General features: G+C 42.1%; 2 protein-coding genes across 4 annotated transcripts in view; both read right to left on the reverse strand.

Moving 5' to 3' along the window:
* Positions 1 to 533, reverse strand: part of LOC146624095 (voltage-gated potassium channel subunit beta-3) — a 14,345-nt gene extending 13,812 nt beyond the window's left edge. Inside the window, exons 1-2 of one of the 3 annotated variants that reach the window (XM_085363687.1) lie at positions 473 to 533; positions 214 to 358 (exon numbers count right to left, since the gene is read on the reverse strand). In XM_085363687.1, the coding sequence (XP_085219813.1) occupies positions 214 to 358; positions 473 to 533 (206 nt within the window). Of the gene's footprint in view, positions 1 to 213 lie in introns of all 3 variants that reach the window. The other 2 variants (XM_085363686.1, XM_085363685.1) reach the window with 2 other exon arrangements.
* A 17,941-nt stretch (positions 534 to 18,474) lies between these two features.
* On the reverse strand, positions 18,475 to 59,811 carry LOC146624096 (ephrin type-B receptor 4a-like). The gene is made up of 17 exons (XM_085364465.1): positions 58,887 to 59,811; positions 36,694 to 36,764; positions 32,546 to 32,827; positions 29,418 to 29,808; positions 26,888 to 27,040; positions 24,631 to 24,966; positions 24,424 to 24,548; positions 23,911 to 24,079; positions 23,490 to 23,589; positions 22,339 to 22,403; positions 22,073 to 22,186; positions 21,387 to 21,634; positions 21,062 to 21,277; positions 20,506 to 20,655; positions 20,134 to 20,327; positions 19,434 to 19,592; positions 18,475 to 19,312 (listed from the first exon to the last, which is right to left on the reverse strand). The coding sequence occupies exons 1-17, from the start codon at positions 58,963 to 58,965 to the stop codon at positions 19,204 to 19,206; spliced, it is 2,961 nt and encodes a 986-aa protein (XP_085220591.1). The 5' UTR covers positions 58,966 to 59,811; the 3' UTR covers positions 18,475 to 19,203.
* Between the last annotated feature and the right edge of the window lie 1,137 nt (positions 59,812 to 60,948).

Below are 60,948 nucleotides of genomic sequence, written 5' to 3' on the forward strand. Positions count from 1 at the left end.
CAGCAAAGAGACTGGCAGAACTAGGAATAATGAAGGCCCGGCAAGGCAGGTAGAGCCTCATTGTGAAGAAGAGGCCCAACACCTTGTTTCTGGTGGAGGACTTTCACCTCTGGTGGAGGTCAAAAGGCCACAGTGATCAGAGCGAAATAAAAGCCATCTCTCCAACCAATAAAGCTCCGGCTCCTCGTCTCCCCCAGTCAGGCTCATACTCACCTGTACTTCATATTGGTGTGGCGCCCAATAGCCTCCTTCATGTGGGCGTGACCCTGAGGAGTCTGACGAGACCCGGAACCCTCCCTGGTCTTGACAGAACCTTGAGACATGTAGTTGCCATTGCTCCCTTGTCCACTGCTTCCACCTCCGCTTCCTCCTCCACCACCACCACCACCTCCACTTCCTCCTCCTCCACCGCCACCACCTCCCCCTACTCCGCCACTGCTCCCTCCAGGAGGTGGAGCGGTGCGAAGGCCACAAAGCCGGTCCTCGCTGCGACTCTTGAGGTTGTGCTCAGTGCATGCAAAAGACACCTGCATCCTGGCAGCTGATGTCTGTGTCTCTTATTCTGAGAGTCTGAGTATAGGGTTGGGTTTGTTTTTTGTCTTTTAAACAAGGAGTCACACAAACAGCAATGTCTACAAACTGTTGGTGCTGCTCGACACCGTTTCCCGTCGTGCTGTTGTGGCAGCGCCGTGATGCTCATACAAAAGGGCTCAGACAGGGCAGGTCAAAGATTTTGGCTCAGAGTTGGAGGGAGCAGGCAAGAGTCCAGCCTCTAAACATGACACACACAGAGTTACCGTCTGCTCAGTCTCCTGTCTGGTGATGCAAACCTGGCAAAAAGGCTCTCGGAGCTTTCACACTCACACGATGCATCAGGGCTGCCCTCCAAAAATCATCAGGGAGCTTGTGTGCTCGCAGCAGTCCTCAGACGAATTTGGGGATGTGGCAGTTCTTGGGAAGCCCCCCCACCCTCCCACCCCAATAAAATCTCAGTGCAATAGATGCCCTCCCTGGAGAGTGGCTTCGTCCGACATAACATGCACGGGCTCTGTATGGCTTATGTAGGGTGATAAAGCACTTGCCAGCTTGCTGTTTTCTCTTCAGCTGAGGTTTGTTGAGACTGTCTTGAGCTGAGGAGCTCCGGAACGTGCCGCAGCAATGACACAACCACAGCTACAGGCATCCTCACACCTCGCGTCGAAATCACTCATATTTCTCCCCCACCTTTTATTTTACTGTCGCAAGGTGGGTGAGCAAAAGGGAAAAAAAAAAAAAAAAAAAAAAAAAAGATCGGGCTCAATAGCTCGAATTTACATCGCCGAGGAGAAAAGTCAGATCGGGGGTAAAGACACTCAAACCCCACCAATGCATCATCACCAAGCGGCTTCACGCAGCATCCAATTGATGCAACAGCGATGGAGAAAGAAGAAGAAGGGGGAAAAAAACCCAACAAAATCAGCAAGCACGGAGCCGGTTCATCTTTAGCTTCAGTGTGAGAAGTTGTTCACATACCGGCAGCAGCGGTAACTGTGCACGTCTCCCGTTGTTCGCCAGGATCTCAGGGTGCGCGGATTTGGGGGAAAAATGCCGGCATACTGGCCCCAAAATCAGCTGCAGCAGACATTTCAAACGCTCGGTGCCGCCTCTCGGCTCTCCAGCATCATTTGGAGACCGCCCCCCCCCCTCCTTTTTTTTCCACAGGCTTCAAAACGTTCACGACACACAAGCAGTGTGGGGGTTTGGATAGATACTCCCTCTCCCTCCCTTTCTTTCGGGTGTGATCCACATTTTTTCATCACACCGATGCGCACACATTTCATCACAAAGGCACACATTAGGCTATACTTACTCAACCCCCTCCCCAAACCATCTTTTTTCCCTCCATAAGGTCCAGAATTCTGTCGTCCCACCACTCCCATTATTCCTATTCTTCCTATGCAAAACATTGCCCTCCCCAATGATAGCTTGATTTGCCATCAATGACCCAATCACCAGAATTACACTCATTACTACCTCTGAGCAAACAGAGGATAGATGGTTTCTAAGTCACAATACATCACATCACGGGCATAGCACAGCAGGGCATATCAGATCATCCTGCAGCCCATCATAATGAAATGAAATGGATGTCATTTTGGTGGCCAAGCAATGATAATAGCCCCTTCCAGGCTTTGTTTACCATCTAAAGTGTGATGCCATATCCTTAGAGAGGACTGTCAATCCAAAAGGCTTTACTCTGTGGTTAGTGCTCGCCCCGCTAAGTCTGCTTCACACAGCAGGACGATGTGCAAAATACCCCACATTTGTCACCATTGTCAATTTGGTTTCACATCTAGTGTTTTGAAGCAGATCTGCAGTCCCAGAGCAGATTGCAGGGCATCCACTGCCAGCAGAATGTGACTTTGAGTTGGCAATCAGCTCTTTCTAAAGAACCATTCAGCACAAGTTTGGACGGGGAAGTTTCCAGCTGTACAGGCAGAGAGAAAATACGAATGCTGCCCGTGGTGGCGCTTCAAAAGAGGAGAAGATTTAATTACTTCCACTTCACTGTTAAGGCGCTTATTTTCCAGGAAGCACATTATTTTTGTATAGCCAAACTTTTGCATAATCATGTCGACTTCTTTATCTTCATCTCCCTGTAGGCTTAACCTTCCCCTTCACTCCAAATAATGGCCACTGGCATCGCCGTATTACACAGTAATGACACTGACTCAGTCTGTTCTCCACTTCAGAAGCTTACAGCGCTAAAACCTCGGGACACAACCAGCACTTGTGAGCCTCATGTTGAAGTATTTGGGTGGAGAAAGACCAAAAATGAGCACATGTGTGGTGCATCCTTATTTTCCTAGTAATGATAAGGTTATAGAATCAAATTATCAGAAAATAAGGGGATACAGTAGATGGCTTTTTTTCTTCTCAAGCTGGATTATACAAGAGCTTCTATAATTTGAACGTCCTTGAAAAGGTAGGTTATTCATGCAACTCAGCGTAAAAACTCATCACAAAGTGTGACTTTCTGAGCTATAATCCCCTAAAATCTGCCAAACCGCACTTTGATAAGTGCTTGCAAGCATATTCCTTTAATGCTACAGAATGAAATGACCTGGACTTGCCTGTCACCCTTTTGGCTCCATTTTCACTTAAAAACAGAACAATTCGACATAACCTGGTAAATAGAGAAATAAATAAATGTGTAAATGTCTTTTTAAAGCAGGATGAAGCAAGAAAACTCGTCTCCCATGGTGGTGTTCATGTTGGTTTTGACACGCTTGAACTAAAATAGCACTAAAGAACGCTAAGAAGTGTTTGCAGGTGTGCCTCAACATGAAATTCGCATGACGTTCTGAGAAAGCTGATGGCGTTGACCCTGTGACTTTGAAGGCATCTTGTTTCTCCTCGCGGTTTTTATTCAAAAGTAATTCAGCTCCTCGAAAAGAGGACAGAATTCCTTTGATATAATCCATGAAGATTCACACATGTTCGAATCTGTCTGACCTATTAGCTTCGTTTCATTCGGCCCTCGTTGTCTGTTTTTCAGAATCTAAATAGCTCACATTTCTGCAGCTCAAATGTTTGCAGCTAAACCGGGAAAACGAGAAAGAACATCAAGGTAGATGCTGGCTTCTGTTTTGATTACAGGTAATCATTTTCTGTCAGGAGGGAGTCCAGATCTCATGCAAATGAAGGCGCACAGAGGCTGTGGAAACAACTTCCACTGGAGGCTCTGTGGGGCAGTTCAAGTGATGGAAGCGGTTCTGCCAGAGGTGGTCGAATCAACTGAATCATACTCTGGTACGCCGTTAGTTTGTTTCAGCTATCAAAATGTACGCTGCCAGTACAAATGTGCTATAAAGTAAGTCCTAGATCTGAGCATAAAAATGATGTGAAATTGCAAATGATACCCCTTGGCCTGCACTATTGTCCCTCTTTCTGCTTTTGAGTCATTGGTCACAGACTTGTCTTCACACCATGATGACGCTGCCACCTAGAGGCAACTGTGCTGGAGACTAGATGACTGTGTTTGCATGTTTTGGATGTGTTATAGCAAATAAAATGACAAATGTAATGGAATCTGTACTCAGTATTTTAGTATGATGGTGTTTAAGCAGTAATAATGAAATATGCAGCAGCCTGGCCTGTATCTTCCTCTTCTCTGCAAGCACCCCACCCCTCCTTTTTTCAGGTCTCATTCAATTTACAAAAATCTATTTTTCCCTAGGTTTTTGGTAAACTGATTGAAGAGTAGCCAACACCACCGTTCATTCGCCTCCACACTTTAAACAGAGAGATGCACGCGGTACAACAACCAACCGCCCATCCCCCGCTGTCAAATCATGCATCATTAACCCCAAACTTCTGCACCACTGATGCCTGACCCCGTCAGGCTGTTTTTTGGAAAGGCTGGAATTAGACAATGGCTCACGTACAACTCACATTAGCGTTCCTGAACAACCGGATGCTTCTGCAGTCTGGCCACGTACACTCATCAGTCCTCTGCATTGAAATCTCATCAAACGCCTGATGTTTCTTTTTAGGTCACCAGTGAGAAAAAAACAACAAAAAAAAAAAAAAAAAAAAAAAATTTTTTCCCCCATCTCTCGTGAATGATGTCTCCACTCACTGCCTTTCAATTGCAGTCCTCTCCAAACACTCAATTACATCAACGCATTAGTAATATGTTAGAAAAATATTAACCATGTTATTAAAATGGATCATCCACGGATGGCTGAGTGCTCGGGATGGTCTCTTATTATCTCTGTAAAATCCAGACATTCAGTGTGAGTCCTGCACTCGCTAAAAAAGCAGCCGAAACCCAGACCTGAGTTAAATCTGCAGCCTTGTGTAGGCTGTACATTCCAGTTCTTTATTATTAATAATTGCTTTTATTTATTTATTTTTTTAGTGGCCTAATTAAATGTACTAAGTCATAACTACAAACTCTAACTGCCTCATGGTTTCATGCTGTAAAGTCTTCTCCTCATACCTGTACGGCATTGCAGAGCGCTCAGCCTCGCACTCAGCCAGGGAGAGGCCACATTCTCTCAGGTACAGCTCCAGCCGGCGTCGCTCCACCAGTCTGTGGGCTGCCTCCAGGATCTGAGAGGCCAAGGCCTCTGACTCAGTCTTCTGTTCCGAGCTCTTGCTGCTCCGGGTCCCAGCCTTGGCCACAATACTCCCTGAGGAGGTCGACGCCTTGGGCTTCTTACTGATGCCATAGAGGTCCTCCACGGAGTATTTCCCCCCCTTACCTCCTCCGCTGCCACCACGGCTGGCAAACATTGTTGCCTAGATTCCAGCACCCCGACTGATGAAATGGCTCTTCGATTCTGCTTTGCTTACTTTTTCTTTCTTTTTTTTTTTGCCTGCTACATCTACTTTAAACAAAAGCTGCTTCTAAGTTTGAAACAAAATAACAAGGCAGTGCTATTTTGATGGAGTTTCATGTAGATTTGAAGCATCCGGCCCGAGGATGTGTCAGACATCAAACTGCTGGAAAGGAGAACTTAAAGCACCTGCGAAATATTTTTAAAAAAGTCTTGATTTCTCCTTTGTGGAGCCTAATTCCAAAATAAAACAAAGCCAGTTCGACATGTCAGCAGCAACACCCAGTCACAAACAATGACTCCTGCTGATGTGAGGTGCGTCTTTGAGTAAAAATGGATAGGAAAAGCAATCAGTATCTTTCTCTCTTTATCTCTCAAAGGAAGGACAGTGGGGGGATTTGTGTCGAAGCACCACCAGCTTACATTTGCTCAGATTAAGAGCGCACCCGGATGAAGTGTCTGTTCTTCTGTGACTATAATCAGCGGCGGCTGTGAGAGTTCAGCTCGCTGACCTTTTTCTTCAGATATAAATTAATAATGACTTTTTTTTTGTTTTTCATACCTGCGTGGCTATAATTGATCAGTTGATCTGCAGCGGCGCTGTCATCATAACCAGCACCCTTGCTGCCATCGAGCCCTCGGTCCCTCAAACAAAGCGAGGGTGGCATCCTCTCAAAGCCTGGCACCGGCTTCAGGCCACTGCTGAGCGTGATATTGTCGGGGTCTGGGTTAATGCGCGAGCCAAACCTCCTGCGACAGTTTTTCACACAAACCATAAAGCAGAGCACAATGTGTGAAACCCTTTTTCACTGGAGGGGAAAGAAAAATCAGCGGCTACTGGTGCCCTGTTCATAAAAAATTAAACATAAAAAAGGGCAGGTCATCTTTTGTGCACTAAAATGAAATTGAACTGCTGAAAAGAGAAATACAGACAGACAGAAAGCGTGCAGTTTTAAAGAATGATGATGCAGATAGAGAGGATTAGTTCTCTCCATCAGCTTTTCGACAGTTTGCGCAAAGAAATCCACCTTCTAATCTCCTCCGTGCATGGCTGTTAAGTCCCAGCTTAAAAGCCAATATCGGAAACAAAAATGAAATTCGCATCAAATGTGAAAATAATTAAGCAACTCCCTCACGCTGTGAAATATCTGCAGGCCGTTATTTAGATTTGATATCTATATCTTTTCCTTTTATTTTAAATTTGATAGGAAAACAATCAGATCAGCTGTGATTCATGTTTCCAAGTTGGTGAAAATGTTTGCTTGGATCTGCTCTTTTGCCGTATTCAGCAGTGGGTTAAATGTGGATTATTAAAGCCACAAAAAAGTGCATCAGTATCTCACTTAACTTCCAGCTCATTCATGCATCTGCTTAACCATCTCTGCCCCTTCATCTTCCAGCTGCCGTTGCGGTCAGGCACTGTTCCTAAAGTGCAGTCCTCCCTGCGTTTGCTGTAGTGGCTTTCAGAGCCAGAGATCATCCGGGATTAAGCTGCTACAATCACTCATTCAATTGACCACAGTCACACAGGCAGCTGGCAGAGGTCAGTGTAATTCATAGCACTCTGTATTTCCTCAAAGTAGTGGATTTATAATTATGCGTGATGTCACGAGGGCCAGATGATAGAAATTTACCTTTTGATTTCAAGGAGAGAGAGAACCTGCTGTCTGCATTGTATAACTATCACATATCTGGGTTAGAACAGCGAAGATTGTTTTTAGTTATCTGTTGCGTAACCGCGCAAAGATAGATTTCGTCAGTCTAACAATATAGTAACCCAGGAATGTAGAGCGCGATGGAGTCAAGCTATTTGTTGCCACCTTGTACATGCTGTACAGTGATGAGAAGGAGGCGAGCTTGCTTGTTTGTGTGAGTAGTAGGGCTGCCTCAGATGGAGGCATTTTCCCTACGGTGTACCAGAAAGGCCTTTCATCTTAAATCACGCCCGACTTCAGTGCCGTTCACCTGCTACTACTTTTATACAGCTTGTCAAAGCAATCTGTAAATATCAGGCAGACACATCAGGAATTCCCACTTAGGGGCCCATACAAAAATCTTCCCCTTAAAAATGAAAGACAAGCTTACATCAGCAGGACAAAGTTTACCAAATCCTTTAAGACTCTTACGAATCGCATCGTAGGCTCAAGGCTGGGTTAAATCCAGACAACAAGAGGAAAGATCATATTTTGCCTAAAAAGAAGAGCATGTTTAAAGCTAGGGAAACATGGTGGTTACAATTAAAGGCTCATCGTCTCCGCTGCCAGATGGAAACAATGAACACGGCTCTCTCGTGTATTTGTGTCCAGCGTTTTGCTGACCCGTTCCTCCACCCTGACCACCTCCCTGCGCTATAACAACAGTGCATGACTTCATCCATCACTTCTATCATAATTACTACAACTCCAAGAGGGCTGCGTCTCTTAAACGTAAGCGCATGCTGATTCAGAGGCACTAACGCTCTGTCTTTACTGAACCCTGTATCTCAAATAATTGTTCTCAGTGCTTAAAAAGCACACGATTCTCTAAATGCATTTTTTTCTTTTTCTACTTCTTAAACTAAAAGTTTATTGCCGCAGGACTCATTGGTATAGCTTTTTTGTCTTGTGTGGTTTTCTTTTTGTTGTACTGCCAGGCATTGAGGTGTGGTCATGTGTGTTATTTATGTAGGTGTGGCTCTTACTGCTGTTGTTTTTTCTGTGGTCTTTGTTTTCTTTTGTTTGCTTTAACGCAGTGCATAATGTAGTGTAGCCTAGGTGGGAGGGAAGAGAGAGCAAAGGACCATTATTGTTTAAAGACAAGTACACATTCGACCTACTCGAAAAATAGTTCAAATCCTATCAGAAACTATGTTTACAGAGGCGATAGTTGCACAATACACCGATGTGAGAGGAGGACTTCGTTTTGAGAGAGCAGGCGCCTCCTCTGCATCCTCTCAGGCCTAAGCTCGACCCACTGAAACATGACTCTGCTTTTCCTTTAGGGTGTCAGAGTCCGCCATGGCCACCAGGCGGCGACAAAGCAGCGCGGGTGAGTAATGGTGAGCCTGCCTCAAAGTTACCTTGCAGGAGAGCTGCTCCTCTTTCTTTGTGATAAGCTGTTGAACGCCCAACCTTTAAAACTCGAGAATAACAAATCTGTCCGGATGGACGACCACAGAACAGATTCGGAATCAGAATGTATTTATCATGACTTCAGATCACTGCTAATGACCAGTCCTCTCTCCGCCTCTGCGTGACGTTGCCAGCCGAGACAGTGGCGCAGACTGCACGCCGTGTTTACAATCAGATTTTCCGATTGTAAAGAGTAGGAGTGATATTGGGTCAGAATATGCTGAGACACTGTCTGCGAGGCTCAGCCCAAACCTGCACAGACAGCAGCTTCAACCCTTATCTGATAAGCAGAGTCAGGACGCAGTTCATGCTTTCATGTTTACCGAATGATCAGGGTTGAACGCGTGATTCGTAAATAAACGAGAATTTAAAGCATGAATTATTTTCCTCTCAGCATTAGAATAAAAATCGAATAAACCAAGTTTTTGCACACTAGAGGGCGCTCAAAACACAGTAATACAGATCTGAGAGAGCGAGTGTGTGTTCACGGTTATTTCTTCCATTCTGGGTACGATTTTGGTTGATGGGTGATGGTATAAGCCCAAGGTTAGTTTCCTCATTTCTGTAATCTGATTACTTTCAATACTACACCCTTTCCCTCAAACGCACACAGTTTATGCTTTGTATTGTAAACCTTGTTGTATTGCATCCAGATGCTGGTTAAATCATAACCATATGCTCCATGCTCAGATTTCTAAGTGGGCACACACACACAAACACACGCATACATACACTTTACTACCCTCCATATTGTCACAATTTGAGCACACCCCGTCCCCCCACAAATGTGCTCATGGGGTCAGTACTAAATGTGAGTGGTCATGTTTTTGCAGTATAATCAATAGTTCTGACAGGCTGACGTTCCAAAGCAGGCTAAAGGAGTGGGTGTAGGTTCAGGGAGGAGGGCCACAGGGGATCAGGAGGGGGTGCTTTAATCCTTAGACCTGCTGTGAGGGGATACGCATTCATGCAACTCCTCCAAAAAATAAAAAAATAAAAAGACTGAAGAAGGCTTTACCTTTGCTTTTGAAAACAAAAATGTGCTCTCAGTGCAGATGTGTGTCATTGTTTACTGGAATATTCTGTGTTTACTGCTCATTTGCTTTGTAGACATTTATGAAAACAGCTCATTCAGGCAATTGCTCGGCAAACTGTGATTTAAATGTAGAAGAAGAAGGATAAACATTCAGTTAGGGTAAACATCTATGGCCACAATACAAATATAAAGGCCAAACCTTACTGTAATTATGAAAAAGATAGAAAACAGACAAAACTAGAAGCCCTTTTGAGGCGTGGTAAAAAATAACCTTGTGCATGTTTTAAATTGCTGTTGTTTGGTAGTTTCTCTAAATCCTCAAAGTTCTACAAACTTTGTCTGATTGAATCAAACCTCAAAAATTCCCGGTGGTCGCTATGAAGTCTGTGTGTTCTTTGTTAGTGACAAGGTGACTGTGGGTGCATACACATTTCAGCTCAGGGTAAAGATTCATACCAGTGGGTTCAGAAGTGTGGAGGAGTTATGATGAGTTAGGACTTAAAGGTGAGACCTATAGGAGAGGTTAAGCGCAAGACTGAAGAGTAAAGCCATCAATCTGAGTTCACAAAGGGTAATCAATCTCACTGATCAGAAACAGCTTTCACATGAGATGTTTGCCATCTCCTATCATGGCCTTTTTTTGAACTTTCCCTCACTTCAGACACATACGCAGAATCCTTTTTGCCACATGAAGCCCCACGAGTTTTATTTCCCTCCGCTTAACATAGTGGTCCTTGACGCATGTGGCTTGAGTTTTAGAATATAGAGTGATTCACATGAAGACGATAAGAAGTGGGAAGGTCACACGACTTTCATTTCCTCACAGAAGGCAAGAGGCACATCTTAGCTGAGTGGAAAACAAAAGGGTGCCATGGGGGAGATGGATGGCTGCTGAAAGCTGACAGAGCAAGAACCAGCAAACACCTTTGGAGGAGCCATTCACTCACCCTGAAGGTGATGAAACCCATATTCGCATTCTTCATCACACTAACACCTCCATCAAATGTGGTCTCTTCTGTGAAGTGTGGTTGAGAAGTACATAGCTATATATCAGTATCACTAAACTATATATAACTATTTATACTATAGTCTTTTTTGGGGGGTTCCCAGTGGTTGACACAAGCTTTCATAGCTTTGAGCAGAAATGTTATAAAGAACTTAGATAATTAAAAGTTGTGCAAAAAGGAATAAAAACAGCTTATAAAAGTACCTGAAAAAAAACCTAGAACAACAAAAGGTAGAAAAAGCTAGCTAAACCTACAGCTAACTGTTACCTAATAGTCTAGGTAACATAAATGTTTATCCAGTGTTAGGTAAATATACAGTAGGGCTGCCACGATTAGTCGACTAGTCACGATTATGTCGACTATTAAAATCGTCGACGACTAATTTAATAGTCGACGCATCGTTTGAAGCTTTGTAAGATCACAAAGGACACAGGAATGAGTAGTAGGATTTAAGAGTGTAATAACGGACTGAAACAGAAGATGGCAGCACTGCATGTACAAGGATGCCAGCTGCCGTTAAACCCCGAAGAAGAAGAAGCTGTGTCCCAGAATTCATAGCGCAGCCCAGCGCAGTTGTCAACAATGGCGGCAGCTAGTTAGTTTTAACTTTACTCTTATTATTCTTTCTGGTCACAAAATAAACGTTTAACATATTTTCAGGCGAGAATGTAGCTGTGTAAACCTCAAATATCTGCTCAGTTTATCAAGACACCACATATTTTCAAAAGCGCTCCGACGTTTTCGGAGACGTCTGTTACCCACTAGCTCGTTAGCTAGGCGGGGGCAAGGCTAACTAGAGCCGTGAGAACACCGGACTCCCGGCAAATCGTTTTCAAACCCACCGCCGTCTTTCGCTAGTCAGGTTAAACATATATATAAGTCACTTAGATAACTTAAAAATGTTATTGTTTGGCTTTCTTTAGTATTTTATTTGTTCCTGAGTAAATCGGTTTGGCTGAGATTAAAGTTATAGTTTTTGCACAGCTAAAACTGTCAAGCAGACAGCTGATTATCAGAAGTGTGAGACGCTGGAGAATATACTCCGGTGTCCTGTTATATTTTAGAAAGCAAGGAGTTTATTAAACTTCACCGAAACAATCTGCAAATTTCATTAAAAATTAATAAACTACCATCTTGTCTTTATTTTTAGTTAGCACAAACACTTCAAGCTGTAAGCTAATGATAGTTATATAAGACCAGATGCTGCTGGTGCAATAAGCTGTACGCTGTACGTCCAATGGATGATGATCTGATTAGTCGACTAATCGCAAAAATAATCGGTGACTAGTCGACTATCAAAATAATCGTTTGTGGCAGCCCTAATATACAGTACTGGATAGATAGATGTTGATATATCCAATATAGCTAGAAATTATTTAAAAAATGAAAATCAAAGTGTTAAACTCTCAAAAAAAAAAAGAAAAGAAACAACCCTTACTTACAAAGATGCATCGGTTAGCTAAATGTATAGCTAGTAGCAAATATTAAAATATAAAACAGCTGGATATAAAGAAACACCTAGCCATTTTAAAATCTTAAAACAAATAAAGGGTTGTTTGAACTGCATCCTAACCCTATTTAACCGCTTGAATATTCGTTCTTTATAAGTAAACGATCCATCTGTAGGTTTAGCTAAGATATACTCACCAACCATGTTACTGGGTACACCTTGCTAGTACCAGGTTGTACTCCCTCTTGAGTTCAGAACTGTCTTAATTTTTCATAAAGGTGCTGGAAATATTCCTCATGCACAAATATTTACTACACCACTTCCCAACAGCTTACTATCCCAGACTGTTGTTGGCATATCACATGGTCCATAATAATACCGGTATAAATTCCTCTGTGGCATAAAAGTACTATATCGTGATATCATTGCTATAGCAACACCATGGGTTTACATTAATGCTTGGCAGTAAAACACAGGTGTCAGTCTCTGATGGCATTTTAGTACCTAAAGAGGGAGCGACTTCAACAACCTCCAACAAAGCACAGTCAGAACCCTGTTCTCGCTAAAGGTGGAAGCAACAAAGTCGTTTCACCGCTTGAGGCAAAAACACTGTCGAGTACAACCAGGTTGCAAAGGATGAGATACTAGCAGCTGGTGATGTGTGACCCAAAAGTAATCAAATGGCTCGACCAAGCATCACAAGCTGCGCTCCATACGACAGGAAGAGCAAACGGTGGATGGAAATTACTGATGGAGTTACATGGTGGAAAAGCAGGGCTGTATGCAGCTGGTTAAAAAAAAACCTCAACCCAAGATAACACATTTCAGGTAGAAAATATATTTCTGCGTTATTATCTGTGACAGTATGGTGCAGCTCCTGACGAGTTACAAGCTTAAGTTTGTCTAGTTATTGTTAAACTAAAGTGTTAAATTTCCAGGGAAAACGCTGCCTAGGCTACCTTTTTACTTAAGCGTGACTTGTACCATCGTATGCTGTGCTGGCTGCACCTTATTTCAATGGATTCACACTTCAGTCTGTCATCAGAGACAGTGGCTCATTGGAAAACATGGATGGAAAAACGCCCTTTATTTACTTACACGTACAAATGCTGCTGCCTGAAAGGTGCAAGCATCCATAAAAAGTTCCTTCAGTATTTTTTCTATATTGTCACAAACATCATTATTACAAATGTTTTTTGAAATATCTTGATAAAATTTTGTGGGTACATCACCCACCCCTACTGTTGTTTGGGCCATTCGAGTACACCGAACTCACTGTCACGGTCAAGAAACCTCTTTGAGTTTTGTGATGTGGAGCATTATCCTGCTGGAAGCAGTCATCAGAGGATGGGTACCCTGTGGTCATGAAGGGGTGGACATGGCCACTAACAACACGCAGTTAGGCTGTGGCACTGAGGGACCCAAGGTGTGCCAAGAAACTACCCCTCCACACCATTAGACCACCAGTCTGAACTGCTGATACAAGGCAGCATGGATCCCATCATCTGAATATGGCAGCAGAAATTAAAACACATACATTTTTTAAATCTTGTCCCTTAGTTGTCTGTTTATAACTAACAGTGTGGTTTCCTGCCGTGGTACCTCGTCTGCTTCGGGGTTCAGTGTGTTGCACATTCCAAATGTTCTTCTGCATACCTCGGCTGTAACGAGTCGTTCTTTGAGTTATTGCTGCCTTCCTTTCAGCTTGAAGTGGTCTGGTCATTTTCCTCAGACCTTTGGTATCAACAAGGTATTTTTGCCCAGAGAACTGTTGCTCACTGGATATTTTTGTCTTTTAGAGCCATTCTCTGTAAACCCTAGAGATGATTGTGGGAAATAATCTCAGTTATTAGTTCATCTTAGTTATTCAGTACATTTAAATACATTTAAATAAACCCAAACGATTTAACTGTGAAAGCAACAGCCTGACAGTAGCTAATATAACAATATTTGAATACTCCTCTACATCAGTACTGAGGAGACAGCAGGGGATTGTGGTCTAAAAGTTTACATTGATTAAGTGGATTAACTACATGATTAAAAATACTAGACTAATTCCACATAAAACTGTACTGCAGCATGAAAGTATAATTAAATTCCAACAACTTTTATTTGATCAGGTGGGTCAGCAAAGAACAAATTCTTATTTACGGCAATGGCCTGGCACAATCTCCTGCAAAGTCAACAGAAATGCTGTAGAGCAGCGAGGAGTGACAACTTTTCCAGTGATCAGATTTAATATGAAACAGAGTGGAAGCGCTCTGCCGAGCAATGTGCCTCCGAAATCACAATGCGTACACAGGTGAAAAATAATCTTAGCTGGCTGCTCGGTGGATTTGCTCAGAAATATTGGGCCATTTTGAGCAAACTGTCTGGGAGTCATCTCGGGGAGGAAATCTGGCAGCTGAAGCGGAGGGAGAGCGGCATAGGAGTGACAATCTCCAGCCTAAACTTCCATCTTCAGATAAGTGCTGTTGTGGAAAAATCAAACCAATGCTGCAGATCGAAAACGAAGACTAATGGAAAATGAAATTAGACAGCGGTTTCCAAAAACTGAAGGGTGGAATGATAAAGCAGCTCTGGGGCTTTCATGAGGGATACTTGGGGGGGGGGGGGGGGTTTGCTCAAAGCAAACTTATTTATCCGAGATTTCTGTGAGATAGGATAATCATTCAAATATGGGTATAACGTGTTTTTTTCAGAAGCTCAAATCCAGAACATTTCAGACTCAACTGTTTTAAATTTGACGTAGATTTTAAAAAAATCAGTTTTCTGAGTCCTGCAGTGTTGTGGGAGTGCACTTAGCTGGACTAAACCGTTCCCAATACACATTTAATGTGTGTACTCTCAGATTTTCTGAGAGTTTTACTCCTCCAGACAGGGTGAAACCATTTCAAATCACCTCCCTTCCCCCTTTCCTTTAAATCCACATGTACCTGTCCCTCTGGGTAGCCCCCCACCCACTGCGACCATGCACGCACACACACGTTCTCCACACTCGAATGCACGCAGGAATGCGAGGGGAATGACACAATCCACCAAATGCTAAAAACTTGCTCGGCCTGGTCTACTCAGTGCCCGACAGCAGCCCTAATGAATGGCCATTCAGATACACAGACAAAGCTGAGGCTGGATTTGTACTATGCAGCAGGGTCAGGGGTCACTCAAAGCACTGACAGAAGTAGAAACCACATGAATGCTTATCTCTCTCTTTCAAGCACTGAATCACTCCCAACACTGGGATTCATGCAAACCAAAATGCACCGTGGGGCTGAAAATAAACCATAACAACAGTCAACAGTTACTCATCTTTTTCTTAAAAAAAAAAAAAAAAAAAAAAATCTGTACTTGCGCAGGTCTATACTTTGTGGTCCACACCAGAACAATAGAACAAGAGGAATGAGTCAGTAACACAGAGATAATCAAAGCACATTAATCAATGAGCCTAAATGCTTTTGGAAGCCCTGGCAGCTTAGCTTGTTTATTGTAGCTTTGGAGATGGGAGAAGAAGAAGAAGGGGGAGAAAAGTGTGTGTGAGAGTTTAAGCTTATGCTGTGCCATAAGCTGTTCTCAGCCCAAGGCACAGGAGAAGAAAAGAACATCTCTTCATGATTAAAAGGGCTGAGGACCAGGAAAGGAAACATAGAAGAGGACAAGCTTTGAGCCCTCAGGGGTAAAGGCTCTCTGGAGGAACAGAAAGCAAGAGGAAAAGCTGCGAGAAAGCAAAGCTGGGGACTCATTTGAGTCCTTGCGTTCTCTTGTTTCCATCTCATTATTAAAAACGGGCCAACTGGATAGATGAGGAGGGCTGACACAAAGGAGACAAAGAAAAATCCTATTAGACATTTTACTTACATGATCTTAGGCAACACATTATTTAACCAAAGATTAAAACGAGACAACCAAGAAACATTTATTTAGTTCACATTGAGTAGCACTGGAATAAAAAAGCTCAAAGACATCCAGAAGCATCAGTGCGCCTTTTGACAAAAGTGTAGCTGCTTTGTTGCGTGCTCATTTTTTCTTTGAATCTGGGACGGGAGCGAACAGGGTCACTGGGACAGCCTGCTTTACGACCGGAGACAGGTAAACCATGTGGGTTATCACTTCAGGTCAGATATGGACCTCCTACGACATCCTTTTATTTAAACCGTTTCCATGCTTCGCTTGCAGTGAAAAATGAGCGTGGCTATCTACAAAGCCCTTCTGACATGTTAAACAGCTGAGAAATGATGGTAAATATTCATATTTACCTATATACACGGTGGATAAACATTATCCCTTATTCAGAGTTGCCATTATTGAGATCTTCAGTATGAAGCCTACAAAGGAACGTGTTGGTCTGCTGTTTGTCACTGGGTAAGTGTAAGGTCATAACCAGCATCACATTTCAGGTTTGCGTTGCATATTTCAAATGACTGTTATGCACTCTGGGACTTTAAAAACTCTCTCAACCCTAAAAAGTTTAGAAGAAGCGATTCAGTGCACCTGAGCCATTTCTGTATGTTTTAGTAGCCCAGGTGTATCCTGAAGCACTGCTATCTAGGGTAAAATACACATAAATGTCAAAAATTCTGGTCTCATCCTTCAACATTTGCAACATCTTTGAGCAATATTTCAACATTTTGAACTCCAGTCAGTTAAATGTTTATTTCACAAGATACTGATGACTTCAAGCTGTTTCTGCGGAGCTGTGGGGGAAAAGTAGAAAGCAATTTGCAGATCTTACTGCTAGCTGTGCATCCAGTTTCCACATTCTGGATCTTTTTTTTAACCCTTTATTTTACCAAGACAGTGAAGAGACAGATTTTTAAAAAGACCAGGGGGAAGACATTAAGTAAATGGCCTCAGTGCAGGCCTAAACCCTGACCTCCCCATCAGCCTTTCAGCATATGGGTTACCCACTCAATCCGGTGAGCTGACCACTGCCTATTAGCATCCTTTCCCATGTTCAATTTTATTTTGTAGCACTGGAGAAAAGGAAAAAAACATTTTAACCCAGAATTTTCAGCAGACACCACAATATCATCTAAATAAGTAAAAATGGTCTTTTCATGCTTTTTAATGCCAGAATATTGTCAGTAAAGACACGCCTTTGAAGCAAAACGCAGACGTTTATGGTTACAAGCCGCGTAATGGACAGACCAGACTGCATGAAATCATTCTGCATTACACTCCAAATGATATCAGCCAACGTTTCCGGGTTTAGCCTGATAAGGAATCTTTACCCATAGAGTTTTCAGTGCTGTAGATACTATGTTAGCGACATCAGTGTGTTAGCTAAAGTAGCATGGAAGTAACTTAAACTGCTTGTAAACAGATATTCTACAAATATTTAGTGAACGGAGTATTTGATGGTATATGAGTGATGTGACATTTATTTTACACCCACTGAAGACAAACTGAGCAAAGCCTTTGGACTACTTGTTAATGTTGCTACATTGTGGTGGCAGAGGATATCTTACAGGGGAGGCACCCATGTATCCATAGAGTCCAGGCTTTGTTCCATCATATGTCCTTGCCTCCAGCTGTAGGTAGTGCACAACAATCAGTCAGCAAATCCTGGCAGGTCCTGGATAAGATTGAAAAGTGCAAACTTGTATGTGCCAAGAGATTTGTTTGCCTTCATATGGACAAAGTATGCAAAGATACGCTCCTGGAGCACAGGCACTTTCTGCTGGAAGTTCAACTCTTCTGCGTTTGCAAACAGTAAGTATTGTGAGCAGGTCATGAGTGAAAGCAACAGATACAGCGAGCTGCTAACTGTATATTTGTACGAGAGGCAGTTTTCTGAGAAACGCAAAAACACTGCGTTGAGCAGACTGGCTCAGTTGGTAGCCGTGCTTTGTTTCCTCTTCCAAAATTTTAGGGAATCGTTTTAGTGCAAGTGCAGAAATGTTTTACTGACATTACATCCGGCAAAGTGAGAGGTGCTGCCCTGCTAATAAGACAACAGCTCTGAGAATCACTAGTTTTGCAGAGCGAAACTGCCGGTGAAACCAACCAAAGTGGCTACAAGCTAGAGTGTTAATTTAAGGTCATGTATTGTGTTTCGTGCTTTTTGTTAGGAACCTCTTTTTGCATCGCTTCAGAGCAAAAGCAGACACATTTTACTCAGTTACCCTTTAAGGTGCATTCAAATGAGACAGAACTGAATCACTTGTGAAAGGCTTCTGCTTTATAAAAATGGCATTTTAGTTCACAAAGACAAATGAATGGCACTGGAAAATGGAGAATACAGAATAAGATAATTAAAAATGTATCCGTTATAATCAAGAAAAAACAAGTTTGAGGCCAGACTGCGTCCTTGGCTATTATCTATAAAGAAAACCAATTCTACAGTTTTCGTGGTCTCTCAGTCCACTTGGTCTTTGTTCAGCTCGACTATAATAAAACTGAGCTGCCAGCAGAAAGACCAGCGTTAGAAATAACCAACCACACTCCACGAGAAACACGTGGAGTTACTGAAGATTACGATTCACTCTGAAATGACAAAAGTGCTGATATGTCTCTGTGCCTTTCTTCTCACATGTTGCTGAGCTGGCAAAGTGAGAGCCAGACTTGAGGAAGATCAGGAGTCTGATTAGAGCAAGTACAGCGCTCTCCAAAGTCTGCATTACACATCACACCTGAGTAAAGAGGAGGTAATACTGAAATCAAATGGGGGAGAAAGAACAACAAAATGTAAAATCTCACATTAAAATGTTCACGTTTTGATGTGAAAGGTGTCTCTGAAGTAACGTAGTCGGCATCGAGAGCGGTTCCCATTCATAATTACAACAATACGAAAACTAAAAATCTTGGCATTTCTTCTCGTCTTTTTTGTCTCCTTTGGTGAAAGATCAAAGTGACATTTTGGGACAACAAACCAGTTTGGGTTTTTTTGTTTTGTTTTTTTGTAATGACATGACAATACAGAACTGTGTAAACTCTGGTCCGCTGTTCCTCTTTGCTCACCACATGTACTGAGTCCAAATCTTGGGTGGATGTAAAAGCACAAACTGCAAAAAACAAACAAAAGAACAAAAAAATAAAGAAGCAGTCAGTCCGCACAGCTTCATCACCTGGTCCCTCTGTGTGGCAGAGACCTGCCAATCTCTGCACAACAGTTCACACCATAGTTTTTTCTCCCTATTTTTTCTGGTCACGAATAAAGTCGCCAATCCCTTTTACGAGTCCGTGTTCAAAGTGGCTCACAGAAAGAGGATCCAGAGTGCTCTCAGTACTTGGCAGCACCTGTGTGCTGGTGTCATGTCCAGAATAAGAGGCAGGTCAGCTAGAAGGTCACAGTTGCAGTGCTCTTGTTTTGAAAGGTCATTGTCTGGATGCTGGAAAGGATTTTCCTCTGATGCCCAGCCAAAGTCACACCCATGTGCAGCAGATCCCTACAGAATTAAAAAAAAAAAAAAAAAAAAAAAAAAAACTAATTAGAGACAAATTTTCCTAAACAAATTTTTACTTGGATAAAATAAGTGAGCAGGAAAAAAAATGGGAATATGAACTAACTGTGTGGTGATTGGGGCCAGCTGGTCCACTGAGTTGAAGCCAGCCTGAAGGAAACTGTCTTCGTAACGCTCCATCTTGATGGCCCTAAGCCAATCCCCCACCGAAGCACACGGCGGGAGAGCTAAAGGTGCGCGCTGGTCCAGCAGGGGGTAGGACGGCCTAGGGGACAGGATCCAGAAACAAAGGAATAACTTACATTCACCGTCACCAAAACCTCAGTGAGAAGCTTATACATGTCCTGCAGCAACATTCCAGGTGACAAGTCGAACTGAGTGACTGACAGGGACAAACAATGGGATTTGTCAGAGGTGGAGTGTCCTCAGCTGTATATAACTAGCCGACAGGCAGAATGTTGAGACAGGGAAATGGGAACAGCAAGTGGCTGACAGGTCACAGCAGGACACCGAGGTGGTGCACAAGATTGGGCAGCAGGAGGCTAATGCCTGCCCTGTCACTGTCAGGGCTTTAAATGGACACTAAGAATAAGACATTGTGAAGACATGCTTGATTTTTGCTGTGTGACATTTTTCGCGGACTACATAAAAACAAGAAATTCCTGAACAATTAATGCAATACTTTTGTTAAACATCTTGAATTAAAAGCTTCACTTTAATCGCATTTTGTTTGTTTAGGTTTAAAATCCACCGTGGTGGTCCAAAACCTCACTGATCCAACTGTAAAAACACATCAGCACTCTCACCCTGCTCCTTCTTGAGCCACTATTTTCAGCGACGCAGGATTGCGGATGAGTTTGTCCAAAGCGCTAACGAGCTCCGCAAAGCGAGGGCGTGCCGACCGGTCCTTCTGCCAGCAGTCCAACATCAGTTGGTGCAGGTGGGTGGGGCAGTCAGGTGGCGGGGGCAGGCGGTAGTCCTGCTCTATGGCATTGATCACCTGACGGAAGCAACCATTAAACATGAGTCTAATGGTCACAGTCAAGATTTAAACACTTCACTGATCACCTAGTTCCAAGTGTTTTGAAATGACTGGAAAAACTCGGCTAACAAAACCTGAAAAGTCCTTCCAAAAATCTAAAAAACAGCCCAGCAAGGCTTTTCTTGCTTCAACTTACATCCTGGTTGCTCATGTCCCAGTACGGTCTTTCTCCAAAAGACATGACCTCCCACATGACGATGCCGTAGCTCCACACATCTGAGGCTGAGGTAAACTTTCTGAAGGCTATTGCCTCCGGTGCTGTCCAGCGGATTGGGATCTTACCTCCCTACACAGAAAGGTAAACAGTGAGTGATGCAGAAACTTCACGTAAACATGGTCCAGCAGGGAGCTGGGGAGGAAACTGAAGGTAGGTAAAATCCTAAGTTAAAGTTAAAAATGTTTTACGATCAACATAATATTTCAAGAGATGAAAAGCATGTGGATAAATAAAACTCTGCTATTCATTTATGCATTTATTTAAATCTTAAAAATCTAACTGACAACTAATTGTAGTGCAGAAATCACACTGATAACCACTATTGTTGATAATCAGTGTCCTGATGTCTGTGCTAGAGATTAAAATTAACACATTGGGATCATTTCTATGGTTTCCATCCTACTAGACTACTTTGTATGAAATGAATGACAGGCTTTTCTCCTTAAGCATTAACTGAGGATGGCTGTTGTCTCACCAGAGAGCTGGTGTAGGTCGGGTCAGAGGAGTTCTCCTGAAGGAAGCGTGACAAGCCAAAGTCAGACACCTTGCACACCAGGTTGCTGTTAATCAGGATGTTGCGGGCAGCCAGGTCTCGGTGGACGTAGCTCATCTCTGCCAGGTACTTCATGCCAGAAGCAATGCCACGCAGCATACCAACCAGCTGGATGGGTGTGAACTGGCTGTCGTTCAGCTACGGAGAGGACAGAACCAGTTCAGTCTGAGAATGAGCGGCACTACGGTGTGTTTCAGTGTTTTGAGAGAAGCGTGCTTTGGCGTTGGTTTGTCCGACTCATACTGACCCGTAGAAAAGAGTCCAGAGCGCCGTTCTCCATATACTCTGTCAGGATCATGACTGGACAGCTGGCTGTAATGATTCCCTCCAGATGGATAATGTTGGGGTGCTGGAACTGTCCCATGATGGACGCCTCAGACAGGAAGTCCCGTCTCTGTTTGTCGGTGTAGCCACCCTTTAGAGTTTTAATTGCAACGTAGTTTTCCTTTTTTCCTGGTATCTTCAGCCGTCCTCGACACACCTCCCCAAACTCGCCTGCAGCACACAGACACGTAAACACACTATTATGGCCGTTTTTTCCTCCCCAGCATGAGTTTACCTCATTATGAAGACAACTGTTACATTTAACAAACGCAACGCTTGCTCGCAGCTAGCAGTGCCCTTTGGTTTGAATGAGGGCCACCAATATCGGGAACATATTTATCAGTTAATTGTGTTTTTTCTGCAGCCAAATTGAATTTTGAGTGATAAAGAAGAAACAGGGCAATGGTTTTAAATGTCACTGAATCTATTTAATTTAGTAATTAGGTATTTTTTAATAAGGTTATTTTGAGAGAGAACAATATGCTAAAAATAAAAACAACACATCACAACAAAACGCAACCTGTGCAGTCTGCAAGTCCTCAGAAAGAGTGGACCAGGGCAAAGTTTACAGATTTATTAATCACAGGAAAAGCATACTGATGGGCTTACCAGCACCAATGACCTCCTCAATCTTGACAAAGGAAACATCGATTTCCTTGGCAAATTCTCTCACTGCCTCATTAGGGTCTTCGTAGGTGAAAGGGTCGATATAAACCTTGACCCCTTTGAGAGGGGAGACAAACAGAAGCGTGGGAGCAGGAATGTTACAGAACCATGAGCGACAGAGAGACCGGTCACATTAAAAATGATTTCCCCGACGTGAATGAATTGTAAATCAGAGCTGTGGTTCAGCGTGCATGTCCTTGATGTGTTACCTTGGCCAATGAGGTACTGGCTGTTTTTGTCACTCAGCTCCGGATCCTTTATTCGGCTGTGCCGGCTGAAGGTACAAAGAGATCAGTATAAATGAAACAAGATTAGGATTGCAGTGCACTTATCTGAGGAATTGATGTTTTATTTCACTTTTTTTTGGACAAGTGTTCCTAATGCTTTATCAACCCAATGTAATGCACATCAACCAACTGTTCAGATGCAATAAGAACAGCACAGCACATAACAGAGCTATCACGGGTCAGAGGTCACTTCAGCCACATGCACTCTTAAAAATACATCATAACTGTTATGGTTTGAGAAGCCAACACCGCCTTGTTGTGGACAGTTTTGTCCGTGCTGTAAACACGCAATACACAGTGACTTGTGGTGGTGCTGAATAACTGAGACAACCCATATGGTTCTGCTCTTTGACGCAAGCGGCTCCATTATAATTCTGCTGGAGCAAACTCATCCCTACAGTACAGTAACAACCCTGTAGCTACTGGATCGCTGCCTTCCTCCATTTCTCTCTTCCACCTCAGAAGCCTAAAATAGCAATAATGCACCACCCTCAGTTAGTGGCAGATCTGGGCCTCACTCACTGGTTTGTGTGTGTGTGTGTGTGTGTGTGTGTGTGTGTGTGTGTGTGTGTCACAAGGTCACAGCTATTGTTCTGTCCTGTGGAAACAGGGTTGGGACGCCTGCATCCTGTCTTTCCCTGCCCTCTACCTCTATCGTCATCCTTCTCACACACAAATGCACGCACCTTCTCCCTCTCTTTTTCCCCGTGATGCCATCCGACATTATTTACTCAAACAATGAAGCCTAAGGAAAATGTTCTAATGAGCAGGATAGCTTTTAGCTGTGTAAGCAAAAGAAATCATGAGCCTTGCTTTGTGTCTGAACTGCTTCACAGAGGGGGAAGAAAAAAAAAGAAAAGGTGTGGGTAACAGAGTGCAAAACCACCGTTGATAAGATATGATTTGTATAAACAAAAGAACAAAGCAGTGCAAAACTGTAAAATTGGGGTCACGTTTGTTATTGGTTTTTGATTTCTATCCTTTTCGCTCCATTTCCTGTTATTCCGCGAGCTTCTTTCACTTGCAAATCTATCTTGTTTTCCTGTGCCTATTTCCCTTCCTCCCGTTCTCACCGTATGCAGTAGGCGGCCACAAAGACGAAAGTGACAAGCAGCAGCATCCCGACAGCGATAAAGATGCCAGGTACCAAGAACTCGGAGCCAGAGTCACGTCCTGGGAGAGACGGCAAACAAAAGAGAGAGACGAGAAAATAGCAGACAGAAAGTGAGAGAGTTAGAGCAACACAACGACAGAAGCCATGACAGGAGGTTTACATAGGTAGTAAAGAAAGGTGGGGGTGGGGGGCAGGAATTTAGGTTATTAAAGAGAGTCAACAAAGATGCAGATGATAAATTCATAAAAGAAACTGTGCAGAGATTGATTATGCAGGGATAAATGACTGTCACACCCCCACTGGAAATTACTTTTTTAAATAAGAAAAAAGAGTAATGTGTGTGTGGCTCCTCTTCAAGAGAAAACAAGACCTCTTCTTACCATCGGGCAGCGTGCGGAAAATGGTTGGTGGACTAAAACTGCCGTAGCCGGCCTGGGTACGCGCCCGGACCTGCACTTCATACTGACTAGCCCGGCGGAGGTCTGTCAGTACAGCCTGGTTTCTGTTACTCTGTATGGAGTGGCACTGATCTTCGCTACGCTGCTCCTTCTAAAAGCAAAAAAAGAATGAGTCCAAGGCAATAGTGAAAGAAGAACAGATGATGATGTCAAGCTAGTTAATTAGTCAAACTGTCCTGAACTGAACACTAACTTCAATTACATCAGATAATAATAAAAAAAAACATTACAAATATGTTACTAATATCTTAATTGTTAAAGTGTATACTGCACAATTTAGAGAGCTTCTTCACAGATCCACATGGTCTAAGCCGCGTGCCGTGACCCTTTAACTACATCTGCACTGAGAGTGCTTTCTTCTCATGAGCCTGTTAAAAAAAAAATAGATCATCTATCTGAAGGGAAAGTTCGGGGATGTCGTCAGGGAGCTCTTACCTTCTCACAGTAGCGCAGCTCATACTGCAGGATGGTGTAGTGTGGCTGAGTCGGGGCCGACCAGTGTAGAGTCAGACTGCTCTCTGTGGAGTCGCTCTTCCGAATCACAGACACCAGTGGCGGCACTGCACAGATGGCAGCAGAATTATAAATACAGTGAAATTCGGACTATTTATACCTTTCCACCCATCCTCCTGCAGCTCTTACCGTCATGGCTTGTAGTGATGTTGACACTTTCGCTGGCAGGCTCCTTCTCGCTGAGCTGAGACACCCCGTTAAGTGCCTGAATAGTGAACGTATACGTTGTGTGTGGCAGCAGGCCCCACACCTCTACCCTGTGACCCAGCAGGCCGTCCTTCGCAGGCCGGTAACTGACGCCATCTCCGCAGGGGAGGCACGCTTCCTTTGGTGACCTGCACAGAGAGCACCTGACGGCGTAGCTCAGGTCGTTTCTGCCGCCGCTGTCCAGCGGCTCATTCCAATCCAGAGTGACTGTGGTGAAGTTGACCTTACGGATTATGCCGCGAGGGGCCGAGGGAGTTCCTACAGTGAGAGAAATAGTTAAAATAGCACGCTTTTTCCACATTTAAAAAATACTGCAAACTGGCAGTCATCCAAGTTCCTGTATGCGAACCAATCTGCTTAAAAAAAAAAAGAGCTGAATGAGAAAATTGATGAAACTTTCATGTATGTGCTTACCTATAATGTTTTTACTTATAGGTAATATACACTAAAACAAAATACAACAAATGATGTTGTTAAATTTGATTATGAGTAAATCTCTTGCTGCAGGCAGCATCCACTTAGCTTGACTTAACCATAAAAGCAGGATTCATGGTTGGTCAGACCTGCATGTTGCATGTTCGGGATTTCATAACCCACCGAACATGACTCTCTTTCAGAACTGGAGCATCATGTATACATGACAGAATTACACATTAATCCGATCAAACTCAAATATCGCAAAAATGTCAAACTATTCCGTTCAATCTGGCCTTTTCCTGATCCCAAAGGCAGCATTTTCTAAACCTCTTAAGACCATTTAAACAATATCAATATAGCAGCATCACCTGTTATGATTTTTTTGTTTTTGCTATGATAAAGTACCTTCAGGGAGCACCAGTAGCTGTTCTTCACATATTATCAAGTTATATGGGAAAAAATATTGAATCGTACTTCATGTTTTTTCCCCTGTGGAAAGTTGCCTCGGTGAAATTACAATATATGAAAGTTCTGTGTTGATCTCCGCTGTGCCATTTTGCCACTGTTTTACTTTTCCATGACCCACACATATTGTTTCTTTATGATTTCTGATATAAGCTGAAGCCATTTTACTCAGCCCGCACATGTACTCACGAAGCAGAACAATGCTCTTGCAGTGGCTTTGCGTCACAGCGGGAGCATATGTGCTGCTGGATTTAACTGGTGCAATTACGTTTGTCTAAAATTGGATGATAATGATCACCGCCTGAAAATTGTAAGAAGATAGCTATTGCCTCAAGCCAAGCATAACTAAACAGCAAGACCACTCAGGCACTGTGAATGAGTTTCTGTTCCTGCCAAGGAGAGAGAGCTTTGTCACTGAGCCTGCAGCTAACTTAAGTGCTAATGGTGTTCTCATTGGAAACCCGAGTGGAGTAACATCACGCTCAATCTGGGCGAGCATGAATTCTGAATTCAGCATTTGGCAACAGGGGATTTTTGGAGGTGACGCATTTTTAAGTCCTGGCAATCACAATGCGCTTAATTAAAAACCACCACGCCTGTCGCAAAAATGTAAAAACGTATACCTATTTTCAGGAGGGAAAAGGTCTGGCGTGAATCTCAGGTGGCTCGGCTGGTTTAAAACTTTGCATACAAATTGAAAATAACGTTACGTGCCGAACTGCTCAGGCAATCTGATACAACAACAGAATACATAATAGAAATTAGCTTCTTAAAGAGATCCATTATTAAGATAAGTCTTTGTAATTAAAGTTATCAGTAAAAAATAAAATTGGTGGGTGTGAATTCCAGTTGGTATTTATATCACACCTGCAGGGGTAACAGCCACAGTCACAGTGTCACATTGTTTCACATCAGCTTTGTGGCCCTTCCGAAAGAGCGCACCTAATTAAAGACCCCCCTTCCCATTCACACACACCCAAAATGAGCCTGAATTGAAATTCCTCAATCCGCATGGATGTGTCACTTGAGACCATCAATGCCTACTTCACTTTGGACAGAAAGCCCTACCCTCCCACCCTCACCAACAACCTGTCACAAAGGACATGCATCTCAATGCCCAGCCGTGAGACAAAAGCCACAAAGCAGCTCAGCGGACCCTGGCTAAATGACACCGGAGGGAAAAAAAGAAGTAGCATCAGAGGTGTCAGAGGAAGACAAAAAAAGAGAGGAGGAGACAGTAAAGAGTGTTGCTTAGCACCTCCATATTTGCATGTGGATTAAGCACTGTTTTACTTACTAGTGCACGGTGTGTCAGGAGTGTCTGATTCGGCACGTAGGTACCCAGGGCGACATTCACACATTGACGCCCCCCTGTTGGTGGCTTGGCTGAATCCTGGGCAGCCTCTGCACTGTCCCTCTATGCCTGACTTAAACTGGCCCACAGGACACGCTGAAGAGGACAAGATGTGAGAACAAATAAAGGCACATTAGCATTAAATACAACAGTACATTGCATAACGCCTTCACTGTGTCCTGTATAGGCCTGGGTCAAACTCAATTTGCAAATAAATCCTTTATTTCGGAGTGCTTAGGTGCCAGATGGTTGCAGATTGACAGACAGAAGCATGTAATGAGGGCTATAAACTGAGACAATCACAGTAATGAGACTGACACTAATAGTCAATTTAGTGGAGGAAAAAAAAAACTGCCTGTGACTGACATGCTGCTTATCATTGAATTTACCTGGCCATATCTGGATAATGAGACCAGACATGTGGCGGTCCTTATGAAAAAACTGTCATTGCTTATTGATTCAAACATTGTTCCAGGTCTCCTTTTGTAAAGCCCAAACCAGCACCGCGGTAAGATGTAAGGACACCGTGAATGGAGTCTGAACTCATGCTGAAAGGATTGGCTGAACAATCAATTAGTCGAGCGATGGAAAAACAATTAAGCACAATTTTGACCAAATCTACAACACCACTCCTGTATTTCTTCGCTTCATATCGCAGTAAACATCACCACGTCTGACGTTTCAGACTAAACAATCAATCGATCAAAGAAAATAAATACACGTAGAAATTAAGAATGACAACAGTCATTAGCTGCAGTCACTACATGGTCTGAAACCGTGCACACCTCAGCTTCTGCTCACCAGCAAAGCCCGATCCAACGCTTGTTCTAACATGTGAATGTGTAATAAGCCGTCACCCTGCTAATACCGCACACAATGGCAGCAAACGTGTTTACTTTCTGCGTTCAGTCTGGGCGGCTGATACGCAGCTGCTGAGCGAGAGAAATACAACAAGAAACTTTCACACCGAGCGGGAGCATCGCTGCAGCGAAAAACTGACACATTTCACAGGGTCAACGCTCTCGCTGATCGTTCCTGACTGACATTTACCGCAAGGAATTTGCCACATGTGAAGAGGCGGCTGTAACCTCGGTGCTTTCGAGCTCCCACAAGATGACACAAATAACACTGTGATTTACAGGAGCCGTCGCTATCGATTACTGTGCAACTTTTCAGTGAATTCAGCTGTAAGATTGTTTAGCACTTGCAGCAGTTCACATTAAGATAAGTCAGTATTCTGGTTCTGGCATTTTTTCCTGAACGAAACAAAGCTTTTGAAATAGAAATGAATCTTGTTTGGAGTAGATTAGGGGCTAGTTCTAACCTATTTAGTTTTTAACCTTTATAATGATGTACTTGTCTAACAATAATAAAGCAATACTGCCACATGAGGGGAAATATACCCCTCCCCCAGAGCAGTATTTATGGTCTTATAGTTCATTTCAGAGACCTGGTTTAAATATTCTAACCATACTTAGATGAAACACTAAATCAACTTGACAGCATTCATAACTTTTATATTTAAATGCTCGTGTTTGCCCCAGAAAATATATGTATAGTCTCTGGCAAATAATGGTATTACAGCAAAATGAATTTTAATTTTAAACCCTGGCGTCGATTTCATTTTTCCGAAATGACCAGCCTCCCAAGCAAATTAACTGTCCGGTCTTTTCTGCGAGGCAATTTCCCTTTATGGCCTGGTGAATGTTTTGCCTTGCAACTCTCTTCTGTGACAGAACGCTGGAAAATGCCACCTCACCAGGAGCAAAATGTCGGAAATTATTTTTTTGTTATGAAAAATCATTATACCGCCCACGGAGATCAAACTACAGCCTACCTTCAAACACAGACAGATGAAACCAGGCGTTTCCCTGGGAAAATGTGGCATTTCTCCTTTTGTTTCTGTGTTTTTAGTGCTCGCCATTTATCTGTGTCGCTGCGATGCGGCGAGTCTGTGCGCGTGTGAGGGGGTAGTCCATGCGCGAGGCTTGTTAATTGGACTCATTAGGCAGAGCTGCTGCACGGCTCCTGAGAGAATCATCCTGCTTCTTCCTTCTTTTTTTGTCTGCTTTGCTTTGATGTTCTCAAAGTGTTATGATCTTTACCCCGAGCACCACCTCCCCTCCCTCTCGCCCCTCACCTCTGCAGTCCTCCTGTGCTCCTATCTCGGCTGAGCCAGGAGTTGTCGCAGCAGTAAGCCTTTGACCCTGCTCTTCCTTTCAGAGATAAGTGCTGCTCCACCTGACCTCTCTTTCTGTCTCCTCTGTGTCACAGCCATTCCCCTGCCTCATTAACTTCCTCGGTCTCTCATTTCCTCTCAAACACTTCAACCCTCAGTGAACTCCCCGCCACCCTCGCCTTACCATTGTGTTCTTGTTTAGTCTGCCTGCCCTGTTGCCTATATGGGTGTAGTCTATATGCATACATGCACGCATGTCAGTTTTATTTGGCTTAACCTTGCCTCCTTCGTTACCTGTGCATCTCGTGTACCCCTCAGCTGGTTCAAATCCTGGTACGCATGCACATGAGGTTGTTGGCTGGCCCACCCACTGGCCATCCTCCCCGCAGAAGAGCTTAGGCGGCCGAGGACGGGGACCTTGCTGAGCTGCGTGCTCCACACACACACCCTGTGCCTCTTGCACAAGAGTACGCGGTATAGTCTCAGGGAAAGAGGAAAGAGCACTGACCAGGGGAGGACACTTCTTGAAGAAGACCCTGACAGACAGCAGAGCCATGCAGGCACCCTGAGCCTGAAAGGCCAAGTAAAAGCCTCTCTTATTAAGAGGGCCGAGTCTCAAGGTCTTCACGTTCAATTTCTTCTCCCCGTCCTTCCTTAGTAGAAAGTCTGCAGCCACTGTGTCCACCTAAGACAGGGAGAAAGAGAAAAGACCTTATGTAATATCCAGATTCCTGCACGCCTGCATTCCTGTTCAGCCATGAAAAAGATCAAACTGATAGTTTTGCATGTTTAGCCCATTAATTAGAAATTACATATGCTTCATATTACTGAAAATTTTACAAAGCATACCACTGTGATTTTTACATTGATTCACTGCCTTTCTGGCAGCCATTGTTTCCCATTTATTACAGTGTGCTTTGAACCTCAACTTGCAGGGACGAGAAACTTGCTGGAGAGGAAGGCAATTCATCACGGCGAACATTTCATCACTTTTATTTTTCTGTCAAAGTTACATTATTAGGTGGTAATGAAGTTGAGAAGCAGGGACTATTTTGACGCCACTGTTTGGTGTTGTGTTCAAGGACACGGCCAACAACTAAGGTTTGACAATTAGATTGACTGTGCTGCATTCCTAAGCTATGTGTTTGGAAAATGAAACCCAGAAGATAAACATTACGAAAAGATTCAGGCTGTGAAACAGATTGAATGCACTGACAAGGTGGGTTTTAAAGCAGTGCTTGCTCCCAAGAGGCGAGAACATGATTGGAACATTAAAAAAGTCCCCGAACATTGACGATGTTGTGAAACTGACATTTAAAGCAAATCTTGGTCTCTGCAAACTTGTTTTGAATCTGTATGAAAAGCTGCACACTGAGGGGGAAAGAAATCCGTCACAAACGTGTACAGTACTGTGCAAAAGACTTGAGCCTGCTTCCAAGGAGCCAGACTTTCTTGTAACTTTTTTAAGTGGTCTGAAGAAGGTCTTTTAAAGTTTTTCTTTGGACATGTCTGCTTTTTTACTCATTTTAGTCCAGTCCTAATACCTAGACATTTTCAGATAAGTGTTTTAAAGCTACTTCACACTAACAAAGGAATAAAAAAATAACAGTTTAACAGGCATAAAGTATTATTTTTGCACCAACAAGGTGATTCACAAAGAGCTGTAAACCAAAAAACTTGGCATAACTTGGAGTGCAGTGTGTCCTAAAAGACAAATGAGAAAAAATGGCATGTGGAGGACACAAGAATAAGTCGCAGACCTAAAAACCAAACAGATGGGCACTATATGATATTCATGTCCTTAAGAAATAGCAAAAAGTCCAGCAAAGACCTGACACAGGACCTGGCAGATGCATCTGGCCAAGTGAAGCCTCATCAGAAAGGCCATTCTTAAGAAACGGAAGTGGCAAGAAAATGTTGCGGTATGCTAAATTACACAATAACTGGACTTACAGAGTGATGGATCGAGATTTTGACATTTTTGGTTTAAACCTTTATCAATATGTGCAGAGAAGTTCAGGAGAGAGCTACAGCACTGAGTGTCGACAGCCATCTGTCAAACACGATGGAGGATCTGTCATAGTTTGCCAGTGGAGATCTTGTCAAAATTGATGGAATCATGAACACAGAAAAGTACCATCAGATTATGATGCACAATGCAGCTATAATCTGCTTGGCATCGGCTTCATTTTTCAGCACGACAGTGATTCCAAAAACACTGGCAATGCAGTAAAATCATACTTGAATGAAAAACACACACACACACAGTGGAACACTATCAGTCATGGATTGGTCTCACCAGAGCACCGATCTCAACACTAATGAAGCAAGTTTTGGATCATTTTTACAGAAAATGGGGAAAAAAAGGCAGCCAACATCTGAAGAAGAGTTTTGAATGTCCTTCGAGAGGCCTGGAAAACTATTCTTGCAGACATTTAGAGAACTTGCAGGCAAGCTTGTCTAAGAGAGTTCAGGCTGTGTTGAAGAATGAAGATGGTCACACCAAATATTGAGTTTCAAGCTATTCAGACAAACTCTGTTTATATACCATGTTTGTTTGCAGACATTTCAGTCAATCGCCACACCATTTACCCTATATGCTTCATATATCCTATATAAAGAAGAAGTGAGAGTTGGTACTTTTTCACAGTACTGCATGCTGTACACACATGCGCCTTATGAGGCTTCAAAAACAGTTGTTTGTCAGCGAAAACAAGAACATGGTGAGATTATAAATAATTCTGCAAAAGTGAAAGGCAAGAATACTTATTGTTAATGGTTTCATCATTTAAGTTTTTTTTCCCAACAATGACTTGGACATCATGCACAGCTTTTTTTATCCAGTTTATGAGGGTATTTGTGAGTCATCAAATTCAATGCAACAGACTTTCACTGGTAGCAATACACACAGCTATTCAATAACTTATTTTTCTCAGGTCCTCACTGCTTGGCAACCTTCAGATTTGGAGCTTCGAGTTCCCTCATTGCGACAGAACTTTTTTTTCCCATTGATTTGCTTCTTCTTTTTTTTTTTTAAGAGTACAATTTCAGACACGACCATTTCAGGCAGTTTTTACCCTATTTTTCTTGATATACATCACTTGTTTATACTTTTGGGTAAAGCAAAGCAAATTAGAGCCACCACAGTGGAATCAATCGATTAATTGTGGAAATAATAGGCAGACTGATCGATAATCAAGATAAGCCCTGCAGTTTATTACGCTGTCAAATATAAAAATGTTCCTGCTGAGCAAGACATAATAATACAACAGTCTTAGAAGCCGAGTGGCAATACCACGAGAATTCAATTCAATTGATTTTCTCAAACAATTAAACAACGAATTAGCTCCTATAATATTTATCAGACTAGCCAACAGAAAAGAAACCTGCATTATTTTTTTATAATGTAATGTAATGGGTACCTTGATGTAGGGGTTCTCCATCCAGGGTGGGTTCGTAGCAGTGGCTTCGTTGGAGTCTGCCTCATAGTAGTAGAGGTTGAAGGTCTCCTTACAGCTACGGTGGTGTGTGCTCCTGGAAGAGCACTCCATCATGGTGAATCGCAGTTCCACGTACACCTGAGACGCTCCCCGTCGCTGGATGTAGCCACTGCGCAGCCAGTGGCTGGACGAACTGTCCGTTTGGCAAATCTGATTGATCCTTACGCTGTTGTTCTCCTCATCTAAACCGCTTACTTCCTCCCACTGAGAGCAGAGAGAACAAAGGGCTGTCAGATTGACCCAGATAACTTGTGAGCACAGAGTAGATTTACTTCACCTATAAAGACTTTCACTGGGGTATTTATATATTTATATAATTGGTCACATCAAAAATCCTATTCATCATAATAATGTTACAATCTTTTGTTGGCCTTCTGCACCTGTCAGAGGCCCGTGGGACAGATCTGGCCCACTGTGGATTTAAATCCAGCCCGAATTTGAATCTGGGTTGTTAAATCATTCCTCCCACTGAGCTCCAGCACAGCCAGTGGGAATACAAGTCTCACTTGTCAAACAAAGCACACTTCTGCAAACAGCATCGAGACAGACAAAGCTTTCACCTTTCAAACACATTTATAGCCTAAAACACAAGAATAAAGAGGGGATATCGCAAATATGAGTGAAGTAAAAAAAAAAACTGCACAGAAATCTACATTTGTTGGGCAGCCAAATGCAACAGAAAAATGCTTTAATGTTTGACTTCTGAGTCAACAGCAAAATGTTCACCATCACTATGTTCCCAAGAGCGGGAAACAAGCAAGAAATTAACATACTCGGGGCAGAATTTAGCAGATTTGCTGAACTTGAGGCTCAGAAATTCGGTTATGTAAATATGTAAATCTTTAAAAATCCATTTTCAGATGATGTGTTGAGTGAGGCAGAATTGTGGTGTGAATGAATTACAGTGCAGCAGAGCACCGAGAGCCAGGTTTGAGACGCTGGAAAGAAGAATTTCCCTTCTAATCCCAAAAAAAATAAATACCGTGGACTTTGGCAGCACATGTGTCTGTGAACAAAATGTTTTCTGTGATGAAGATGCACCGAATCTGTGAGGACTCATCTGGATTTGACAAAAACCATTCAAAGAGAAGTGTGACTTGAAGGCAAATGAGAGAATGAGCTACAAGTACACAGACAAAGTGCAGTTACATAAATGGGACTTTTAAAAAAAAGCATATAGTGTTACTTTTAAAAAAGTAATCTAATACTTTTTACAAGATATAGATTACCTCCTGAAAAAAATAATTACATCTCTTTGGCAGCAAGTCACACCTTCTGTATTTAATAGTACTGAAGTCTCAACATCACAGTGGATGACATTTACGACATACATCCGGCACTGATGACATTTCAACAAATCTTTTACAATCATTGATTTTGCCTTGTTGTTTAGAGCCATTTTCACGCATGAACTGAACTTTACTAGACACGTAGAGAGCAAATGTCTAACGCAGTCAGATTGGACAATAAATGTTCTTTGATTTGCCAGCTATTTAGCATAAAGTGTGTGTTCATGTCTAACTGCACCTATGAGAATGATCCAGGTAAACCTCTGGTGGAGTCGCAGTCAGTAGGTAGCACACATGGCCAATCCAACTTAGACGAATACTATACATATACAAACACTGGCAATTTCATTAGGCACATGTCTTCATGAGGTATCTAGTCAGCCAATTAAATGTCTGTATTTAAGCATCTAGACATAGTCAAGACAACCTGCTGGAGTTCAAAACAAGCATCAGAATGAGGAAGAAAAGTGATTCGAGTGACTTTGAATGTTGCATGGCTGTTCTTGTCAGATGGATTGGATTTTTCCCACACCTCTATTCAACTGCTCGTTAATGCAAATATGTAATCATCCAGTGTAATGATGGCATCTTTATGCATTTAGGTATGTAGACGTGGTCCAGAGAACCTGCTGAAGTTCAAAGTGAGCAGAAGGTGATGTAAGTGACTTTGAATGTGGTAAGGTTGTTGCTGCCAGATGGGCTGGTCTGAGTATTTTAGAAACTGCTGTTCAACAAATCTGTGCCACTCTGCATCTATGCCACGCGTTCAAGTCAGTCACGAAGGTGTAAGGGGTCCAACCTGGTAACTAATGAATTGGCCACTGAATGCATCTGATGCTGGCTAATGCAGACTGTAAAAACCTAATAAATCATCAATGTTAAACCTAAACTAAAACCTGTCCTGCTTATCCATGCTGTTTGGCTTTAACATTTTACTTTATTTCTGACTGTTTGTGGACTTCACCTTGAAGGATTTTATTACTCTAACTGGACAACAAACGATCATAATTATTACTTCACTTTTTTCACCTTACTCCTTGTACTGACTTTTGGTTTTCATCGTTCTTACGTACATTTTCGTTTTACAGCATCTTTATAGTTTGGTGATACACACTCTGAAGGAGCTTGTGCATTGTGCAGTGCATTGTGCTCCTGCTTGGAATGAAATGTAGTATAAAAATAAAGCTTTGCGTACACTTAATATGTGAGAAAGAGCAAGTGATTCATGAATAAGATTGTGAGTCGTTTCAGGACAGTCAAGTTTTAAATGGATGCACAACTAATCAAAAAGTTCAAAAACTGGGAGCCATGATCTCTGCACAAAGAGCGCAATGGCACTACCTTCAAATGTGCGCGTCTGTGTGATGGAGGCCCATAGATGTGTGTTAATATGCAACAGGGTCTAACTGTGACAGATTTAGTCGGAAGCACATCCCAGTTTCATTAAAACAATTGTCACACTCGCATCATTACACCAAAAGGTTTAATATGAATATTAGCTTTATTTGGCTTCCTCATGAATTATTAATGCAACAGTGACATTCAAGTATTTTTGAAATTGAGAAGCCAGAAATTTTTATCTGACTGGGTTGTAAGTTGCCACAAATATCTCCTACAAGGGTATCATAATCCTTTAATCCTAAAAATAAAGAATAATACAGTATCCCTTTTATGTCTGCACTTTTGAAGCAGACAGCTCGTGGCATCTCCCCACCGCTGCTTGTCATCATTGACTAAATCACGGTTTTATACTCTTTTGTGCCAAGGTAATGCTTAAAAACACAAGCCCGGCTACTCTTCTGACAACACAGAGCTTTTGATAAACTGCTTCAAATCAAATCAAATCAAATCAAATCACTTTTTATTGTCACATCACATGTGCAGGCACACTGGCACAGCACATGCGAGTGAAATTCTTGTGTGCGAGCCCCACAAGCAACAGAGATGTGCAAACACAACAACACAAACAAGCAAAATACAAGAATGGCCAACCTGAAACTAATAAATATATGTACAATATATAATAGTGTATGCATTTCTGGATGTGTATACTAAATATTTTCCTACGTGTGTGTGTGTGTGTGTGTGTGTGTGTATACACATTTTTACAAATTAAATAGTAAAAAAATAAAATAAAATAATAATAATAATAATAATAATAATAATAATAATAATAATAATAATAATAAAATATATAAAATATACAGAGTTGAATATGTGCAAAACAAGTGGCATTTATATACAGTGTGGAGTGCATAATGTTGAAGTTCCAGCTTCAAATGATAAATGCTGTGCAGGCTATTTAGAGACAGTCTGCCTGCTTCAGCCTTGCATCTTAATCAAAAGCACAGACACATTTGTTGAGTATTTCAGTCCAGCACCAGAAATCCTCCTACCGCCATCACTGGGACCATTTTCCTTCCAAGGCAATCGGCAAGTTGAGCAGTTCTGGTCACAGACGCTGCTGGCAGAAATACCTTAGCAACCACTACTCAGCTGATCAAATTACAAATATGTCTTTTTCTGGCTGCAGGACCAAAAATTGCGAGCAGCCTGTGACTTCGACTCCAAGGTTGATGAGATCTATCAAAGCATCTGCTTTCAATACACTTTAAATCCCACATTCACTCTGGTGTTTCTTTTACTCTGTCAGTACCTGCCATATAAGGAAATCTTTTATAGCCAAAGTAACAAAGGAACAGCTGGAGGCCAAAAATCCCCAGTCACCACTAGGCTCTGTGGCAGGAATACAGATAAAACAGTGAAGCTGAGGTTACATACCTGTGGCTTGGCATGGGAGAAGACGGTCCATTTGAGATCTGAAGTCTCTGTCTTAGTGTTCATCAGGACCTCTGCAGAAGAGATAAAAAAAATATATCACCACTCACAGCAGGAAATGTAAAAACGACACGTATAAGGCTCATTTACATTCAGAAAACACACAATCGAATCTAAAAATCACAGAGAGAACATATTTTGAGTCCCAAGCGCTCTGCAAAGTATCAGCTATGGCTTATGCTGGGATTAGTATAGAAGATGAGGTTTCACCAGTCAATTACATCCACAGAAACATTCCCACTACTCTAAAATTGTCTTTCCTCTCATGTTTGTTTTTATTCCCCCCATCTCCCCCCAGTTCCCAGCGACACGCCACGCCTGCGGTCGAACTGAACCTGCTCAAAAAAAAGGAGTCTGTCCAGGGAGAGCAGGGACAAGTAGAACAGCAGAATCGAACAGACTTACACAGATACGCACACGCGCGCATGCACAGGCGTGTGCACAGGCACACCAAGATTTAAGCCCTTCCAGTCACAATCTGTGATTACAATAGAATTGATTTTTTGTAATCTTTTGAGGGTTAGGCTGCCAGCTCACAAACAATCTGAGGACTTCTGCTATGATTCAGTAACCCAATAAAATCCGAGACCTGAACTGCGTGCAACTGGAAGCACAGTTTAGTTTGGGTGCAGGGACTTCTTTTGATGTGAGGACATCTTTTTTTTCCCCCTCCCCCCTTTAGCTGCATTAGCAGGCTCCGAGTCATATTTACACTGATGGGATGCGGTTTCTGTCACAGAGTGGCTTTTAGTGCCCTACCTGTTCCCCACAGAAGCTCATCCCAAAAGGGTTGCGCAGTTTGGTTTTACGAATAAACAGATTTAATGTGGCTACAAACCAAGGAGCGCTTCCATGAAAATGGATGCTGGAGGAAATGGGGGTTTCAGCAGGAGGTTTATCATTGGGGTTAGTAAGGTGCTTTGTTGAATTAGGCTTCCAATATAAGGCTCGGCAGTTAAGTCAGCATGCCATAACGCCGCAGTACACCCTCTGCACACACAGACAAATACAATGCTTCATCTGCCCCAGATCTCCACTTTTTGTGCTTTATTTTTTCCCCCACGTTTCGATTTTTGCACTCAAACGTTTTCCCATTAGATCAATATCCTTCACATAAATAATAAAGCAGTGCTCGAATTCCTCGGAAATCCATACTTTCAAATAGAATTTTAATTTTAATAACATATCAATATCTTGCCTCGCATTGCTGCCTGTTCGTTTACCTCGAGCTGACAAACTCCGCTGAACAGCTCATTCAGAAACTAAACAATTACTCTGAATTCTCAATGAGGACAACGTGTTGCTTTTCTCAGTTGTTTAAGATGCGTTTCCACCGCCTACTCGCTTCAACATGTTGCTTTGTTTCTCAAAACATCTGCTGCGTACGTGTGTCATACAATCACGCATCCGGCATTAAACACAAACTCTGTGATTCCATCTGCATTTATCTAAAGCCCGTAGTTCTTCACTGGGGCTTCTTTTATTGCTTCAATAATGACTTCAGCCATTGAAGTTTAATAAAGGCTTATTAAAGGAATTTTCTTTTAAACTACACAAAACACACTACAAAACATCAAGAGTAGAAATGATTTCTCTCTTTCCTCTACAACCGTCAGCTTGTAAAACACAGTGGTTAATTATGATGAATTGCCAGCAATCTTATCATCAGATAAATTTAAGCAAAAATGTGAGAACTATGTGAAGATTTGACTAGGCTCTGAAAAGAAAAAACAAAACAAAACAGTGCTAGGCATTTATTTAAAAAAAAGAAGGAGGCTAATCAATAATAAAAACACTCATTAGCTCAAGCCCTAAGTAAAGAAAAATACTTACATCTAATACCATTTCTCACACCACCATCCCCAGACTGATGACTAGCAGTGTCAGTGTGATAAATATTGCTGCCAAAATTATGAAAATTCATCCTCACAGTGTAATCCTAATATCGCTCTCTCAGTTACTTTCATTTTCTGTGGATGTTGTAGATATTGTGTTGCCTGTGAAAGATTGTGTACAGGATAAGAGGGTGTTTGGGGAAACCTTTAACACCGAACATTACGAGGACATCAAGGCTGTCATGGACTCCTCGTGCTCTTTGAATATATTTTGCAAAACACCAGCACTTTTAGTATTTTACAAAAATAACTCCAACGCCTACAGTTACTAATCTCTGTGATCCTGTGTGAAGTGAGAGGCAATCGCATTTACCACTTACCAGCCCACATCCCAGTGAAATACACACGAAGGTGCAAAAAGATTCTGAGGTAAAGCTGAATCTGGCTCCTGTTGTGTCAAGCGCTACAACTCTAGCTCACCAAGTCTTCATGTCCTATAAATCCAGACAACTGCCATTAATTTCTGCGGCACAGATTCATGACAGAATCACACAGTTGCTGGAGATTTGGTGACTGCACATCCACGATGTAAATCTCCTGTCCCACCAGATCCCACAGGTGCTCTACTGGATTGAGATCTGGTGACTGTGTTGAGACGATTTAAGCTTTAATAATAATAATAATAATAATAATAATAATAATAATAATAATAATAATAGATTGCATTTATATAATTCACACACTGGTGGAGGCAAGCTACAGTTGTAGCCACAGCTGCCCTGGGGCAGACTGACAGAAACGAGGCTGCCATATCGCGCCATCGGCCCCTCTGGCCATCACCAGTAGGCGGCAGGTGAAGTGTCTTGCCCAAGGACACAACGGCCGATACTGTCCGAGCCGGGGCTCGAACCGGCAACCTTCCGGTTACAAGACGAACTGCCAACTCTTTGAGCCACGATCGCCCTTGATGATCGCTTTGTCATTCTCCTGCTCGAAGCAGTCATCAGAAGATGGTACACTGTGGTCATAAACACTCAGGTTGGCTGTGGGATTTGAACAATACCCAACTGATACTAAGGTGCCCCAAGTATGCTAAGAAAATATCCCCCACACCCTAGCGTCTGATCATTGCAGCAGAAATGGACACTCATTAGATTGGGCATTGTTTTTCCAGTCTTCATTGTTCAACTCTGGTGAGTTTGTGTGAAATGTATTCTCACTTTTCTGCTCTTAGCTAACAGGAATGGTACCCATCTGATTCCATGTTCAATGCCTTCAGAGATGCTCTTCTGTATTCCTTGGTTGTACCGAGTGATTATTTGAGTTACTGTCGCCTTTCTATCAGCTGGAAGCAGCGTGGCCATTCTCCTCTGACCTCTAACATTTTCACCCACGGGAAATGCTGCTCACTGGATATTTTCTTCTTTTTCTGACCGTTCACTGTAAACCCTAGAGATGTGCAGGAAAATCCCAGTAGAACAGCAGTTTCTAAAATACGCAGACCAGCGAATCTTGCAGCAAAAAACCATGGCCACATTCAAAGTGAGTTAAATCATCTTCTTTCCCAATTTAAATGCTCAGTTTGAACTTCAGCAGGTTCTCTGGACCACGTCTACATACCTAAATGCATAAATATGCAGTCATTAGACTGGATGATTACATATTTGCATTAACGAGCAGTTGAATAGATGACCTTAACACTTTAATTGGGCGGTGATTGCGATTATATTATTAAGAGAGCAATATTTAGAATACCTTACTGTATAAAGGGGTTGCAGCTATTCAGTAACACTTGGTGTCCAAATGCTAGGTTGTGCTAAATCTTTTCTTTAATTTTAAACAACCAGTGTTTAAGTTCAACCTGTTTGGTGCTAGAGAATAGGAATCATCATACAACTAACCTATATGGTGATCTGCCAGAGAAGCTACACAGTCTCCACTCGTCTGCCTTGCCTGATGCCATTGGGCAGGGGAGGGGCGTTATAAGCAGGGTGTGAGAAAGCATAAGTGCAGTGACTGTTAATCAGATCGGCATTGTTATCTTTATAAAAGAAAAAAAATTATCTCTGAGAAGTCCTACTTCTTTCTCTGACTCTGTAGTGACACAGAGAGACACACAGAGTAGAGATTAGTTACAGAAGCACCACCCACTTGCTTTTTAAACCTTCTGTTTGCCAGGTGAAGCCAATCAGAAGAAAGTTAAAAGGGGAGCTATCAATACGTCAAAGCTGCTCTACACAGCAGATCCAGGTGGAAAGTCACTGTTACCCTATAGAGTATCTGCAGTTGTGGCATCCCATTCAGCAAGTAAACTCTGGTAACCAGTGACATCCAGGAAGAGACTGGATGGCAAACAAGAATGATTTTGATTGGTGATGCTGGAAAGACGAGTGAAAGACAGCTGAAAAGTCTGGCATGGGTGATTAAGGCTAGAAACCTGATGTACACTATGTGCAAGAGGGCACCGCAACATGTTACCAATTACAAAACAGAATAATACCCCCAGAGTCTCCTGAAAGTGGGAGAGGACAAGAAGCTTGAAAGGTGAGACACAATGGTAATGGGCAGGACTGAAATACGACTAATGAGAAGAATTGCACAAACAACACCGGCGGAGACGGCACCAGAAGTCAAATACCACTGCGGCCATGGGAAAACGGCTGTGATGAGTCTCACAAAAAGGACAAATCTAAAATACCATAACCTCATCCAGGAGTGTGGAGAGAAAAGGTGTTAAGTATGGCTGTTTCCTGTAAAAGTGGAGTGTAGAGGTTTCCCAGCACAGTCGCACACTACAGTTGGAGTTTCAGGGAACAAGCAGGAAAACAGCTGTGCACAGGACTGGGGAAGCAGCAGAAAGAGCCTCTTGTTGGCTCGGGTATAAAAGGGAGGAGGGGGGTTAGAAGCCTGGAGCTGGTGGGCAGTGATTTAGCCACAACCTCTGTTTACTCATGGTTAAGGGCTAAAACACCCAGTGAAGTTTGAGCTGAAGACACGACACAGTCACTCTGTGAGAGGATGCATAAAGCAAGCAAATTATATACATTATCTATACTGTAATTAAGTTCTTAAATCTCAGTGCTCAATTTTTAAACTAATAATCTTATATAATTTATCTTTAAATAAACCTATTCTAAACACGCATATCCGCAACACCAAACACAACTTACAATAAATGAGTAACACAATAACAATACTATTATGAAATAAAAATAAACTGTTTCATCCATAACAGGTCACTCTTTGTTTCTTTGTTTTTTCCCATAATGATTTCACTGATCACTCAATCACGCCCACCACCGCTCACATTCTCTCTCCAGCTAATTTAATACATTTTCTCTGTGGCCAACACACACACTCAAACACAGAATTTTCACTCTTCTCGATCCCACTCTCGCCGCAGCACTCTCCCTGCTGTACACGCAAATTAGTCAAATCTTTTTTACTGCCTTCCACCTGCATATAAAAGCAAGGACATGACATCACTTGTCATCAGCACTGCATATGCAACAGGTCATGCATCATATTGAGAAGAAAAAGGGACGTGGCTTTAGTATGGAACTATAATGTTTTAAATAGTAAGTTCAACATATGTGCAAATAATCCCTTTGAACTTAAAGCTCAGGTAAATCCTGAGCTTTTTTCCCCCTTATCTTGGCTCGGTATAATGTCATGGAGAGGGGACATCCTTAATATGGTCAAAACACACAGCTCTGAGTTTGGGTTCGGCTCCACCCACCTGGTCTTCAAACCTTCTGTTTGCAAGGTGCAACCAATCAGAAAAAAAGTTGGATTAAAGGAGGCTGTCAATAAGTCAAAGCTATTCTAGTAGAGCCCAAAAGTGAAAAGAGCGAGCTGTAAATGAGCATAACGGGTCCGCTTTTGTCATTAAGTCCTCCTTTCTCATACCCCATTTCGCTTTTTTATAATCTCACAATTTTACACTCTTTGAAAGCTGAAGAAACACAACCGTGCTTCTCAGCCATTTCCACTTCAAAACCACAGAAGCCCACCAGCTTTCTAACAACAATCTAAGGTGACAAAGGAAAAGAAAGGAAAGCCTGGAGAGAGCAGAGAGGGGGGAAAAAAAAAAAAAAAAGAGGGAAGAGGTGGATGAGGAGGATAATTGGATGACAAAGTTCAGAGTGGTGATTTCCCCACATTTAGTCTACCCTGAGTTCACTCCAGCATAATCTAAAAAACACCCTTACCACAAAGGCTATACATATTTCCACATCTCCACATTTCATATACACACCTGCCTCTGTGTTTATAATTATTTTTCTTTTCTTTTTTTTCTGAAGGAGTAGAGATGAAATCCCCACCCCCACCCCCCCAGGCATGGTAATCACTGTTTATCACTGCTCTATCATTAAGGTTTATGAGACAGGATGCGTGAGCGTGAGTGTTTCTATGAGATGGTGAGCGCTCCTATTATGTGCTTGCATGGCCTTGCCTTTCGCTGAAGTAGATACAGTCTTAAGCCCTGTTAGAGGAAGCTGGCTTTTCCCCTGCATTCTTTCAGCAGCGGCGACCACCCACCGCCGGAAAATTACCCCCAGTGCTCGAAAAATGTAGGAACAATGAAAATTCGTCATCTGGATGAATTTTAACATCCAAAACAAACAACTGTACAGTAATTACAGGACAACTGTACGCAATACTAGACACCGGAGAAGTCTAAACTGATACGGGTGGTGGCGAGATGATTAGGCCTTAGCCTTCGACTAACAATTACAGAAAAAACACAGTATCAACATGTTAAATATTGTTAAGGCAAAAAGTTAAAAAAAAATATTGTGGAAACAAAAGAAAATGGGTTTAACTGTTCTATGTCAAAGCAAGACAACAACAGGGAGTGTTGTACATGCTTTTCTTTTGAAATGTAAAACCTGACCCTTCATTTTTTTTTAAATTGGGGCATGTACAGAAAACACCTCACCCCCATGTTCTATATCGAGCCGTGTTCAGGTTTCAAACTGCCTTCATATTCAAGATCTGGAGCCATTATAAATGACCCCCCACCCCAACTGCTTCATTCTCTATCCTTAACTTGTATGTTCATTCCTTCCCTGCATGCCCGTTTGCTGCCTATTTTCCACTCTCTCTGTGGCTCTGGAGTATGATAGGGAAATTATAGGCCTAATAACATTTGCCCTGCTTCAGCTACAATTAGACCTCATTTTAATTAAAGAAACAGAGAGCCAATTACCCTTGTACACCTGGCGAAATTGAAACAAAGGAGAAGAGCAGGGATAATGAAAAAGAGGAATGTGAGAAGGGGAAAATTTGGGATTCACAGATGACGAATGTATAAAAAGTGGATGGGCTCAATGTATTTTCCATTCCACAGCAACTTGCTCTGAATATTTAGCCTGTCCAGCTAACACGCTAACATCTTGATGTCATCTTGACAATTTATTTGAACACATTATCCTTTTTATATCACATCAACTGAACATATGATACCATTTTTCAGGTCTCCTTCCCTCCCAAGTATTCTAATCAATACACAAATATAATAATTAATAAACAGCTAAATAAAGGAAAGCACTTGGATACTACTTATTTGATAGTTTTGGAATATAATCTGCTGTCTTCTTTGTTTGATATGAAGGGTCGTTCTGTTTCTCGGTGGCAGCAAAGTAGATTCTTGATAGGAGTTTTTCTGTCCTCTGGCTATAACTGAGAATCTTCTGTTTATCAGGGGACACTGCTGGCACATGTAATTTTACAAAGCCAATATCCTGAAATCAGACATGATTGTTGCCCCGGAGCCATCTGAAAGCTACACGCTTCACATTTAAACATTCAGCGTTTTGCTTTCCTGCCAGGAATTAAGGCTGGAGTGATGGGTTACAATTGTCCACAGCAGCAGCTTAGAGTAAAAAGTCGCCACAGAGAATGGCTGACAGAGATGCAATACTGTTTAAAGATGCGATAATGGTGCACATTTTCAGACAGGCTCTCTGGGGACACAGAGATTGTTGCATTGGGTTGGTCACATGAGAAGTGTCGCATATTGTGAAGTTACAAATGCAGAGACTGAGGAGTACAATGCCCAGCTCCTCTGTCACCTCTACTCAGCTGGCCAAACACGGCGCTGAGTGGGAGGAATGAAGGATCGTGGGTAATGGGCTGCAAGGTGTTAAAGAGAGAGATTCTGAAGCTTACCAACCAATAAGCCAGCTTTAGATGAGAATATTGATAGCGCTGTCATGTCTGTATGATTAGCTAAGCTAAGGAGGTAGAAGTGACTGTGTTCCAGGCTTTACTGACAGTATGCAAGAATGATCATTTTTGGTACACCAAGCTTATCTCACAGTGCAAATGAAGACATGGAAAAGAAGGAAGAGGGGATTTTCCGTCACATTTCAACAGTTTATTGTTGTACGGCGAGTGCACGTGAAAATGAATGCTTAGCGAGTGATGAAATGAATGTATGTGTATAAAGCGTGTTTGTGTGTCTTTGACAAAGTTGTGTCTACTGGGATTAGACACCAGCTTCCTGTAGTTCCTGTCCTTTTCCTGTCTCCTGGTCTGGTGCCGCCAATGCATACATCATTCACGTGAACAGCAGCCGGGCAGGATACAGTTTCACTCCCCACCTACTGTATAACAAAGACCCCCTCCCCTCGAGGCACATGTGGATGAGCCCAGGTACTATAAGTAAGCCTCACAGGAGCAGTAAGATGAAAGAGCTGGGGAAGGTGTTAATGCTCGACACCTTTTCTCTTTTTTGCCCGCAGGGACGCATATCAATAAGTGTTGTGGTTGGTTTCTGTCCCAGGACAGGATGTGACCTAGTTAAGGAGGAAGCTTCAATCTGGACAGAAACCAAAAGAAGCTGGGAGAGAGATCAACGGTGCTCCGAATTAAACCCACTGACCCCAAAGCTCTGTGGATTTAAGACCAGGTCTACAATACCTGCCCTCTGAATGTTTTGGCTCCGGCTTACACGGTCACCTGAGATTTGCTCGACAGAATCATTATGTTAATCATTTCCAAGTGAAGGTGTATTTCCCCAGCGAATCTTCGAGTTCACGCTGGAGATCCGGTATGAAAGATCGCCCTCTCTTCCTTAGCTATTAATAAATTCACTACAACACTAAAACTGCTTGCATTGCTGAAGGTATGCCCTAATCCCTGGATAATTCACCTTTTAAAGTAAAACGTTTATAGCGTAAAGGGTTTACACATTCACCTATCGAGCGAGAGATACCTGGTTTGATCCCAGGAGGAGACACGAATCCCTTTGAGATTGCGCCAGGAAGGGCATCTGGCATAAAAATACACAGACTCAAACATGCAGAGCTACCCTCTGTGGTGACCCTTTGTGAATAAGGGAAAGTAGCTTTTATTGTATGTCGCACCAGAAAGTGTTGGTTCTGAAACACAAAACAAATATTGATTTATAAGAAGGTAAAAGAATTCAAAGGGTGCACCTGTAATGCACTGCAATTCACTCTTAATTAACTGCGTTTAAGTGAAAAGAAAAACTGTTAACTTATTCAAGTCATGTCAGCGCGCAGCGGATATTTACCTCTAATCTCAATTGTATGAAAAAGTTTTAGCCACGGCATAAAATGAGAGGTTAAGGTTAAGAGGATATGAGACATCAGCTTGCCTCCGTGGCTTTTTTATATTGCCACCTACGAATAATGAGTCTTGACCTGTGATGTCAACTGCTGAACAGCACTTGTGCAACTCAGACTCAAACAGTCCTTTTTTATCTCAAACACACAAAAATACACATAGCTGTGAGGTATATTCCCAAAGCAGGTAAACTAGAAGAAAAAAATCACTTAAGGAGATCTGACATCTACAGTGGGGCAAAAAAGTATTTAGTCAGCCACCGATTGTGCAAGTTCCCCCACCTAAAATGATGACAGAGGTCAGTAATTTGCACCAGAGGTACACTTCAACTGTGAGAGACAGAATGTGAAAAAAAAAATCCATGAATCCACATGGTAGGATTTGTAAAGAATTTATTCGTAAATCAGGGTGGAAAATAAGTATTTGGTCAATAACAAAAATACAACTCAATACTTTGTAACATAACCTTTGTTGGCAATAACAGAGGTCAAACGTTTACTATAGGTCTTTACCAGGTTTGCACACACAGTAGCTGGTATTTTGGCCCATTCCTCCATGCAGATCTTCTCGAGAGCAGTGATGTTTTGGGGCTGTCGCCGAGCAACACGGACTTTCAACTCCCGCCACAGATTTTCTATGGGGTTGAGGTCTGGAGACTGGCTAGGCCACTCCAGGACTTTCAAATGCTTCTTACGGAGCCACTCCTTTGTTGCCCGGGCGGTGTGTTTTGGATCATTGTCATGTTGGAAGACCCAGCCTCGTTTCATCTTCAAAGTTCTCACTGATGGAAGGAGGTTTTGGCTCAAAATCTCACGATACATGGCCCCATTCATTCTGTCCTTAACACGGATCAGTCGTCCTGTCCCCTTGGCAGAAAAACAGCCCCATAGCATGATGTTTCCACCCCCATGCTTCACAGTAGGTATGGTGTTCTTGGGATGCAACTCAGTATTCTTCTTCCTCCAAACACGACGAGTTGAGTTTATATCAAAAAGTTCTACTTTGGTTTCATCTGACCACATGACATTCTCCCAATCCTCTGCTGTATCATCCATGTGCTCTCTGGCAAACTTCAGACGGGCCTGGACATGCACTGGCTTCAGCAGCGGAACACGTCTGGCACTGCGGGATTTGATTCCCTGCCGTTGTAGTGTGTTACTGATGGTGACCTTTGTTACTTTGGTCCCAGCTCTCTGCAGGTCATTCACCAGGTCCCCCCGTGTGGTTCTGGGACCTTTGCTCACCGTTCTCATGATCATTTTGACCCCACGGGATGAGATCTTGCGTGGAGCCCCAGATCGAGGGAGATTATCAGTGGTCTTGTATGTCTTCCATTTTCTGATGATTGCTCCCACAGTTGATTTTTTCACACCAAGCTGCTTGCCTATTGTAGATTCACTCTTCCCAGTCTGGTGCAGGTCTACAATACTTTTCCTGGTGTCCTTCGAAAGCTCTTTGGTCTTGGCCATGGCGGAGTTTGGAGTCTGACTGTTTGAGGCTGTGGACAGGTGTCTTTTATACAGATGATGAGTTCAAACAGGTGCCATTCATACAGGTAACGAGTGGGGGACAGAAAAGCTTCTTACAGAAGACGTTACAGGTCTGTGAGAGCCAGAGATTTTCCTTGTTTGAGGTGACCAAATACTTATTTTCCACCCCAATTTACGAATAAATTCTTTACAAATCCTACCATGTGGATTCATGGATTTTTTTTTCACACTCTGTCTCTCACAGTTGAAGTGTACCTCTGGTGCAAATTACTGACCTCTGTCATCATTTTAAGTGGGGGAACTTGCACAATTGGTGGCTGACTAAATACTTTTTTGCCCCACTGTATGAGTACTTCTATAATAAAATACCTGCCAATGGACTTCCGCAAACACGAGCAACTGGCTAATATTGGCAAGAAGCGGCAAAAGGAATTGATCGTCCTTCTTTCTGCCCAAATTGTTAATCATTCCAAATTAAATTCCAAGCAGACACATTTAAAAACTTCAGGTTTTAAACACGTAAGGCCCTGCACTCACTTCTATAAAGCATGATTGGTTAAATTGCCTTGCTGCATATTTCACATTCTTTGGCATATTGATCTGCCACTGTGAGAATTCACCTCCTGCTACTTCCAATTATGGGCAACAGTTTCTCAAGTCTACTTCAAAAATAACCCAAGTCTGAGAAAAACTGAAAGGCTTTTTGAGAACATTGTTGCGGGCTGCACCAGCTCCCTAGTGGCCTCCTGATCCAGAATCCTATAAAAGAAAGAATGAATTACAAAGGAAAACTTAAAAAGATTTTCTTGATGAGACTTTTTTTTTATTTTGCAGGGTAGAGTGCAATTCTCAAAACCTCTGCTATTCCACAAGCCATTCTGCTTTCGGATACTGTACAACGTATAAAATTAGAAAGACAGACACATAACTTGATGAGGCCCAAAATACAAAGAAGACAAATTACTGGTGCTGGCTGATTGTGTTGACTTTCGAGGCAGAACAGATCATGCATCATTTTTACTGAAATCTGGAGACCATAATTACGAAACCCCACCACTAGTGGTGATTAATGGATTAATGCACTCTTTAAAATTAATCTGTTTGCTTTTAAAGTATCATAGGGAAAAGAAAAAAAAAGCAAAGTCCTCCATGGTTGGACACTTTTGCTTAAAAAAAGAGACAAATAACTATCCAATTCAGAAAAAATACCTGCAACGTATATCCTGTCAGCTGACTGATTTCTTGATTCTCCCGTTTCATTCGTCTTCTCTTATTTATACTCATATTCTCTTTTCCCTCAAATCGCCTATATTATGCAATTTAACTTAAATTCTGTATCTCAAAAGACAATTAAAGGTGGCCATGGTCCTACATTTTGATGTAGAAATGCATCAAAATGTTGATCTAGTTTCTCTTTATGAACGCTCCCTGTTGTTACTCACAGAGATAAGAGAAGGAAGGCTCCTTGAAATTAGGGTTATAAGTATTGATTTTTTTTAAAAAATGTAACATTATTTACACAGGATAGTTACTGAAAGTTAACTGAATTAAAGAAACAAATTAACTTGTAAGCGGGCACCAAATGCAAATATGATAGGACAAGTAACGCCTTCCTTTTAGAGCCACATTACATGCTCCTGTACTGTTCTCCAAAACCTTGCATTGCTGAAAGCAGATGAAGTATGCATTTGTCAAATGCTGACTGGTTGACAAGTGATCCGGAATAGGGAAACGAATGACATCGGAGTTCACCGGGAATGGAAGAGCAATGAAAAGAAAAAAAAAAAAACAACAACTTCAAATATAAAAATAAAGCATGGAAAGCACAGACGGGGACTGTAGTGGACATGTTTCATTGTTTTTTACCACTTGTTTCGCTCCAGCTTCTAGTATGTTATATATTTGCTGATTTCTTTGGCTTGTTGAAGGACCAACAACAGTACAAGCAGTAGTGGCCACATACTTTGTACACTGCCCCAAACTAGCAACAAGGCTCTCTGGACACAGACCCGCTATCCCTGGACAGCAAACACATTAGCTAACCTGGGCCATAAATTCATCTTAAAGGAGTTGACTTAATTTTTTCTTTATTCTATAAATAGTATTTTGTTGTTGAAATTTGCACTTGGAAACTTTTTCAAAATGAACAAAACTTGTTCCCTAATACTGCACAAATGGTGGCCCTAATACTCCATGGTATGTTTTTGCGAGGGTGCTACACCTTTTAATCTTTCAGTTCAAGCTTCTGATCTTGAAAGACTATCACTCATTATCAAGGATTTTGAAAGCAAAGCATCTTACAAAACAGACATTTACTAGATGGTGCATTTTAGTGCTTGAGACTTTTACAATACCATTTTCTGTTATGGAAGCCTGCACAGCTGTGCCTTAGATAAAAAGTTTTTCTTTGATACAAAGGCTGATATTTGCTGGAGTACAGAGATATACAGAAACTGCCTAAATGAAAAATCATCCATTTAAATATGATGTTTACAGTGTTTTTTCAAAGTTTTTTCCACAAAGTTGAATCTTTTCAAACTGTCGCAATATCTCCCTCGGTGTAATCTGTAAATCTTTGAGCTTCTCTGCTGACATATCACTATGACTGACACCATCATACATGTGTCTCCAACCCAGCTGCTGCAGCAGCGGCACAAAGCAGCAGATTAAAAAAAATCGTGCAAAAATCACGTCTATCCACAACATCAATCTAACATTGACTTTGGGTATAAAATGGTCTTGAATCCTGTGATAGAGTTGGTAGAAGAAACTGCCACAATTGCACGTTTGACTGCAAAAAGACAAATGTCACAAATTTTCAGTTTGTTATACATCAGAAAAAAAATCACCCTGGATGAGAGATGGGAATCGAGAACCGGTTCTTGAAGAAAACTGTTTCCAAGTAGTCCAATTCTTTGGAGTTGTTAGTCTGCCTGCCTATTGATCCCGGGTCTTGCATTTGCACTACAATCAGCTGATTTCAGTTCGAGTGTCAGAGGAGGAAAATAGCAATGCAATCTAGAGTGTGGATTAGATAGTCAAGAACCCACAGTGAAAGCTGAGTGAATGCTGCCTGCTGGGATCAGCACTGAAGTTCTGTCTTTTGAGATACAGAATTTCAACAGGTAACAAACAGATGAGCAGTCAGGTTGTAACCACCCTTGGTTGTGTTGTCAGCTTTGTATTCTACTAAGAGAAAGAACTTAGAGATGTGTGTCCTCATTAGGGATTTGTGTTGGTGTGTGGGGTTGTAGCCTGAGGTTTATATTGTTAAACGGTGATTATGAGACGGTGTGTTTCAGCTATTTTACAGCGTAACGAGTAGGTAATGTAACGAATAGTATAACAAATTAATTTTTCCCAGGGGTAATTAGGTAACATACTGCATTACTTTTCTTAAAAGTGTTCAGTGAAATATGTGTAATAATTGCCGTTTTGAGTAACGACTCCAACACTGATCACAGCAAAGAAGGAAAATACCTCTACAAACATGCATAAACATTTGGCCTACAGCACGCAATTAATTTGCTTATTTAACCAGAGCAGAAGATATTCATAGACCAAATTCAGGTGTGACCAGTTTATAAAGACACTTCATTGCCCTATAACTGACCCACCATACACCATTACGCTGTGGTCAACACTGCTCTCAAATGCCCGCAAGCCTCAATTTAGGTCAGCATCTTAAAAGTTTGAAGAACGTAAACTGAAAGTCCAGAGCTGACAAAAGCAAAAGGGGAAGGTGCAAATTGCATTCTTGTTTTCAAACACTTTCTCGGTGTCTTAAGAGGATATTCATACTTTTGTTCTCCTGTCAGGAAGGCTGATGTCTGGGTCAGTAACAGGCTGGCACCCCCGCAGAGTGGATACTTTGGAGTCACACAGCGCCGAAATCTGGGATGATCTTCCTAACCAGCAGGATACTCTTCCACCCCCGTGCTGGCTTAGTCTTTTAATAATTAGACAAGCTAGTTTGCAAGCTAGATAACTATAGATTAATTATTAGCATGATTGGAGCTTTGTGCCATTTAGTCGTGACTACAAAAAAAAAAAAAAAAACCAAAAAAACACCCAAACTATTTCATTCACAAAGATTGATGCACTACAGCTTTGGAAGCTGCAAAATATATATAAAGGAGAGAAAAGACATGCAAATCTTTACTTTTATAAAATAATATATAACAGGTGACCTATATTATTTCAAATCTTTCTAGATGAAAAGATTAAAAACCCACATAGAGCCATCGACTGCTGTGATGCATCTAACGACCTTGCTACGAGCCCCAAAAATGTCTGCTGCTGTACTTACAACTGAGTTTTTATCAAAGCCTCGACTAAAGCAGAATCTCCAATTCATTTTTGGGGGGAAGAAATTGCAGAAGAAAATGCATGCACACACACACACACACACACACACTCACTCTCACAGCTCCCAGTGACTAATCTGCTGTGGGAGGTGGACAGCTTGAAGCTAACAGTGCAGACTCCAGCTAAATAAACCATCTAAGGATTGACACATCTAAGTAAAGATACAAGAGAACAGACTCTCGGCGAGAATTTTCCCTTTTATTCTGACACATCACACTTTTCCCACATTCAACCAACAACAGACCCAACTGAGAGTTAATTCTCTTCCATTGAGCCACGAATTGCCGCTACGAGGCTGCAATTGGCTGCTTGTGGGGCGGTGACCGATATATCTGGAATAAAGATAAACTCATCTTCGGATGTGGAGCTATTTGCTCGAGTACAAAGAGCATTATTTTGCCTCCTCAGCCAGCTACATTATGGTTTCATTAGGAGGCGGATTCAGTAGTTTGCAAACTGTTTGAATTGCTAAACCACGCTTTTGTCCAATGACAGAAAAAAGGACAAAGTTTAACAGCGCAATGATTGGATGGGATTGAGCAGCTATTTGTGGATATGAAGGAAGACAAGAAGGTAAAGAACTTTTTCATGTGTGGCAAATCCACAGAAATTTAGATACTAAGATACCACGCTGCAAAAAAAAAGAAAAGTGTTTAATGCTTTTTGACCCTCTCTATTTTGGAGCATGACATTCTCTTAAAGCTTTAAGCTGTGTGAGAACTGTAGGAGGGCAGCTACACGGCAGTGCTTCTATGTTATGCCGTATATAGCAGAGCCCACTTGGTTCAGAGTGGTATATGAAAGCAGTACCTGGGAGACACGCTCAAGATGTGTACATATGCATGAAGGTAGGATCAAATATGCACGTGCTCTCCAGGTTGATGTCGAACCAAATGAGTTGCATTTTAACTCAAAACGGCCAAACGGAAGATGTAGGTCAACCTCTGACGCAGTGAGGAAAAATATCCCAGACACGAATGGAATCAAGTCTACTGATGGAGCGTGCTTCAAGCAGAGAATTTTTTTTTGTTGTTAAATCAAGGTTGCCTTTTTTAATCAATTCTTGCACATCCAGCCTCAGATGTCTCGCTGGCCTCATGTTGCTTCTTCCCCGTTAAGACTTCATTCTATTTTCGAATGTAGCGACAAAAACATCATAAGGTATCGTGCAACAATGGCATGAAGAAACGTTTCACAAAGGATTTATTTCCAACACAATACTCGGTGTGCCTCAAATGAGAACTGTGATTAGTGTGCAAGATAAATGAGAAAGATGGACCCGAGATAAATAGCTCCTTCTCTGTTGTTGTCTTCTAATTAAAGGCCTTCTTAATCCCTTTATTATAATCACATATTTAGCCCATTGCATATATCTCTCATATCTGGCCCTAGGTGTGTGATTAAAGAATGCAAATAGGCAGTATACCTAACTTTGCTCATTATATGCTGTGCAGACGTGCACATACTTGCACCCTCCTTGCCCTCACTGCACTTGCTCTTTCCATTTCGTTGACTTCATGCCAGTCTGCCCATCTCTCCTTGACTCACTTCAAAGAGAACCCCCATCCCTCTAAAAGTGCCATTCTCCTTGGTGCTTATGGCTGATAGGCTGTGGCCTCATTCCCTCTCCGCTGCAGCCTGTCCCCATTGTGTCCCACTCTCAGAGAGTAGCGTGTGGGTGGAGGACAGACTGGCTCTCCAAAGTGAATGCCTGACATGGATGTATGGGCTGGGGGTGTATCCTCTCACCAAGCTAAACTATCATCCACCTGCAACTCCCAGCTGCCATATGTATCCCTCTCTGAAGAGGAGGAGGGGAGAAAGGGAACGAGAGAGACACGGACTGAGAGTACTTGTGGCACTCAGATGCCTGTTTAACTCTTGAGGAAGCTAATCATCGGATTGAGGTACTGAGGATGATGGGCTACAGGCTTTCAGAGAGGGGGGAGGTTGCTTTAAATGCAAATCCCTTTCTTATAAAAATCGGTTCCATTTAAAAGGATTTCTGGGAAACGATCCACATTTCCACGGCAGGGGAGACAGTCAGCAAGAGAAAACAGCATAGCACCAGTCAAACATCAAGGAGACAGAGGATGTGGAAGGAGTAGCAAAAGAAAAGGATACATGTCTGTGAAAGAAAGGATTGAGGCTCAAGTAAGGCCTCTCGGATAAAAAAATAGAAAAAACATCCTTTCTCCATTTGAGACACTGGGGTTTCGATTAGACTGAGCGGCATTACGCTATTCATCACAGCAGTTGTGCCTTGGACGAGCTAGGAGGAAAAAGAATAAACCGATGATGGGCGTTGGGTTTTAGAGGGTAGTCTCACCTTCGCCATTCCATGTGACTTTCACCCAAAACACTTTGGAGATGCACCACTTGTCAGCTAGAGCTGCACCACTGTCAGCTAATGGGGTTAGCCTATTTTATAAGGAAAAATAGATATAGTCTCAACAGATGGTTTAATAATTTTATATTAGTTTTTCAGAAATAATTAACAATATGCCAGAAATTCAGTGCCTTTACTACTCAGCAAAAATTTGCCATGTGGACAGGAAATAGTAGGTAAACACAGGTGCTGCTAATCACATTAATTAAGCATCTGCACCAAAATAGAACAGGAGCTTCATTAACTTCGTTAGTGAAAAATCTTGGCGCTTCTGTCGATAAAGATGACTACCTGCAGACAAAGTATCACAATACGTTTTGACGCAGTTGACTATTTTAAAAGTGGCTTCATTACTAACTGCTTTGCCTCCAAGGCACCAACCTGTAGCTGTGCAAACTCATTGTTTGGAATAGAGAGTGGATGGTGCATCTTTTCAGGTGCCACACAAAAAGATGTTACCATCACCTGCTTTAGCATTAGGGTAGCCGTGGTTTGAGAAAGTGATATGGAAGAAACCGCTAAAGAGACAGGATGACACTTCCCCCTCCTCGCTCCATCGCCAGAAGCTAAAAAAGTGCTGTCTGTATTTTTCAACCCAACAAGCCAGGCCTCAGCCAAATATATTACTCTGGCAGCTGCACTCTCTTGTTGTGCATTATGTGAAAAGATGACTTGTAAATTATAAGGAAGTAACAGCTGCAGTAAAAAAAATAAATAAAAAAAATCCAATTGCACATGTACTTCCCATTCCTGTTCAAGAGAGATGGACATGGATTTCAAAACTGTTTACGTCAAGTTCAAGAGACATTTAGTCATCAACTGAGCCATTTCTCCACTACCAATTAAACCTACGTGCAGTTGACTTTGATTAAAAGAAGGTGAATCGTAGAAATGATTACAAAAAATAACACTTGGCTAACATGGAAAGTTGATGTATTGATAAGAAAGAAAAGCACAAGTTGTTCTGGATAGAAGAGAACCAGTAAAGTGATCAGTGTGGACCAATGAGCACAACCTTCCTCAAATTAATACATGAAATCAACATAAACGCCATTTCCTTTCCCCATCACGCTTTCCACACTGTTTTCATTTGTTTTTAGCTGAAGTCATTCTTTAATTACTTAATTACAGTTTAATGGCACCCCGCTGGAGAATTGCAGTGGTGTAATAATGGATAGAGAAAAAACAACAACAAAACACACCTACATTAATCCATTTTCCCCAATTTTATGAAAGTTGCAGCAGATTTAAGCCAAATAAGTGCATTTACTCATATCAAGAATTTACATCTAGCCTCTTAGATGATCACAGGGGTGACAGAGGTGCACTAGCACTCAAAAATGGCTTCAAGCCACATCGCATATTGCAAGATGGAAGAGATAACTGATAAGTGATAAGTGTTGGCATATCATTAAAGCTCTGGACCCGAACAGGTGGAAAAGACTGCAGTGGTCCTGTCACCGGCTGCATCTTGGCATTGCTGAGAAAGAGAAATTGTACATGAAAGATATAAAGGGGCTGGGAGAGAAACAAAATGAGCACTTTCTAGGTTGAGTGTGCGTGTGGGAGGATAAGGCGTCATTATGGCTTACATTTATGAAGTCAAATATGTTTTAAAATTGTAGTACATAAGTGGGAATTATTAATAGCGGTTAATACTTTAAACCCGTGGTTATAATTTTCTGTAAATTATGTGTTTTCTGTGGAAGGCAGACAAAAATGTTGTCTGGTGTGCCTGTATGTGTTCATCCTCGCTGCAGATTTCAACCAAAAAAAAAGAAAGAGTGGTATTAATTTCCAGCCAAACTAATTATCTGATCAAAAGGTCTGTGTTTTAATCTTCACAAAGACAGAGGGAAGAGAGATCCATGCTCTGAACAACCAAGTGGTGTGTAAATGAGTCATTTATCCTTTAGTTGGAAAAGGAGGAGAGATTTGGCAGCTGTGAGCTTCATCTGCCCTCCCATCAGTTCATTACAGAATTCCCTACTAGGTGGAGAACAAGGGGGGGGAGTGATCCAGAGTGTGCCGGCTGAGGAGTGGGTCATTACCCAAGACACGAAAAACCAGACATCTTGTTCACACTTGGCAAGACACAGATGTTCTAGAGCCGGCCGACAAGGTGCTACGAGGCCTCGGCTCCCGTCTACACGCCAGTTCTTCACCGCCACTGTCTGCGCCGCACCTGTTTGGAACCAGCATCTTTGCAAATACGCAGAAAAGGTCAAGCGGAGACGAGTTGACAAGCTATTCAGGAGATGCTCAATAACTCTGACACCAAAAACATGTGGGACGTCACCTCCCACACAGAGCCTGAGGTTAAGGATCTGCTGTGTCCCAGAGAGAAAGACTGAAGAAGAAAAATGGACAGTTGAGTCAGAGGTCAAGTCTCAGCTGCAAAAAACCTGCTGCTCCAGCTGGAGGAGAATCTCCAGCTCCTCTAACGGCCAAATTCCGAACTCCCAGAAAACTGACCAAAATTAAGTGTCTGGGAAAATCCCATACTACGCTCTCAAAATACAAAGTCAACAAAGTTTTCCCCGCAAGAATTCAGGCTCTCGGTAGCTGCAGTAATTTAACTTCTACATGTGACGGGTGTGCGTGCACAAGTGGCAAATCCAATCCTTAAAAGCCCTTTAATAAAACTGCGGGCCATGTCATGTACGCCACATCCATGTGTATGTACAGCATGAAGCCAAACTGGAAGCCTCAGTAAGAAGGGAGGGTTGAGACCTCAAACCAGATGCAGCTGACAGATTTGTGTTCACAGCACTGTATATGTGAAGTCATGCATGTACATGGAGTTCCTGTTTAGAACGGTTTTCGATTGGAATGGAAATACCCAGGAAAAAGTGGGCTTTTTTTTAATAGCCTTATTGTTTTGTTTGGTTTTTTTTGCGGGGGGTAGGGGGGTGAATAATGGTAAAATTAGTAAAACTACCTGAAGAAGCACGTGTTGGGAAACTACAAGAGAAACGCCAGCATTTTGCTTTAACTTAATATATAGACTGCATGTCATTTCGCCTTGATTAACTAATGCCAACAAGTGATGGAGAGGGAAATAAACATACTAGCTGTGAGCCAGTGAGCAAATATGACTACAGTGCTGTGTGCAAAGTTATAAGCAGTGCCAAAAACGAAAAAGCACAACGTGGAATAAAACGTAGTCCTCGCAGGTGAACAGGAGCGAGCAGCCTACACAGCAGTAAGGTACTTTTTAAAGACCCTGCAGTTCAACAGCTCTTAAAGAAACCCAGTTGTGATCCTTTGATCCTCGGTAAACACAGGCCTATTATTTCCAAAGACCATTTTCTATAAATGGCTTTTGCAGAGAGATGTTTCGGCAGCAGCCTTAACAAACTTAAATCAGTTTGCAGTACCCTCCGCGTAGCCGAAACGTCCCTATTAATGTCACAATAAGACAGAGACGTGTCAGAAGACTAGGAACAAATAAACACTCAGCCTCCTCTGCTTTTTGTCAGCGTGGCTCACTCAGAGTTACTCTTCCACCCTTGCATTAAGCAAATTATCCAGACACTGCCCCTGTTGTTATGCTGATGATGTGGAGCTATACTCCCTTGTAAAAACCAGACCATTTGAAACCATCATCTTCTTTAACATTATGACAGATAATTTCAGGCTGCCTTGTTTCTCCCCCTTCATGGTTCACAAAGCTGATCCAGGACAATTTGCCTGTTAATGTCAAGCCTGCTGCCAGAACTGAATAGAAATTATGATCCAGATTACACATTTGATATGAAATGTGAGATGTTTTTTTTTTTGTTGTTTTGATTTCCTTTTTCCCTCCAGGGCTTAATGTAAAAGTTTAAAAGCACTCTACATTAACCCACTAAAACCACACCACGCCTGTACTAGCCTCTATCCACTGAATGTTTTAGTATTGATTTTAAGGTAAGCTGGTTAATAATCCCCCAGGAAGCAGAGTGGGAACCTTGTGATGACTTAAAAGTGAAAAAAGAAGAAAAAAACAATAGTGAGCTGGTCTTAGAAATGGCCTTTCTGAAGCCACAAGGAGCTTGTAAAAAAACAAAACAAAAAAAAAACAAAACAATATTGATTGGCACCACGGTGACACAGTTCTGTCAAAACAAACTAAACAATCCACTGCCAGATGGAGGAGAAAAAAGCCATTTCTTGCAAACACAGTGTCTACAGTGACATTCTTACTGCTATTTATCAGTAACAGTGAGCTTGTGGCCGTGATTTTTCTGCGATAACTTGGATAAAAAATGACTTGTGTGGTGTTTTGCACAGCATGCTTTTTAAAATGCATTGTGGTTTTACGACACTTCCCGCTGGTAAGAGACGGGATGTGATGCTAATTGGACATTTCACTCACCCAGACAAGTGTGGGCAGCACGTCAAGAAAATAATAATAATAATAATAATAATAATATGAAAATAAATAAATATTTAAGAGGAAAAAAAACCACTCACCTTCATCTGCAGTCGACAGAAGAGCCCAGTCCAGGAAGATGCACCCCAGCAGGACAATGCTCTGGTATATCAGCTCCATGGTGTCGTTACCAGAAGGTGAAAAATGAATCGACTTGAATTAAAAACCAAGTGGCGCTGGCAGCCACTCGACTGGCAGCTCGGCTGTGCACCCACTGACCGAAAACCAGTCCGCATTTAAATTGGACTTCAGTAAAAGCCTCAACACTGTGCCGCAGAGAGAAAGCACACTTTGACTAACGCCTGTCCGTACGTGGCTCCGTTGACAGTGAGCGTTTATAAGCAGGCTCAAAACTTGTCCAACTTTGTGTTGTGGTGAAAGTCTAGAAAAAACACACACACACACACAGGCAGAAACAAACCGCGGTGCTGCAACTCCTCGTGAGGCTCAGCCCTCTGTCAGCACACGGGCTGCATGGTTAAGAAAAAAGACTTGTATGCTCGGCTTAATAAGCTCTTTGTGCACCACACGACTTCTCCCCCTAAAAAAGAGAAAGATTCTCCCCCCTCAGCTCGATGACCGAGCAGACTGCAACCAGGGCACCTCACTGCATATCTGTTAGATACACATTTAGTCCTCACATAGCAGTCGCTTCATACCTTCTTCCACATCTCCACGTTCGGGAAAAATATCCAGGAAAAAAAGTCTGATTTAATTTCCTTTTTTAATTCCTTCAGCAACCAGACTATTTGGCTGCGGGGGGGGAAAAAACCCAACGAAAGGTGGTGGGGATATATTGCGCGACAGGTCTAAGCTGGCCTGGTTTTACTCGAAAAATTAGACTGAAACTGGAAGAAAACGTCTACTTTGTATTCTGAGTAAGTCAGCGAACTGAATGTGCGCTGGATATCAAAAGTTGGGCGCTCGTGGCTCTGACTACTGTAAGCTGGTCACCAAGGACTTCAACACCGCATCAAACCCAGAGTCGAATGGCACGGGCAAGCTCCGCCCACTCTCGTTACCATAACAGCAGCGTCAAAAGCGTAGGTCAAAAGAAAGTTATGGAATTTCCGGCAAGCACCTTCAAAATAAAATTATATAGGCCGATAACATTTTATACGAATGAACCAGCAAGTTGGGGAAAAAAGAGAACTAAATAGAGAATATATGACCTTTACATGATTCACAACTTACCATTCATTGTTTTGACAAATAAATTCCTATTTGCAAACTAATATATTTGGTGTCTGTTTGATAACATGTTTGTAATTTCACACATTTGTTGAATAAAAATATCTTAAAACATGGCGGTATAGGAAGCACTTCATTTCTTTGCGCATCTCAGTTTCGCACTCAGCTGGTATCTTGTTTTTTTTCTGGAATGCTTTTATTTTGACAATAATGTAACACGATTTCCGGTGTCGCTTAGATTACTTTCACGAGCGTCTTGACTCCAACACTACAATTAATTCCGTCCTATTGCAAACGCTGGCATGCAGTTTTTGTAAACTGTGCTGTAGATAAAATCAGCAGGAAGTTGGCGGTACTTATAATCCAGCCCATCAGACTCCAGCCAATATTCCTTGAATTAATCCCCATGAATAAGAAATCAGTGTGTTTGGACAAAACAGAGAGGACAATTTTTGAGCCTTTATTGCCTTTAAGGAGCAGGGAGGGATATTAACCTGTATGTATGTAAGTATGATGGAATCGAGCTAAGGTCTGAAATGCTAAAGAATACGAAATGATGATGGATCAGCTCAGTACTACTTCACCTGATTCATGATGCAACTTTTCTGCAATATGGCCTTTGGCTATTAGAAGTTGTGTTCTCTTTAAAAAAAAAAATAGCATTAGAAATCTGGTGCATGAATTTGTACCATCTCTCTGTCCATTTTGAAGCGCATCTTTCCACGAGATGTGCCAGTACTTAAGTAATGAAATGTGCCACGGATCCGCTCGTTCTTCTGTAAGTTCAGTCATTTTGACCACAGTGTGATATCAAGAGAGCTAATAACATTGCTAAATCACAGCACTGGTGTTTGAGCACAACCTATTTTCTTATTTAATTCATGGCTGTTTTTTCTGGGAAGTCTGGCAAAG

The sequence above is a fragment of the Diplotaxodon limnothrissa genome, linkage group LG10 (assembly GCF_057381915.1).
Source record: "Diplotaxodon limnothrissa isolate DT_005_m linkage group LG10, D_limnothrissa_male_GT1.1, whole genome shotgun sequence".
NCBI lineage: Eukaryota > Metazoa > Chordata > Actinopteri > Cichliformes > Cichlidae > Diplotaxodon > Diplotaxodon limnothrissa.

Bases quoted from the DNA above. Each gene is read 5' to 3' on its own strand.
- LOC146624096 (XM_085364465.1), bottom strand. From the start codon at position 58,965: ATGGAGCTGATATACCAGAGCATTGTCCTGCTGGGGTGCATCTTCCTG. The intron at 22,187-22,338 runs GTAACACATCAA...CCCCTCTCAAAG, and splicing joins CCAGTACCTCATTGGCCAAG to GGGTCAAGGTTTATATCGAC. The intron at 20,328-20,505 runs GTAAGTTGAAGC...TGCTTCCGTCAG, and splicing joins GGGACATGAGCAACCAGGAT to GTGATCAATGCCATAGAGCA.